The sequence below is a fragment of the Urtica dioica genome, chromosome 12 (assembly GCF_054948205.1).
Source record: "Urtica dioica subsp. dioica isolate 48M chromosome 12, U.dioica_male_clone48M_v1_H2, whole genome shotgun sequence".
NCBI classification, from domain to species: Eukaryota; Viridiplantae; Streptophyta; class Magnoliopsida; order Rosales; family Urticaceae; genus Urtica; species Urtica dioica.
In genome coordinates, this window is record NC_142767.1 from 16,238,648 (window position 1) to 16,299,595 (window position 60,948).

The 60,948-nt window shown below is 36.0% G+C and overlaps 6 protein-coding genes and 1 pseudogene across 6 annotated transcripts; 3 read left to right on the forward strand and 4 right to left on the reverse strand.

Annotated features, from left to right (window-relative positions):
- The first annotated feature begins 15,001 nt into the window (after positions 1–15,001).
- LOC149379594 (uncharacterized) lies at positions 15,002–15,951 on the forward strand. The gene is made up of 3 exons (XM_089602232.1): positions 15,002–15,233; positions 15,332–15,480; positions 15,780–15,951. Exons 1-3 carry the CDS (start codon positions 15,018–15,020, stop codon positions 15,919–15,921), a joined length of 507 nt encoding a protein of 168 aa, XP_089458358.1. The 5' UTR covers positions 15,002–15,017; the 3' UTR covers positions 15,922–15,951.
- A 6,805-nt stretch (positions 15,952–22,756) lies between these two features.
- Positions 22,757–26,076, forward strand: LOC149379595 (phosphatidylinositol 4-phosphate 5-kinase 6-like). Its single transcript, XM_089604318.1, has 5 exons — positions 22,757–24,287; positions 24,378–24,688; positions 25,029–25,135; positions 25,269–25,317; positions 25,403–26,076. The coding sequence occupies exons 1-5, from the start codon at positions 23,175–23,177 to the stop codon at positions 25,689–25,691; spliced, it is 1,869 nt and encodes a 622-aa protein (XP_089460444.1). The 5' UTR covers positions 22,757–23,174; the 3' UTR covers positions 25,692–26,076.
- Positions 26,077–35,715: 9,639 nt separating this feature from the next.
- Positions 35,716–37,688, reverse strand: LOC149379596 (uncharacterized). Its single transcript, XM_089604037.1, has 3 exons — positions 36,626–37,688; positions 36,310–36,343; positions 35,716–35,782 (listed from the first exon to the last, which is right to left on the reverse strand). The coding sequence occupies exons 1-3, from the start codon at positions 37,602–37,604 to the stop codon at positions 35,716–35,718; spliced, it is 1,080 nt and encodes a 359-aa protein (XP_089460163.1). The 5' UTR covers positions 37,605–37,688.
- Positions 37,689–38,292: 604 nt separating this feature from the next.
- On the reverse strand, positions 38,293–44,312 carry LOC149379597 (histidine kinase CKI1-like; annotated as a pseudogene).
- Positions 44,313–51,552: 7,240 nt separating this feature from the next.
- LOC149379598 (RNA polymerase II transcriptional coactivator KIWI-like) lies at positions 51,553–53,156 on the forward strand. The gene is made up of 3 exons (XM_089603234.1): positions 51,553–51,901; positions 52,816–52,838; positions 52,909–53,156. The coding sequence occupies exons 1-3, from the start codon at positions 51,664–51,666 to the stop codon at positions 52,966–52,968; spliced, it is 321 nt and encodes a 106-aa protein (XP_089459360.1). The 5' UTR covers positions 51,553–51,663; the 3' UTR covers positions 52,969–53,156.
- A 185-nt stretch (positions 53,157–53,341) lies between these two features.
- On the reverse strand, positions 53,342–55,334 carry LOC149379599 (Tetratricopeptide repeat (TPR)-like superfamily protein). Its single transcript, XM_089603674.1, has one exon. The coding sequence runs from the start codon at positions 55,316–55,318 to the stop codon at positions 53,417–53,419; it is 1,902 nt and encodes a 633-aa protein (XP_089459800.1). The 5' UTR covers positions 55,319–55,334; the 3' UTR covers positions 53,342–53,416.
- A 325-nt stretch (positions 55,335–55,659) lies between these two features.
- LOC149379600 (transglutaminase family protein) lies at positions 55,660–59,448 on the reverse strand. Its single transcript, XM_089602370.1, has 8 exons — positions 59,175–59,448; positions 58,602–58,886; positions 58,131–58,190; positions 57,824–58,033; positions 57,153–57,271; positions 56,940–57,037; positions 56,301–56,425; positions 55,660–56,216 (listed from the first exon to the last, which is right to left on the reverse strand). Exons 1-8 carry the CDS (start codon positions 59,391–59,393, stop codon positions 56,049–56,051), a joined length of 1,284 nt encoding a protein of 427 aa, XP_089458496.1. The 5' UTR covers positions 59,394–59,448; the 3' UTR covers positions 55,660–56,048.
- Positions 59,449–60,948: the final 1,500 nt, after the last annotated feature.

The following is a 60,948-nucleotide window of genomic DNA, read 5'->3' on the forward strand; positions in this document are numbered from 1 at the left end:
TATTTAGGGTTCAATATCTTACTTTTTCTTTAAAAAAAATTCTTAAAAAAAACATTGTTCATTAAATAGTACTTTTTTTTTAGTAGGGGCACTATCGGCCAGAATTACATTATATATTAGCAGTGCAAAGCGCAGTTGACACTATCGGCCAAGATTACATAGTAGGTGGCACTATTGGCCAAGACTACATACTTATTAGAATAAATCCTAGGGGGCATGCATTTCTGCATCTCATGGGGGTTTGAACCTATGACCTCTCCGTTGAGGTGAGTGTGGGATTACCGCTAGACCAAGCTAGCTACCACCATTAAATAGTACTTTTGTGGATAGAGGAGTTTCTTTTATTTTTTATATATAATATAATATACGTACGCTTATTATCATATGTTTTATATATAAAAAGGGGATTAGCTTTCACATTCAAACAAATAATAAATTAAAATATGAGGCGTTATGATGTAATTAATAACATTAAGAAATAAAATTTACTTACCAAAATTGTTGTGTATGTATGTATAGATATAATTTATAGATATATATATATATATATATATATATATCCTAATATAAGTTATAACTAGTAATGATTGATGTAATTTTTAAAATAATAAAATAGAAGTAGAGAAAACATGAAATATATCGTTTGGCATTGCGGCTTATTATACGTTCGTTGACTTCTTTTTATGCGTGTGTATTTATTTTCTCTAAAAAAACACATTATGAATGGCGACATTTACATTTCATCTTAAAAATAATTAGATGTTTGTCAATATTTTTTTTACAGGAATAGAATAAGGGTTCTCTTAGCAAAATTGTTATATATTTTCAAAAAAAAAAAAAAAAAAATGGTAGGTACCGCATACAAGTGACACTTATGCATACTGATATCAGTTCAAATCATAGATTGCATTTTAATACGTCTCGTTGTCGACATCAACTTCACATGTTTGATGATGTTTTACACCTTTGTGATACTTAACATTTGTCATATACCACTCATCTTTTATTTGTTTTTTATTAATAATAAATGTAATTTGTCTAAATAGAAAACAAAACTCTTGGATTTTTTTCAGGTTAATGCTCTGTCGAACATTGGCTCTATGGTGGCCAGCTCAAGGCAGATCTAGATTGTACATGTGGTGATGGATTAAATTGTTCTTCCCACTGATCTCGGCTCACGTTTGATTCCGACGAGTAAAAGTAGACAAAATGATTAACTGATTAAACTTCTAATCATTTAAAAAAGTAATAACGGTTAATTATTAATCGTTCAAAATGGTTACAAATTTAATCGGTTAATTGTATTTTTTAGAACGGTTAACCAATTAACCGTTAGTCACAATATTATTTTTTTCTTGATAGTTAATTGATTGAGGTTAACAATAATTATAACCGGTTAAAATAAAAATTAATCGATCAGTTAATTTTAACCGATCAAAATGTCCACCTGACTTCTAGTTCTTGGAGTCGAGTACTTATTGTATTTGTAGGTAGAGTGTGTGGTTTCCTCTTGGAGAGTGTGGATTATATAAGAGGATGTCCCTTAGAAGATGGAACATTGTCTCTTAAAAAGAATTTATTTAAAAAAAAATCGCTATATGTTTTTGTATGAGGTTTGTTGGCGTTCGTATTATAATATTATGTTTCCTAAGAAATAAATTTTTTGAAAATTAAAGGTCAATTGTTACATATTTTGAACATTTGAAGAAATTACTACTGACAAAGACAACAACAACAAAAAATCATTATAAAGAACATATTATGACATTTAAATATTTAGGGTATATTTAAAAGATAGCAAATGAAGTTTTTGAAAATTAAAGGTCAATTGTCACAGATTTTGGACATTTGAAGAAATTGCTACTGACACAACAACAACAAAAATCATTATAAAGAAAATATTGTGTCATTTAAATATTTCGGGTATATTTAAAAGATAAACAATGAGGTCATGAGATATATGTGATATTTAAGAAAGCCAAATGTATTGTTGTAGCAATTGATAACTAACAGAATAATAGATGATATTTACAAGCCGCTCTAACTAAATAGCTAAATCAAAACATAAAATTTTCTAAATAATCCATATTCTATTTATATTGTAAAATAGACGTATACACCATTATAAACCACATTAAAATTAAAATGACATAACTACCTTTATTACTTCATGAGTGTTGATGTCAGGTTCGAACTTCAACAATGACGAGACAAACAAAAATATGTGTTGTGTCGTTTTAGATTTAGAGCGTGGATCTCAAGAAACCGTCGTATAAAGATAACGATAAACAATGATAAACTGAGAATGCAAAGATAAAATGGAATCAGATGGAAAAAATGAGTACGATTTTATTTATGTTGCGATCTCAATTACGAATATTGAACTCAGCAATTTGAATAATGAATAGCGAACTAAAAAATATAACTGAGAAGAAAATAACGATAATAATTATATGAAAAAGAACATGCATTTCTTTTAAGAAGAGGTGAATTTATACGACCATGAGGTGTGCAATCTTCAGGGACGCGTTGATGACTTCGTCCATTTATCCGTTCTTGTCACGCCATGCCGTCTACTTGGTTGATTGTTCGGGAGGAAATTGTCATCAGATCCGGGGACTTAAGGATAAATGGTGCATCTCTCGTAGACTTCAACTTTGTGGAATCTTCTTATAGAAGCAGGCTAGACTTGTATTGAGAATATGGGGTGGGCCCGAACATGCTACAACTTACGTGCATAAACGACAGTGGAAAGGTGTCATCCTGTCGTTTGGTCGTGACTCTTATTTGGGCTATTGGGCTTTTCAACCCAATATTATTCATTCATAAAAAGGGGCTAAACTCTACAACCACAACGAGTACCAAAAAAATAGCAACAAAAAAATGTCCCTTTATTAGAATATATATTCAAATTTCTTTATAAGTAGAGGGATGCCAAGAAAATTTAAAAAAAAAAACTCGATATTCAAATATCTTTCTATTCATTATTGAAAAATTGTATATTCGTAGCCCCATTCAAAATTTTGAGCGACTATAGACTTTCACATTTCATAATTTGTAACTTTTTTAAAGTAGTTTATATTGGTAATATTGGCCAAACATATTCATAAAAGTACAAATTCTAAACTTAGTAGATATTTTCACAAAATTGAAAAAAAAATGTAAGAGAGAGACACAACGAATCAAAAACTAAGAGCGAAGAAATTGAAAACACTAAAACTGACACCGTCTAATAACACAAAATATATGTACAAGTTTGTTTATAGCTGTTAATATGGCTTAATATTGGCGACACACGTCCCAAAAATTATGAAAAACCAATAAAAACGATAAGCAACTAAGGTATAGTTTCACTCCCTTCTTAGTTGGATGGTATATACTAGTTGATAATAGTTTTTCGAGAACAATGATCTTGGCACTCGAGGACGGTCCACAATATTGCTTTGACTCATAATTACCAAAAGACCAAGTATCATCTAATACAGACTCACTTTTCTTTCACTCCATGAAATCGCTACATATGCATATAAACATAAGAAAATAAATAAGCAAAACAATTAATCAGCCATAACCGATTGAGTAGGGTATGAAACAATCCACCTTTAACTGAGTTTCGAGTCTTTTGGTATGCGGAATTGAGATCTGATAATTTGAAATAAAAAATATTTATAAAATTTCTGGTTTTACAAACTTGTCTTTGATGGAAAATAAAACGTATTAACAATATCACACGTTGCATGAGAGAGAGAGAGATTTTAACTTTCGTTATTGATGACCTTCTACACCTTTGATATGAGGATTTTGGGCATTTGGTTAAATGAGTTTACATCTATATGGATGTTTAAAAGAAAGAAAGGAAAAATTGCATATGTTTGCAAACGGTGTGCGTGCGTGGGAAAAAAAGACATATATATACCCCTTGTTTTAACGAAATATCGAGTTTAAATTTTGATTTAAAAATGTCAAGTTTGTACTCTCTGTTTGATCAAAATGACAAATTTATACCCTAAAATAGATAATAGTGTCACAAATATTTTTTTTTATTGACTTTTCATTGATGTTAACTCTAATATTTATATGCAAACTCCATTTTATTATTATTCACAGTGACCTATATATAATTTACTTAAAAACGACAAAACAAACAACAATCACTGGAGCATGGAGAATATAGACAGAGGAATAGAGTAAAATTTACAGTCGATAGTCATCAAAATCACTTATTCGAGCGTCAAATTCAGGGCTTAGAGTTGCAATTCGAACACGGAAGGAAAACATATCTTGGAAAGTAGGACTTTTAGTAGTCTATTTCGATTTATGACTATTTTTTTGTTTGAAAATTAGAAATTTGGGGGCTTTAGTACTGGTTTAGGTTTGATTCGGTTTTTAATATCAGATTTAACATTGATAAAAATTCAATATAAGGAATATATGTGACACTATAATATATTTTATGGTATAATTTCATCCTTTTAATTAAACAGAGAGTACAGATTCGATATTTTTGAAAATCAAAAGTTAAACTCGATATTTCACTAAAATACAAAGTATATATATGTCATTTTTCCTTATTACTTATCCAAGTATTTGGTAACATGAGTCCATGTAATAAATTGGAAATACGAAAATATATTATTTACCATTATTATTCACTTGGAGCTACAATTCCAAAGCATCATGCCATAAGTACTCTCATGTGGTCACGGTCACGCTTTGGCTTATTATGCGTTTTTCATTTCATCTGCTACTGATGTCACATATATATTTATAACTTTGTCGTCAATTGAATACGAGCGATCAATTTAGATTCAAAATTCCTTCTACTCCTACTAATTTTGTTTTTATAAATCGTATAATCCTTTCAAAAAAAACATATTGCGGGTGAGTCATGATAAAACAGCTTATTCTTGTGAACATCCTTAGGCAATTATAATGGATCTTATTGGTGCAATATTTAAACGGATCATTTCATTATTAGAAGTCTCTCCATTTAAAATATACATTGAAAATCAAATTAGGATCTTATATTTTCTCTCTCTTATCTCCCAAATCTTAACCACCGCGTTCTTTCTCTCAAAAAATCAAGACTTGAACTTTTAATCTTCGGTCTCCACCAATAAAGACTCTTGACATATGAAAATGTGCTTTTTATTTTTATTTTTTATTCATATTTTGGTTTTTTTTATTACGTTTGAGGAAATGGCGGTATAAATACCTAAACTTTTCAACTTTATATACTTATATATTCGTTCTTTTTTTTCGGCGGCATGAATGCCTAATGTCTTGTTTTAGTTGCATTGTTACTGTCAAACCGTTAAACTTTGACAGAAAGACGCGTCGCGGCCGCCGAAAAAGAATGAGTATATAAATGTATAAACTCATAAACATTAGTTATTTATGCTCCAGTTTTCTCAAAAAGATAAGTTTTACTCCGTTTTAACAAAAAAAAAAAAAAAATTTTGGGAATTTTCTTAAATAGGTGTTGAAGCAGATTTTTGCAAAGAGAATTTTTATTTCATAGAATATAATGAAACTCGGATTATGTTATTTTTCAAGGTTAAATTATAATATTTCCTTCAATTATGTATTTTTTCATAAAGAGAAATAAGAATTTGATCTTACTAGGTCTCGATGGCCGGTATTGAGTAAATTGATCTTTTTATAAATGGACTGTCTGGAATAATATTATAATCCAAGTTTAATTATCATATTGTGAAATGGAGCTTCTTTTTGCAATCTACTTTAACATCTATTTAAGAAATCTCAAATTTTTGTGTTAAAATGGAGTCGAACTTATTTTTTTTAAGAAATTGAGACATAAATACCAAATACTTATATACTCAATTATTTTTTTTGGCGACGACCACGTGCCTTTCTGTCCAAATTTAACGGTTTGGTAGTAACGGTGCAACTAAAACAAGACGTTAGGTATTTATGCCGCCGAAAAAAAAGAGAGTATATAAGTGTATGAAACTGAAAATATTAGGTATTTATGCCGATATTCCCTCATTATGTTTCAATAATTCAGAGTTATTAGATCTGGTTTTTATACCGCCCGATTTTCAATCGGAGTAGTTTTGTTTTGAATATTTCTTCACATTTGAATCTCAGATCTAAGATATAGTTTTCTTTGGGCGTGAATCTCAGTCGGACAAGACCCTTGAAACCGTAATATGCAGCAGACGAAGAACGACGTTTTCGTTCGTGATTCATCTAGTAATATGATAATGATTGGTTACCTGCATAAACGGCTAACTCACATGTTATTTTTTTTTATTGCATTTATGATTGTTTGTAGTTCACTTTTCATCTTCTTGCTATAGAAGTTTTTGAATTTATTTTGCGCTATTCTTGTAATCTAAGCTTTATGCTTTTATCAATATTTTTTTTAAGGAACACTTTATAAAAAATAAAAAAAAAATCAAATTAGGATCTTAAATTAACGATCTAGAAATTTTGTGAAAAAAACAACTACATAAATTAGTCATGATTTTCAAGTTTCGCAGGAAGGCTTTCCAAAAAGCCCAAAGGAGTCTCAGTAAACGACATAGCGATTCACCACATATTAAGTAGGGAAAATTACTAAAATAGCATTTTTAAGGTGCAAACATGTCCAAAATAGCAGATATTTCCAATCATTGAAAAATTAGTATTTTTTCAAACGTATTTTCTATAAATAAAGTATAAAAATTAAGAAATTACAATATTTTTTTCAGTACAATTTTTAAGCACGCTACTTTTGCACTAAAGTACAAAAAAAAAAAAAATTACAAACTACTGGAAGCAATTACTACTATTAAGAATATGGTGATGTAGCTAAATAGTCAATTTAAAGTTAGAAATTTGTAAAATAGCCAAAATTTGTCTTAATTTAGTGAAATAATCAAAATGTGCAGTAAGTTGGTTTGAAAAAAAATTTGAACTCAAGATTTTTTTTTTTTTTTAAGTGATAAGTTGCTTATAATAATCGTCAAAAAATTTAATCTTAGTTGTCAAATTTTTTTTGAAAACGTAAGTTTGACTACTTTGCTGAAAAGTTGAAATCTTGGCTATTTTACTAATCAATAAGTTTCCAATGACTATTTTGTACAATTTTTCCTTGAGAATATGAGACCGACTCATCACCAAATAATTATAAAATATTTTTTTTAACTATTTAAAAATCACAAAATAAAATAAATTAGTTTTAAACGTCAAAAAATGAAATATTATTACGTTAGAGGTAAATATACCGAACCCTTTTCGTCCCAAAGATTGAAATAAGATAGACTTCAATCGTACGGCTTAAAAATTATAGGGGGACAAGTGTATCTATCTGTGCAAAAAAATAAAACATATATCCAATCAATTTGTGATAAATTTATTACAAATTGAATTTTTTACTAAATATTATCATAAAATACAAATTTTTGTGACAATATATTCACAAAGCGATCATAGATATGTTTATTTAATTAATGAAAAAATCTACCATTTTAATAGAAGCAGAGACTACTTCTATAACTAATATGCATATATAATCGAAAATTGAAGAAGAAACGGTCATCGAAGTGGTTGAATTTTTATTTATTTATAAAGGGTTCTTCAAGGGGTATATTGAGAAAAGACAAAGACTACAAGAATATCGAAAATGAAATTAAAAAACTTTTGTACGAAGAAGATGAAAAGTAAATACAAACAATCATAAATACAACAAATCATAAATACAACAAATTACTCGTTGTGTTACCCGTCTATGTAGGTAGTCAGTGATTATCGTATTATTACACGAATCACGAGCGAATATGTCGGTCTTTGTTAATTGTCGATTACAATTTTAGGGGTTTTATCCAACTAAAATTCACACTTAAAAAAAATCATATGTTAGATTTTAGATTCAAATCAACAGAAATATTCAAAACCACTTTGATCAAATATCGGGATGGGACAAAAGTCAGATATAATAAGTGTGAATGATTTAAACTACATAATCAAAAGAAAAAACAAAACATGGAGGAAAAAAATAAAAATAAAAAATACATTTTTATTAGGTCGAGAGTCTTTCATTGATCGAGATCACCAGAATCTCTGTATCTCAGAGAAAACGACGACCACGAAAATTGAAAGTTTATATTTTTTATTTTTTGGGAGAGAAAGTATAACTACGGTCGAAGCAGCTGTGCATTATTACCATGAACCAGACAATCAACCACATAAATGTGCTCTTGTCTAACCCTACAAACATGCCTTTCATATTATTAACTTGTTTGAAATATTAAAATCTCATTGTTCCCTAAAAATCCATTGGAATATCATACTCTTGTCAATTTGGCCCCCTCTATAACTCTTACGCAGTTGAGGATATTAAGGTTGACACGTTCATTATGTCCTTTCCCTGTATATTATATCCTCTAATATAGGATATATTTATATATATAATTGTGGAAAAAATGATATTTTCTCGCACAATTATAGGCTATATTGCATTTAATTCACACACGTGTGTATGTGACTATGTGTATATTTGGATATGGATTACGACTGTGTGCATGTATATAAAAAGGTACGTATAATATAGAAACTTTAGCGAAACACTTCTTTTCAAGGAATTCAAGTCATGACATGTCAATGAAAAAGTAGATTATGCATTCACATCATGTATGCATATATACCGTACAACTGTTACCATTTTAGTTCACCATATCATTTCAGATTAAATACGTCTTATCAGTGTTACAAGTCTCTTTTAGACACAAAAACATCATTATACTTGTACATCTATAGATTATATACATACATTCTTTAGTCTGTGTCAAAAATCAAAATCACTGTCACCTTTGTTATACGTGTCTGTTGTCATATTGTTGTTGATACGATGGTATATATTATCGTTGGAAACATACATAGAGATGATATGCATGACTGTAAATATAAACCATTGTTGGATCCAGTGACGGAACCAGTACAGGCCCAGCAAGGGCTTAAGCCCCCTCAAAAAAAAAAATTTGCACTTTTTGTCCATTTTAAAAAAAAATTACATTTTTTTCCCTTGAAAATTTATACTTTTGGCCTAATTTTTATAAATTTTTTACAATCAAGCCCCCCCTTGAATTTTTTTTTCAAATTAGCCCCCCCTGATGAGCTTTTCTGGCTCCGTCACTGGTTGGATCCATCAGAAACTCTTTATCTCAATGCCGACCTTGATAAAAAACGGACAAAAAATAATATTGGTAATCAAATATTATTGATTAGCAAACAGTTAAATACTTGATTTTAATAAACAAACAGTTAAATAAATTAGGAAATGACGACATAAATACTTGATTTTTCAGAAACATACACTTAAATATATATATATATATATTTTCTCAATAAAAATATTTAATATTGAGTTTCTGTTGCACCGTTAAACAAAGTGAGTAAAAGTTGACGAAAATACAAGTCGCTGTCTGAGATTAAACACAATTTTCTTTTTTTTTTTCCCTTAAATTTTGATTAAAAATGCCTTTAATATTATAATTAAATATTAATTATATCATTACCAATATTTTTAATATTACAAAATTAATTAAGTATTTGCCTAAAAATGATATTATTAATGTTTGATTAATTTTAAGAAATAATTATTAAATCATTTTTATAATAAAAAATTAATCGATTATTTTCTAAAAATAATATTATAAAAATATCAAATCAATTTTAATATAAAAATTGATAATATTAAAAAAAACTAGTTAAGAATTTTTCTAAAAAATATATTTTAATGCTCGTTTAATTTTAAGGAATAAATATTAAACCATTTTAATAATATCAGTAATGCTTAATTATCATATAAAAATCATTTGTAATTAATTTTTTAATATAAAAATGATATTATTAATGTTTTGTAAATTTTAAGGAAATAATATCAAATTGTGTTTAAATTGAAGCTGTCATGTGTATATCCGTAAATCTTAATTGACTTTATTTAATGGTGCAAGAGAAACCTAACATTGTATATTTTTGCCGCGAAAAAAATAAGTATATAAGTGTATGTTTCCAAAAAAATTAGATATTTATGCCGCCATTTCCTTTGAATAAATATACATGTTAGTGCATTTTGCTAAGTTAGAATTATAATAAGACATTTGTAACTAATTATGCCACATCAAACTTGATAATTTTATTATAGTCAACGTTTAGAAAGTTTTAAACAAATAACCAAAATGATGAGTTGGTTGATTAAGCATGTTGAAATACCTAACACGCCTTTTATCAATATGGATAGTTTTTTAATTAATTCTTTTATTTCGTAATTAATGACACGTTTTTATTCCTTTTTTATTTTTTTTAATAGTAGTTACTTATTGTTGATTAGAAGCAATATTTTGAATTCGAATGATGCCCGTATTTTTATGCTCACTCTTCTTAGTTATCGGATTTTGCTAATTGCTCTCATTTTTTTTTTAACGTATCAAACATATAAAAAAAAAATTAGCCATCGCTCTTGCTTTCATTTTAGTTGTCTGGTACGACGCAACATTACATCAGTAAAAATTAGCCTTTATTTGTCCATGCGTACAATACAACACAACATTTACATTAGTAAATAACTGACAAATAAATGTAAATTATTAAATATAATGGCCATAATTAACTATACTTTTTTTTTCTTTTTTTTTTTTTACCTTGGTAATTGTTTATGGTGCTTGCTCTTCAGGGATATTCGTCTGATCGATCGAAATTATCAGAACGATATTAATCTAATACAGTACAAACATTTCCAAAATCTATAGTAATGTATATATGCAGAATCGTTTTATTTACTACTATTTTCAAAACTTTCCAGATCGATTTGAAAAGTATTTATCTGTGCTATTTAAAATGTTCTAACATTCACAATGGTAATCGAAGGATAGCAAACACAATTTTTTTTTAATCTCTGTTTCTGTTTTATTAAAGCTCATCGAAAAAACAAACAACATCTATATACACGAACATTGATCGGTGTGTAGAACTTATATTTCAGAAAATATATCGAACTCCTGCTTCTTCTTCGTTCTTTTGAAGATGATTTATGGGTGTTTTTGTTTACAGAAAAAGCAAAGGAATGAAATTTATGGACTTTTTATTTTTAAATAATGAAGGTCGCGTATATAGGAAAGTGGTTATTAATGAGAAATTTCATTAATTGGGCTTAATAATTGATTAAATATCAAATTTGGACCTTAACTTAATTAAATATCCGAAAATGGACTTTTGGGTTAAAACCGGACAAAAATACCCTTAGACCATTTCAAATAAAAAAAGCCCGCTATCTCTCTCTCTCTCTCTCTCTCTCTCTCTCTACTCAGTCGAACAAAGCTAAAAAAAACGAAATCAAACCCATATGATCTCATACGATTCCATACGATATATTAGAGATCTCATATATTACGACCTTGTACGATTCAATACGATATACTACGATGGCGTACGATAAACAAGCTTCAATCTCCGGCGGCGGTGATGCCCAGAAATCCCGACCTCTCAAAACGTCGAAAAATGTTAGTTTTTCAACTAATTTTTTTGTTAAATCTCATCGAAAATAGTCAGAATAGGTGATAGGACTTAGGATTAATCTGATTTGTGGTTATTTGAGCTGTTTTGGATCGGATCTAGAAAGTTAGGGTTAAAAATTGGGGCTGAAATACGATGAGAATCATGCATCGTACGATGTCGTACGATGTTGTACGATGTCGTACGATGAAATTCATAGAGCTCTACGATGCGATACGATGGTGTACGATGGGTTTATGTTTTCTCAAAAATTGTCGTATGATGCTGTACGATGCTATACGATGCTATACGATGATATTTTTAAAAAATTTAATTTCTTGTTTTACGATGCTATACGATGCTGTACGATGCTATACGATGATATTTTTAAAAAATTTAATTTCTTGCTATACGATGCTGTACGATGCTATACGATGATTTTTTAAAAAAATTTAATTTCTTGTTTTACGATGATATACGATGCTGTACGATGAATTTTTTAAAAAAATTAATTTCTTGTTTTACGATGATATACGATGCTGTACGATGCTATACGATGATTTTTACCAATATATGAAAGAGATCCCCGTATGCGCGGCGCGCGACTGTCTCTGCGCGGCGCGCGGTCTCGAGAAATTGAATTGTGATTCTGATTTAATTTTGTTGTTTTTTTTAGGACAATTTAAACTACATATACAACGTCTCATTCCCGGGGCGTATCACGTACGGTGGGACGAGGATCTTGAAGCTTGTACGGAGTAGATTCGATGAGCTCGGGATAAAAGAACGAATCCTCGGGACTCCGTTCGAGCAATTTTTTACGGAGAGCGAGCTTGGTTTCTCACCGGTGCTCGTACATACTCTCCTTCAGAAGAAGATCGAGGCGACGGTACGGGGGGAGATACATTTTGGTATCGGAGGCAAACGAGTACGATTTGGACGCCTCGAGTACGCACTCGTCTCGGGGATGACTTATGAAGACGGTCCGACCAAAGCCGAACAAGACGAGCGAAAGAACGATGGATTGATCACGGATCACTTGAACGGCGTTGCCGGAAGCAAGTTGAGCGCGTTGATCAACGCGTTCACCATATGTCGAAGCCCTGACGCTGCGTTCAAGCTCGGGCTGCTCGTATTCGTCTACGGGTATCTTCTGGGGCAGCCGGCCAACAAAGCCATCGAAGAAAGGTGGCAGAAATTTCTATACATCGTTCAAGACCTCCCCTTCTTCTTCAAGATGCCTTGGGGAAATTTGAGTTGGGCAGAGACGTATTCCAGCCTGTCGGTGAACCTACGGCGTTATCACGAAATGCTGCCAAAGAAGTTGAAGGACAAGCCGGATGTGGCACAGAAAGAGGCCAAGTACACATTGACGGGTAATCTCCATACCCTTCATTACTGGGCGTACGAGGCTATCCCAGAGATCGGGATGAGGTTCGGGTCGAACCAGGGGATTCGTGTGCCCCGGATGCACTCGTGGTCTAGTAATGTGCTCATAATGGGCAAAGACATCGAGGCGGTCTTGAATAAAAAAACGGTAACTTTTTATTATTTATCGTTTATTAATGTATTTTACATTATTTTGGAATATTGGTAACGTTTATTAATGTATTGTAGGTGGGTGTTCTTCAAATGCTGAGACCAAGGGCACCAGAGAAAGAAATGTTCACTCTCCTCGAGACACAGACGAGCAAATGTTTGTATCCCATAGACGTCGAGGGAGAAGATGCGACAGAGCCGCGAGACATCGAAGAAGAAATAGATCGAGTCGCGACTGTTGCAGAAGATGCCATCGTCGGAGACTCCGACGACGAACACGTGTCAGACACTCCACGTGTTCGTCTTGCTAGTCCGACCACTACCGCAATGGGATCGAGGCCCACAGCGACCTCTCGCGCCGACATTCCCGAGACCTTTGTCATAACACGGGAAATGTGGGAAGAAATGCGAGCTTCCCAAGAACAACTGCGAGCATCTCAAGAACAAATGCTAGCATCCCAAAAACGAATGATTCAGTCACAAGGGATAGTCTTACGTTCTCTTTGCACGACCGTTCGTAGAGTTGAGCGCATGAGTGTTAGACATGTTAGATTTTGTGACAAGTTTAAATCAATTTAACGTTTTAAAGTAGAGTTTAAATTTAATTTAACGTTTTAAAGTTGAGTTTAAATTTAATTTAATGTTTTAGAGTTAAGTTTAAATATAATTTAACGTTTTAGAGTTAAGTTTAAATATAATTTAACGTTTTAGAGTTAAGTTTAAAATTTAGAGTTGAGTTTAAATTTTATTTTAACATTTTAGAGTTAAGTTTAAATTTTTGTGACAAGTTTAAATCAATTTAACGTTTTAGAGTTGAGTTTAAATTTAATTTAACGTTTTAAAGTTGAGTTTAAATTTAATTTAACGTTTTAGAGTTAAGTTTAAATATAATTTAACGTTTTAGAGTTAAGTTTAAATATAATTTAACGTTTTAGAGTTAAGTTTAAAATTTAGAGTTGAGTTTAAATTTTATTTTAACGTTTTAGAGTTAAGTTTAAATTTTTGTGACAAGTTTAAATTTTGTGACATATTTTATTACTTTGACTTTCAGCTTTCTATGTGGAAGAGGCTGAACATTTTGTTCGAGGACGCAACGGGCTTGCCTGGGGGTGAAATTCCCACGACCCAAGCTGATGGTCGTAAACGCCGGACCCCTTTTCCTCCTCCTCCTCCGGCGGCTAGTCAAAAGCCGGCGTCTCCATCGCATGAGGCAGAGCCGTCTTCTACGCATCGCGAGTCATCGAAGAAGTCAGAGCCGTCTTCTACGCATCGCGAGTCATCGAAGACGTCGAAGAAGCCGCCTTCAACGCATCGCGAGTCGTCGAAGCGATCGGAGATCAAGCCGGTGACTTCTCCCAGGTTGTCGACGTCTTCGTCGAGTCCTCGTAGAGAAGACATTTCGGATAAGCTACGCCCGCTCACAACTCCTCTAAGGAAAAGACAGAAGGCACAGCTTACTCCGGCACGTCCAGATCGGCAAGTGCGACAAAAGACGTCGCGTTGGGCCGAATTCATTGATCCGACGAGGCCCAAGTATTTGGAAAAGCCGATCCCCAAGTTCAAGCCGTTGAATGACGCGAAGCAAAAAGAGTTTGATAATTTCGTTAAGTTGCGGATAAAAAAGTGGGACGGCAAGTTCATGGAGTCTGTTCGACTGAAGACGTGCGACGAAGACACGATTTTCTTCGACACGATATTGACAGAAACCAGATGGCTACATGATTCGGTACGTTATTATATAAATCTCTTTCACTTTCCCTATCAATTTAAAATAACGCTATATGTTTCTAATGTCTCAGCATATTGATGCTATGATTCGCATGGTTCGGGCTCGCCAACGAGCTCTCGACGGATATCGGCAAGACGTCCGAATCATGGATCGTCGGTGGGTCCAGCACGTGTACGGCCGATTCAGAACGGAAGAAGCGAACATCAACAAGGCCATCGAGCTGGGAGCAGAGCCCGAACCCGTGGACTGGGACATGAGGGCAACTATTAGCCCGATGACTGGGTATAGGGACGCCGATATTTTGCCTTGGGATGGTGCTCGCGAGATCCTGTTCGTCGTGAACTTCCAGAACATTCATTGGTTCACATTTCGGATCGACATCGAGGCCTGGACCATTACCGTCCTCGACTGCCAAAAGGATCTCATGCAGTCGTCGAACCATCAAAAGGACTTCACTGAGCTGATGGAGGTACGTAAAATGTTATGTTATTCACAATTATTACCTTAGAGCAACAATTAATTAAATTATAAGGGTTACTTAACATTGATAAAATGTTTATTATTCAGACTTGGAGTCGAGCATTTGCTAGGATTGTGGCCATAGGTGGTTTCTTCAAGAACCATCCCAACTCTTACCGGGAGACTGAGCATGGTGAAATTAAGTTCACTAACCTGACGTGGATCGTCGATGACAAGGTCCCACAATGTGCATACAGGTAAACATGTTCTTTTAAAAAAGTTTTTTTGACTACTTAATTGAACTTTTTTTGACAAGTTTTAAACAATTATGTTTTTATTGACAAGTTATTTTAGAAGTTTGGTTTTTTTTTTTTACAAGTTTTTTGACAAGTTTATTGAACTTTTTTTTGACAATTATGTTTTTATTGACAAGTTTTAAACAATTATGTTTATATTGACAATTTATGTTTTTAAACAATTAGTTAATTGAACTTTTTTTTTCAAGTTATGTTTCAACTTTTTTTGACAATTTCTTTTACTTATTCTTGTGTTGTAGCGGTGATTGCGGGATGTTCGCACTGAAGTATGTCGAGCACCTAGTACTGAACGAATCATTTGACACTCTTCAAAGTGTCAATATGAGAACGTTCAGGAAGAAATGGTGCGTGGACTTATTCTACAACCACCTTATCCCGTGATTTTGTATTTTCGGATGTTTATTTTTTATGTTTTTGGTTTTCTATGTAATAGTACCTTATAAACATATTATCGAGATGATTTGTTGACTATTGATTGAATATGTTTTTTATTGTACCTTATAAACATGTAATTCAATGAAAGAGATTCACAAAAAAAAAAAAACAACAAAAATTCACACATTCACAAAGGGTTTAGAACTCGAGACATTTGTGACGAAAACGAGTCTTGGGACAAAAGCGAGATGAGATCTTCGTCGTTCTCACATAGTTGAATTGCGAAAAGGTCCATGAGACGGATGACACTCCATTAAACTAGATAAAAAAGTCACTCAAATAAACGTTAAAGTTTTAAACTTAAAAATAAAAATAACACAAAGTCTAAAGTTTTAATCCCTCCAAGTGCATGTTTTTCTGTTATGTCCCCTACCACCACATTTCCCGCATTTTCGCTGGACGACAATCTTTTCGCCTTGAGATGGGTATCGATTAATTCTTCTTCTTCCTTGTTTACTTTTCTTCGGTCGACCGGCTTGCTTCTTTTCAACGGGTTCCGAAACTTTCATGTTTTTTATCTCATCCGGGACATCCCATTGATCTTCATTGCCAACCGGATATATGGCTTCCTTGTACATCTCAATCCACGTCTCCTTCAAATAAAAGTCACTGCATAACGAGTACACGTCCACGCTTCGATGTTGGGCTGCTGCGATAGAATGCTCGCACGGGATATTCAATTGTTGTGGTAGTCCGCAAGTGCATGTCTTCGCCATAAGGTCTACATCGAAATCACCTCTTACGTCTTTGACATGACATTCATATAGACCAAGTCCGTACGCATTGACGAACTGTGCCTTATTATTTAGCTGTGCGAGATCATTTTGCCACGTTGGTGTCAATTTTGTGTTCAACTTGTTCGCTATCTCTTCTCGTTCAAAAAACCAAGTTTGGAGTGTGAATCGAATAAACTCGAGCAACGTCGTAATGGGAAACGTCCTCGCATTCCTTGTTTTATTGTTGAAGCTTTCTGCGTTGTTGCTCGTCATTAGGTCGTACCTATATAAAACATACTTGATTTATATAATCAACGACATAAAAAATTCAGTACAAAAGAAGTTCTAGACTCTTACCGTTTTCCATGAAAGAAAGCTCTGGCCCACCGATCGACACCAACTTCTTCGAGATACTTTGCCATCTCGACATCCTTACGTCTCAACTGTCTAAAATTAGCTTCGAATGCTGTTTTACTGAAGGCGTAAGCCGCATCGTAAAGTTCAAAGCGACAATGGTCTGTCTTGAACTTGTGTTGGACATTCAGTTGTAAATGATGGTAACATGCTCCGTGAAGGATACCAGGAAACACAACCTCGACACCATGTATGATGCTAACGTGGCGATCGGATATGAACGCCAAATTAGGTACGTCTTCACCGATAGCTTCTCGCAATCTTCTCAAAAACCAAATCCAAGAAGCATGACACTCGCTATCTACAACTCCGAATGCAAGTGGATATAATTGTGAATTCGCATCCATTGCAATTGCACAAAGCAACTGTCCCCCGTATTTTGTCTTCAGAAATGCACCGTCCAATGCTATGACCGGCCGACATGCTTATAAGCCTCTACGACACGCCCCAATGGAAAAGAAAGCATACTTGAATTTGTCACCATCTTGCACAAAGTCTGTTAACGTCCCAGGATTCTTTTGCTTCAACATGTACAACCAAGACGGTAACTTCTGGTACGATTATTCCGGCGTACCCCGCACGTACCCAATAGCTTTCTCCCTGGATCTCCAAGCTTTCAAATACGATATGTTCACACCCCATCTTGTCTTCACTTCTTCCCTGACGTTATGCGCCGAATACTCCGCCATAGAGTTAATTGAGTACTTGTCTTTAAATACGTGACCGATGACCCATGGTGCCGCTCCTCGATGGCCCTTTGTTCGAACAACACGCCCACATGAGTGTTTACCCTCGTACGACGTAATCTCCTACATCTCAGACCACTGCACGACACCCCTCAACCTCCATGTGCATCTTTCGTTTTTGCATAGAACATACCATCTCTTTTTCGAAGAAGATTTCACTCTAAATTCGAAATTATGTTTCAACGCGTACAAGTGGATATGTTTCTTCAGTTCATGCTTGTTTTCAAATTGCTGCCCAATATATATTTCTTCTGAGCTACCTGTTACTTTCAAAGGTTAGTTAAACAATATGTGGTTTCATATTATACTTGAATCTCATTTGAATCCACTTAAATTACCTGTAGAAGAATGACTTGGATAATGACTCGGGTTTTCCTTCACAACATCATCGGCGCTGAACTCGGGTGCTTTCCATGAATAAGGAACGATAGGTGATCCGATCATCGGAGGCTCACGCTGACATTGACTCGATGGTTCACAATGACCCGTTGGTACCGTAAACGTTTCCACAAATTCTTCATATTCTTCGGGATTGGCGAATTCTTCAAATTATTCACCTCTACCATTGTTATCTCCGTCATATCCATCACTATTCTCTTCATCACCATCGCTACCTTCGTTTTCATCACCTTCGCCACCTTCGTTTTCATCACCTTTGCCATCTTCGTATTCATCACCATTGTGTCCATCATATTCGTCACTGTTGTGATTACAATCTCTATCACGCCTGTATACTTCGTCACCGTTTCCGGCACCCTTGTACTCGTTAAACAAGTCATCGTCACAGCCACCGTCTTTGTTTTCAATTATAGGATCATTTTGTCGATCCTCGATAACAAGAGTATTCCGTCTCTTCTTCGGTTCATTGCGAGACACCATTCCAACTTCCACATCTTTCCCTTTACATCCTCCTCGATACGCAATAGGTGCAATGACCTCGATCTGTTTCGGTACCAAACTTACACAGAGTGGAAATCTATTACGATATTTGTGCTTCATAAAATGCGAAACATCACCATTGTCCTTCAATACGGCAGGACCTACTGGAATTGTACCTACTGCGTATGGGACTTCGAGTTTTAAGTCGAACGCAAATCTGTCTAACTCGAACTTCTCGTATAAGAAATCTACTAACTCCGTGTACGTTACCTCTTTCGGAATTACGAATGCACGAAATTCTGCATTGGTGAAAACCCATTGGTGTCCTTCCTTCTCCCAAGTGCCGTTAATCATGACAAAAACTGCAAAAAACAGTCAAACTATGCAAAATAAGCTTCTATATCGTACATCATCGTATACCATCGTACACCATCATACACCATCGTACAGAATCGTACATCATCTTACAGACAGGCATCGTACAGCATCGTACAGCATCGTACAACATCGTACAGCATCGTACAGCATCGTACAATATCGTACAGAACGTAATTTTTATTCTAAATTTCATCGTACAAAAATTTAAATTTCATCGTACATCATCGTATACCATCGTACAAACAAGTTAAACCCAGATTTTGGACTTTGTTTTCAGATCTGATCGATTTTTTTTGCTACATTCTATCATATACAATCATAAACTTTGTAAAAATGATTAAGTTAGTAATCTTACCCATGATTCTTTTGAAACCCGCTTAAGTAGAGAGAATTTGAGTGGATTTGAGTGTGATTGAAATGATAAAAATGAAGTGTGAGAGATGTATAGGGTTCAGAGGGGTATTTTTGTCCGATTTTGGGTCAAAAGTCCATATTTAGATATTTTTAAATATTAGGGTCTAATCTTGATATTTAATAGCTTATTAAGCCCACTTAATGAAATTTCTCTTATTAATATCGGAACTCATTAATGACGCATCATTAATTGCGTATTTGTTTAAATAATTTCTGAATACTACAAGGTATATTTAGACGGTTTTATTTACGGGATAAATTAAGCAAACAATTGAAACATTAATAACATGTGGCTATTTACCCAAATATTTTCAAACGGTGGCTACATCTAAATTCTATAATTTTATTTTGACTACTTATCTATAGTGCCCTTAAAATAAATAAATATTATGAAAATTACATAAAAAAAAAACTTTACATTTCAATCGATCTAGCTATATCAACGGAGTTTTTATTTTATTTTCTTAATGGGTCGAAGAAAGATTGGGTTATCCTGCCAAAGGTCGAGACAAACAAACATTCAATGTTTATTCGCATTTTACGGTATAAGAATAATTTGTCATCCTTGACAATCTTGGACCCCGCTTTTTCCAATTTTCAAGTTAAATGTAAAACATGTGATAGTATACGATAGGATAATATGGGATACGATAGGATATGAGGAAAAAAAAACATGTTCTTATTTGCTTCGAAGTGTATTTTTGTCCCTTTTTTGTTCAAAAATAAATTTCTTGATAATTAGAAATTAAGAGGTCTATCCTTAATATTTAGCTACATATGGGGAAAGTAAATTAAATTTCTCTTCATATTTTTCTATAATGACTTAGGATGTTAGATCTGGCGTAGAAAAATCTTGAATTTCACATATGTACGATAGAGTATGATAGAATATGCTCAAATTCAGCCATTTTTTACGATAAAATTGATGTTCACGTTTCTGATGAGTTACGATGGAATATGATAAGATACGATAATTACAATGGCTAAGATGATTTACGATGAGATACGATGGTTACAATAGAGTAGGATAGGATGCGATAGTATAGGATGGGATACGGTAGTATACGATGAGATAAAATAGGTTACGAAAGAATACGATAGCATATGAGAGAAAAAAATGTGTTTATTTGTTTGTTTTAGACAAAAATCTATTTATGAATATTCTGAAAATAAGAAGACTATCCTTGATATTTATGAAATTTCACTTTCTAATCTTGATATCATAAATTCGTCATAAAAAAAAAATCTGTATATCATGAAGAGTTTCTTCGGGCGGTGTAATCAAATATATGGGGTTACTACGATAAGTGATATTGATTCCAGCCACAATCTACATGATATGATCTGTGCGAGAATACAGTCCATTGCAACTTTGTTTTCGATAAAGATTAAACAATTGGGGTCGGCTTTAATAAAAAAAAGAATTGATTTGGTCCTTGGAATATCTTGACGACCGATATAGCAACCAATTATAGGAGAGAATTATACAACCAATTATCACGCTCGCTTTGCCTCCGGGTAAATATTATATTTATGAACTAAGTTGTTAAACAATTAAAACATTTCGGTACGTGATTTAAAATAGTATAACTTTTTTTTAATATACACAATACGGAAGAACAATATAAATAATACAAAATATATATACACAATACAGAAGAATAAATATATTATGTAAATATATGATTGGTTCAATTTATTCAAGTAGGTCCCGTTGTCCATACTCCATACTCGTACCACTTTCAATAAATTGGAATAATATTATTGATGTTTTTTATTATTACTATATTTGTATATTTACTAGATATTAAGAATAATAATTGATTATCTTAAAAATAAGCATTAAAAAATTATTTTTTTACTCACATAAAAAAGTTAGTTAAATATCCTAATAATGTAATTTTACACAATATTAAAATCATGATAAGCGAATAGATGAGCTACCTATAAGTAGCATATTTCGTATAAGCAAATAAGTAAGTTTTACTTTAATGTAATGTTTGTAAAATATTATTAAGAAATACATTTGCCTATGCCGATGTGGACACTAAATAGTCAACATTTTAGACAATAATATAGGGAGGCGAGCTAGTGTATAGTTGTATGTTTTTATTCTCCTTATGATATCTTACCTTAAGCAACATGTCTAGCATTAGACATAAATAAATTTAAAAAAAATATACAAAAAAAAATAACATTGGAGTTATTATATAGTAAAACACAGAGAGAAAAATCTCACATATCCATGCAGGCTATGCAGCCTTACATCACATAATGTGCTTAAAAACAAGCATACTAATCCTAAACAAACCCTTTTTTTTAATACTAATAGACATTACTGTAAAGCACATCCTTAAAAAGTATGCATGGGAATTGCAAATGTAGTCAACAAATTACAAGTTTCGTTATCCCAAGAAGAGACAACGAGACTAAATATATAACCCAAACAATACATGGTCAAAATAAATAAATAAGTTTTATATATTACACACTCTATTCTAGAATTTTAATTTTATATTATAAAATATTAGTGAAATAGAGGCGGTAGAGATCTTCTTGGATTTTTGGCTTCAAGGAGATCCATCATAATCATGTACTAATAATAGTGAGTGAGTTGTTGTAGATGGGGACAAGTGTAAACTTTTTTCCCTTCAAACAAAACTGAGTCATTGGTGGGCCCCAAATGTTCTTGTTTAGGGTTTGGGTTTGACCTTGTCCAAAGAGGCCTGCACGTTTGGCAGAGAAGGAGACCCCAAACCATAACTTAAAAAAAATAAAATAATAATAAAGTATAGTCATCAATTAATCTCTATTTTAAGCCCAATAATTTAATTTAATTAATTAATTTAATACCGACAAACAAAGAAATAATTTTTTTTTTCTCTTTCGTAAATTATGTTCTTGATGTTTGAGCTGTCTTTTTAAATTCCGTTATACTTGTGTCCGCTGTGCTTTTTTAATTTTCTTTTATCGGTTTTTGTGTTTGTAAGGCCCTTTGATGTTTGTTTTTTCCCCTCTTTTTCAGATATACCCTTTTGAAAGCCTAGATTACTTGGGGGTCAAGTAATCAGCGAGCAGCGACAACACTTCCCGGTAAGAAAAGAATAGTGGAGTTTCAGACTTCGTAAGTGACAAATAAACAATACACCCCGGTAAAAAAAAAAAAACAAACAATGTGTCTGAATCTGAAGAATCACTTCTCAAAAAAAGTAAAATAAATAGTACAAGGGGGGTAGTAAACGTGAAATAGCAAGAAAAGGAAGGACGTGCATGCAAAGACTAAAATTAGGAGTTTTAAGAAGCAGTCTCTTAAGTAAAATAGGATTTTAGAGAGAGACAGAGAGACTAAAAATGGCAAAGAAAAGGCATTGAATCGGACACATCTCAACCAATACCATTCCTTCCAACTGTTCGGTCTGTTAGCTCTTTTAGGAACACAAAAAAAAAAAAAAAAAGTTTCCCACACCCAAACAGAACTCAAAAAAAAAAAAAAAACTCCGATCGTGTTCATCTTCTTCTTCATCATCATTCAAACCACCCCCAACCAAATCAAATCTATCCATCCACCAATCGAGAACAAAAAAAAAAAAAATTAATAATTCAGATATCCAAGGATTGCTCCGATGAAGGCTTCAGAGCGAGGAGGAGAGAGATGAGCAGAAGCCATAGACGGGAGGGCGGGACAGGGACGAAGCAAGAAAACCAAAAAGCGTGGGAGATCAGAGTTCGGAGGTCGCGGACGACGGCGAGGAAGATGTCCTCCACGGTGGCGCCGGCGGAGGATTCTCCGCCGCCGGCGGTGTCATCAACAACAACAATAGACGTCGAGAGACCCTTCCCCGGCGGCGAAGTCTACACCGGAGGCTGGTCTCCGTCGTCGGAGTGCCCTCACGGCGACGGAAAGTACGTCTGGAGCGACGGGTGCATGTACGAAGGCGGGTGGGAGATGGGCCGCGCCGCCGGCCGCGGCCGCTTCAGCTGGCCCTCCGGCGCCACCTACGAAGGCCACTTCCGGTCCGGCCTCATGGACGGCAAAGGCACGTACACGGGTCCACGTGGCGACACGTACAGAGGCGGGTGGGTCCGCAACTTCCGCCACGGCTCCGGCTCGAAAAGCTACGCCAACGGCGACTACTACGAAGGCGAGTGGCGCCGCGGATTGCAAGACGGGTTCGGCCGATACCAGTGGCGCTCCGGCGCCGCCTACGCCGGCGCCTGGCGCTCCGGCAACATGCACGGCGCCGCCTCCCTCGACCTCCCCGTCTGCCCCTGCGAGAAGATCCCCGTCTTCCCCTCCCAGAAAATGGCCGCCCTCTCGCCGCGTCACCGCGCTCCTCCGCCGCCGCCGCCGCCGGCGCGGCAGGGCGTGACCATCGCCCGCGGCCACAAGAACTTCGAGCTGATGCTGAACCTCCAGCTCGGCATCCGGCACTCCGTGGGGAGGCCGGCCCCCGCCACGAACTCCCTCGACCTCAAGTCGTCCGCCTTCGACCCCAGAGAGAAGGTTTGGACCAAGTTCCCGCCGGAGGGGTCGAAGCACACGCCGCCGCACTCCTCCTGCGATTTCCGGTGGAAGGACTACTGCCCCGCCGTGTTTCGCGCGCTCAGGAAGCTCTTCAAGGTGGACCCCGCCGACTACATGATCTCCATCTGCGGGAACGACGCGCTCCGGGAGCTTTCGTCCCCCGGGAAATCCGGGAGCTTCTTCTACCTCACTAACGACGACCGATACATGATCAAGACCATGAAGAAATCCGAAGTCAAAGTTAGTTTTTCGATTTTCATTCCCAAAATTTTCTCTTGGTTGCATTTTTTTATTTTATTTAAATGATATCTCATTTGGACTTCTTGTTAGGTTTTGTTGAGGATGCTTCCGGCGTATTACAAGCACGTGAGGGGGTTCGAGAACACGCTGGTCACGAAATTCTACGGCTTGCACTGCGTGAGGCTGACGGGTGCGACGCAGAAGAAGGTGCGGTTCGTGATCATGGGGAACCTCTTCTGCTCGGAGTACACGATCCAGCGGCGGTTCGACCTCAAAGGGTCGTCCCACGGGCGGCTCACGGACAAGCCCGAGTCCGAGATCAGTTCCACCACCACGCTTAAGGACCTCGACCTCAACTACGTCTTCCGCTTGCAAAAGCCCTGGTTCCACGACTTTTGTAGGTAAGTCGAGTCACCATACTTGTGCTTGTGCTCGATGATATACACGCTTTTAATTTACAAAAAAATAGGTAACTAGCCAATTAAAACATTTGAGATTGTTATATAGTCAACGTTTCATAAATCTTAGGTAAATATCCATAAAGATGACACAGCATTCCTGATTTACCATTTCATTGAAATAAAATGTTGTTGTATTTACGTCAATTTACGCGTATAAATACATGAACGTGGCTAATTACTTAAGATTTACGAAACGTTGGCTATATAGCAATGTGAAACTGTAAATATGACTATATACTTAATGGACTCTTTAATTTATTGATCTATTTGTCACAAATAGACAAGTGGAGAGAGATTGCGATTTCCTCGAGCAAGAAAGGATCATGGACTACAGCCTCTTGGTCGGCCTTCACTTCCGCGAAACCTCCCCCGAAGTTCCCACAACTGGTAATTTTTATTATTGTCGTTTTTTCGCCGTTAAATTTTACAAAATTGGTCTAAAATTACGATGAAGCAATTGTGCAAAAATAAAGATTTGAAACAACGAGGGGGTGAAGTGTTATTTATTTGTTCACTGCAGGGCCTAAGCTTTCTAGATCGGACATTGACAAGCTCCCCAACCCCGCTCGGTATAGCCTTTCATATTTAATTATTTTTTTTTTCGAAAAATTAGTTTTAGTATTATAAATTAATGTTAATTTTTTTGAAATGTAGGTTATGTCCTGTTGTGCTAGGGATTGGGATGCCAGCGAGGGCAGAGAGGACGGTGAGACGAAACGACTTTGAGCCTCAGCTCGTGGGAGAGACGACGGGGGAGCTCTATGACGTCGTTATGTTCTTCAACATTATCGACATTTTACAGGATTACGATATCAGCAAAAAGCTCGAGCACGCATACAAGTCGTTCCAATACGACGCCACTTCGATCTCGGCCGTCGATCCCAAGCAATACGCCAAGCGTTTCCGTGATTTCATCTTCAGGATTTTTGTAGAAGACACATGAAGGAAGGTTAATCCTAATTCTTTTCTATTCTTTTTTACCCTCGATTTTTTTTAATCTTGACGACCGCGGAAACAAAAATGAGAAGAAGAAGACTCCGACGCATCCACAGGTGTATATAGTCCGATCGGCCTGATGATGGTTGAAACAGTAATCTTTGATTATTGGCTGACTATAGTCTTTTTGCAATTTGATATTGTATGTTGTTTTATAACCATTTTTTTTTACATTCTTTTATTTTTTTTAGTTATAAGTATGACAGCATCTTAGTGAAGGATTATATATAGATCAAACTTAAAAGGACTGAATTTGTAAATGAAATTCTGATTGTAGAATATAAGAATGTACAAACTTTGAGATTTTATTTTATTAATTGGCCTTAGAAAGATACGATCTGTTGTGATTTCATTACATGCTTTGAACCTCTCTTCTGTACAACTTATAATAATTTTGAATGAGACGTTATTCTTATTTATTGTAGACGTGGTGACAATAAATCCACTAAGGCTCCAGTAGTAGTAACTAAGGGCTGTTCGAAATCCAGCTGTTGAGATTGTCATTGAATTATGTCACAAATAAATACATTGAACAGCTTGTACATGTGCATTTGTGCAATAAGTCCCCAAAAAAAAAAGAAAAAAAAAAAGAAGAAAGGATTTTTAAGATAGTCCGGGCGTTATTGCTTGGGTGGGACAAAATAGAACAATTCTTCTACCTAAACTGAATTTGAGATTATGTGACTTAAGATCAAAATTTATCTTCAACTACTACCAAATCAGCATATAATATGAATAAAAATCATTTCAGTATCACCATACCGTTTTTATGTATTATTATATTCCTAAAACGACATTTGTGAATTATTTGTGCATTCATGATTAAATAGGAAAGAAGGGGCTCAACGCTTGCATTATGATATTGATGTAAAAGATACTGGCTTAAATTAATATAAAATGAATTATTGAAATTAATTCTGTTATTGCTTTTGATCTATCAAAATTTATAATTTATTGTGTCAAAACAATCAGAGCTCCCACAATCATATTGTTATTGTGTGATGTGTTGCTTTATTTTTTTTTGCAATTCGTTAAGGAAAGATGTCGGACAACATGCTTCAGGATTTGTGGAGACATCTTTCTCTTTGTGCGCAGATTGTATTTTTGGCAAGTTTCATGTTTTGACCCGAACTATTTGCTAAAGACTTTTCTTGATGATCTTCACGAGTTTATGTAAGGAAACCTTAGATTGACTTTCAGACTTGTATGACTACTATAAAAGTCGAGTGCTTCCCCCTTAGCAGTTCTTGACGATTTATCAAAATATTTAGGGTTCTTAGACGTACACGATTGACGGACTGAGAGACTATTTGTTTTGATAAAAGCGGTGTAATTCTACAAATACTATTCCAGAAGTTTGAGTGTTTGTGAGATTGGGTTCTTGTGTCTACGAGATTGAAGCCTTCACGTGCGTTGATTTTGAAGCTGACCAAGCATTGGGGCGTGCTTGAATAGTGGAATTGAGAGGGGTCTCAAATTCAGATGAGTCCCTGTTTTGATAATCACTTATAGTAATAGTTTCTAGGACATCGATTTTGGTGTTGTTCATACAAGTCTTTGTTTGTACTATTGACTACTTGATAGTGAATTCATTTCCACTGGCTGAGAGCTCCTAGATGTAGGTGACGTTGCATCGAACTGGATAACCATATTGTATGTCTTTTACTTTACGCGCTGCTTATTTCATTATCCATTATCTGTGCTAGAGCAAATTGTCGAATATATTGACTCTACATTGTGAGCGGCATCTTGCCTCTTTCTCTAAACAGAATTTCACATATATTATGTTGTTCAAAAATAAAAATTATAATATAAAAAGATATAGACCCCTCTTATATATAAATAATTCAACAATGTAAAATTATCTGACCTGCCCGTGATGCTTCCGAGAAAATCTCACCCGCCCTAAGGAGAGGTCGGGAACGACCATAATTCCACGGCATCACGCGGTTTCCAATTTCGGATACCACATGGCTGGCCCTTTTTCAAAAAGTTCATTTAACTATGTAACCACACTTCGGCTATAAATACTTAAATAGTAGCCCAACCTCTCCATATTGCCATTTGCAACCTCATACATTCCCCTTTACTCGATACTATATTATACTCCCAATTAATAAAATAATTATATTTTGCTATTCATACGCTTTACTCTTCAAATATCGTTGATTCAAATCCAGTGACGAGATCTGAGGCCTAACTTTTTCCTTACTCAATAAATCAAATAATATAGAAATTACGATTTCGAACCCTTGACAGGCAAAGTGAAATCTTGCTTCATCAAAAGTTATAAATATCATAGAACTAATAATAAAATTTAAAACAATAATGGGTGGGTTTGAGATTGCTTATTTAGGGTGCTAGTTTTTTTTTTTAATAAAAAAATTAGGTAAAAAGCCAATTAAAACATTTTGAATTGCTATATAGTTAACGCTTCATAAATCTTAGGTACATAGTCATATAGATGACGTGACCTAATAAATAAAAGTGACTATTTACCTAAGATTTACATATGTAAATATGTGAAAGTGGATATTTAATCTGCCACCAATAATCAGTTATTACCTAATAATCAAGGAAGTAATAACTGCAAATTAATTACCGATTATCTCTCCACCAATATTCAATCTGTCATTAAGAAAAAATCTTTGTTAATGTATCTTGATGCGTAGTAAAATGTAATCATGTTTCAGTGTTAATGTATGGGAAAAACCATTGTGAATGCGTTTAGAATTTTGGGTGTTTGGATGTTAGAATGAAAAAATAGGTGTTGACATATTTTGCAGTAAATCTGAGTAAATATTGGGCAGTTTAAATTTTTATCGTGTGTAAATCTTTATTTACACATATTTACACCGAGTATGTTAATCCTTGGATTTTACAACAATGTATGGTTGTTAATATCTGTAGTAAATGTGTGTAAATGTTAAGTACTATTATATTTGGTTATCTGGAAGTGTTTATTTACGCATATTTACTGTATAAGTTGTCATAACCTTAACTTATTTACATATATTTAAATAATAAACGATACAATATATTTCTGGCCGAAAATATCAGAAATAATCTATAAAAAGAAACAAATAAATTACAACTTCCACGTCCATTTAGTTCCTAAAATAAAGGGAATCATAAATTGACTAAATCATGTTCACACTTATATCACGAAAACAATTCAAAAAATTTCGGAAAAAAATTTAAACCGAAAATTAAAATATGTAATTCAAAATTCAAACGCACATGGGTAATTTTCGGAAATAAAAAAACCTATTACTGGGTCATGTCATCGGCATGGCTATTTACTTAGTATTTACAAAACCTTTGCTAAATAGCAAATCATAAGGTTTGATTTGGCTATTTTGCTAATTTTTTGTTTTTTTTTATAATCTCAACTGTTTTTAGGCGTTTGGTAAAATAAATTTTTTTTTAAGTGCATAAATGCTTTTGATAGATATAAAAAAGAATAAAAAAGTTTATTTTTATAGCTTTTGAAAGCCGCTTTTCATTTCATTTTGAAACTGTAAATGTGGCTATTAACATAATGAACTTTTTTTTTTTTAATAATCTCAACTGTTTTTAGGCATTTAGTAAAATAATTTTTTTTTTCTTAAAAGTGGATAAGTGCTTTTGATAGATATAAAAGAGAATGAAAAAGTTGATTTTTATAGCCTTTGAAAGCCACTTTTCATTTTATTTTGTTCAATTACTATTATACCCTTATTATTTATTTTGTTTCCTCAAACAATATTATCCTCAACACTATTATGGTTTTCAAGACTTTGTAGTATTACATAGTCTTTATTATTTCAAGCTGAGTTTATTAGGAAAATAGCCAACTTAAACGTTTGACATTATTAAATAGCCAATGTTTGGTAAATCTTAGGTAAATAACAATTTTCATGTATTTATAGACGTAAATCTTAGATAAATAGTCATCTCCGTATATTAGGTCACATTATTAGTTACGGCTATTTACTTAATATTTACCAAACGTTGGCTATTTAGCAATGTCAAACGTTTAAATTGTCTATTTTCCTAATTTTCTGTTATTATATATTGTACTACATAGCTACATAGTACTATACTAATTAATTCATAATACATAATTATAAATATATTTTTAGTTAATCAAAGTTATTTAATATTTTTTTAACTATAAATTCTTTTAAACAATTTTATAGTTATTTTCTTTAAATATAACTTAATTATTTGCTATGATCATTTTTGTTGTAATTAGTATTTTTTTTTTTTTTATATATTTCATTTTAGAGTTTCAAGTTTCAACGATAACTTTAAGATACTAAATCAAATTTAAAACGAAAAGTAAACAAGAAACTGAACGGCCAAACTTACCAGACTCAACTAATGAAAAAGATGAAGCCAACATCGTGTCACACTACAAAATTTCGAAAAGCAATCGTCAATGATCTTAATATTAAAAATTGATGCATAAAATATTGATAATTAAGATATTTACAAATTTGGAACAAATAAAATAATTAATTTTAATTCAAATCAATCTGCATTTTTTTTAACTACATAAATAAATATATCAATCTGCATTTATTCAAATAAATATTGGTAAGAATATAGCAACGAGATTTTTAATTGAACCGAGGCAGCTCAATATAGAAAATCAAATTTGAATAGTGAATCTTTACATATTTGGAACAAATGGAATAATTAACATTAATTCAAATCAATCTGCATTTTTATTTTAATTACAAAAATAAATATATTGAAACTGATCAGATTAGGTATGTGTTGACCCCCAATAACGTATGTAGCTTAATTAGTTTGATTGGGGGTTGGGCTTGGGCCTGTTACGTAGTTGGGTGAACTGAGCTCAATCCAAGATGTATATCTTTCCAACCATGCCATGTAGGTGTCACAGGCCCTGACTTTTTTATTTTTTATTTTCCTTAATTACTTATATCTTAAGAGTTATTTTCCTATATGACTTATATAACTATTAGATTTACAAAAACAAAATATTTACCTAACTAGATTAAGTACAAGAAAACTATTGTGAAATTGCATCAAGTAGCAACTTAATTTGATACTTTGGAATAACATAGTAGCAACTATGTTTTCGGACAATTTTACTAGCAACTATATAGACATGAAAGTATACAGTTGTCATAAACTGTAGATTTACAACTCTACCATCAACAACAATCGTAGATATATATAAATCTACAGTTACTTGTAAAAGTGTCCAAAAACATAACTGCTACTGTTTTAGTACAAATTATCAAAATTGCTACTAATTGAGATGATTTCTCAAAACTATTCTAATCATCTTTAATGTACATATATATAATTACTTTATTGAAGATGATGTATAGTAGCATTTTTCTGCCGACATAATTTATCTAATAAATTTAAGATATTTTAGCTAAATGATAATTAAAACTAATAAATTTAGAGCAAAAAACTTATCGAATGGCACTAGCTAAGCTTAAAGAGTTACAGTCACAACCTCAAGAGTTGTTGGATAAGGAATTTATTCGCCCTAGTCACTCGTTATAGAGAGCACCCATTCTATTTGTCAAGAAGAAGGATGAGTCTTTTCGTATGTGTATCGACCATCGAGAACTCAATAAGGTAACCGTCAAGAACAAGTATCCCCTCTTTAAGATTGATGACTTGTTTGATCAACTCAAGGGGGCAAAAGTATTTTCGAAGATAGACTTGCGATCTGGCTATCGTGAGTCACGAGTCAAAGATGAAGACATTCTGGACCCGCTAAAGCCATTACGAGTTCATTGTCATGCATTTTGGACTCACTAATGCCCCGTCGATATTCATGGATATGATGAATAGGATCTTTGGAGACGTCTTGGATAAGTTTGGCGTTGTCTTCATTGATGACATTCCGATTTACTCTAAGAGTATCAAAGACCACAAGGATCACTTGCGTGTCGCACCTCAGACGCTGAGAAAACATCAGCTTTATGACAAATTCTCGAAGTATGAATTTTGGCTCTATAAGGTGCGTTTTCTCGGTCTCTTAGGTTTTAGCGACAGAATGTCCGTCGATCCTTCCAAGATTGAATCCGTGAATGATTGAAAGCCACCTTGAATTGTGAAAGAGATAAGGAGTTTTCTCAGCTTAGCAGACTACTATAGAAGATTTGTGGAAGAATTTTCTTCATTAGCTGCTCCACTCACCACCCTCACGAAGAAAGATAAGAAGTATGAGTGAACTGAGAAATGTGAAGAGAGTTTTCACGAGTTAAAGAGATGACTCATCATGGATGGCCAATCCGAAAGGACTATTCATACCTTAGAGGGTATGCTAAAATCGTGTGTAATAGATTTTGGTGGGAGTTGTAATAAGAGGCTAACAATTATTGAATTCTCATACAACAATTGCTAGCAAACCTCAATCAATGTTGCACCGTATGAAGTTCTTTATGGTCGAAAGTGTCGATCTCCAATTCACTAGCTCGATTTCGGAGAAAAAATTCTCGAGGAGATAGATTCTATCAGAGACACCACAGAAGATATCAAGAAGATACGAGATCGGATGAGAATTTTCCAAAGCGGACAGAAAGCTACGCGAATAAGAGAAGGCGACCACGAGAATTTAAAGCCGGAGATTTTTATTCTTGAATGTAGCGCCTTTCATGGGAGTGATGAAGTTCAACAGGAAAAGGAAATTAAACACAAGATACGTTGGACCTCTATGACCACTGAAAGGACTGGGAAAGTGGCATATCCTCTAGTCCTTATTCCCGAGTTAGCATTGGTTCGTGATGTATGTTAGTGCTACAAAAAAATATACGGCCCTTTAAATGCACAACTTAATCTTTGAGCCTTTCGAAATACACGAACAAATAAAATATGACGGCTAATTCAAATTCCATTGGTAATCTTTTCTTAGCGAAAACAAAAGGTTAAATATTTCATTTGGGATCGCGCGGACGGTAAGAGTGCTTATGTCCAAATTTTCAAGAAAATTAGTTCAGCCAATTATTCTAATGTTGTATCTTGATATCTAAGGTAATTTTCGAGACAAAAATTCTATTAAGTAGGGAAGATTGTGAAACTCCAAAAAATTCTAGCCCAGTGAAAATTTTGGAATTTCGGTGATAAGATTTGAAATCTTCAAATTAGAATTATATGCTCATGTTTTGTATGAATCACTAAATTATGTTTTGTATGAATCATTAAATTATGATTTGTATGAATCATTAAATTTGCAATTTTTAGTCAAGAGACTCTTCTCCGAAAAATTAGTCAGAGAGAATTTAAATATGAAATTTTGTTATTTGACTATTAACTTAAATAGTAAAATATTTAAGAAATATACATAAATGTATATATATATATATATATATATATATATATACACATTTATGTATCTTTGAAAGTTATATATATACACTGACGTTTATCTATATATATATATATATATATATATATATATATATATATATTAACTACAGATCGTAGTAGGTAGCTTATTTATGCATGTGTGAAACTGATATATATATATATATATATATATATATATATATATATATATATAAAGTTTCTAGAGCAAGAAATCAGTATATAAAGTTAATTGGTTACGTTATACATGAAGATTTAGGGATTCAGAGAAAAAAATGAAGTCTGAATTGATGAATTACAGAATAGAATAGTCTGGGTATATATAACCCTAATACAACCAAAAAAAGAAATAAAGAAAAAGGGAAATAATCATAAATACAATAATAATAATAATGACTAATATATTATATATATACGCTAATATCCCCCCTCAAACTCACGATGCTACAGTAATAAGCATTGAGAGTTTGTCAACTAAGAAGCGGAAGCGCGAAGTGGAATGAGCTTTCGTGAATAAATCGGCAATCTGAAGTGAATAGGGAACATATGGCAATGTGATTGTACCAAGCTGTAGATGATGGCGGGTGTAATGACAATCAATCTCAATATGTTTGGTTCGCTCATGAAAGACCGAGTTACGAGCAATCTGAATGGAACTCTGATTATCACAGTATAACGACGTAGGATGATGAAGAGTGACACCCAGATCAGCAAGTAACCAGCGTAACCAAACAATCTCACATGTAGTCGTAGCCATAGCGCGATACTCAGCTTCAGTGGAAGAGCGAGAAATAACATCCTGCTTCTTGCTCTTCCAAGAGATGAGTGAATCTCCAAGGAAAACACAGAATCCAGTGGTGGACTTGCGATCCGTAAGATCACCAGCCCAATCAGCATCAGAGTAAGCGCGCAACTCCAATGAGGACGAGGAGGGAAATAATAGACTCTGAAACTGAGTACCACGAAGATACCTGAGAATGCGCAGAACAGCAGCCCAATGAACTGTGGTAGGAGCAGTGACAAACTGACTGACAATATGAACAGCATGCGCAATATCAGGACGAGTAACCGTGAGATAAACCAAGCTTCCAACCATCGTGCGGTATAGACTGGGATCGGGCAGAGGAGACCCATCAGATAGAGAGTAGCGTGCATTGGTTTCAAGAGGAGTATCAACGATTCTGTTGTCAGTGAGACGAGCGCGCTCAAAGAGATCTGATATATACTTTGACTGAGATAAAAGGTAGCCCTTCGGAGAAAAAGCCACCTCTATACCCAGAAAGTAACACGACGAACCCAGATCTTTCATAGCAAAACACCGAGCCAAGTCAGACTTCAACAATTCAATCCCATCATAATCATCACCGGTAATAATCATGTCATCAACATACAAGGACAAGAGGATACGGCCTGTACTTGTATGCTTGACGAACAAAGCGGAGTCGTGCTGACTAGGAATGAAACCAAGGGAGGTGATCACAGTGGAGAACTTCTCAAACCAAGCTCGAGGAGCTTGTTTGAGACCATAAAGGGCTTTGCGCAGCTTGCACACATGACCGGGCTGATGCGCGACACCAGGAGGGGGTGTCATGTAGACCTCCTCGTGAAGATCACCATACAAGAAGGCATTCTTCACATCCATCTGAGATATCTGCCAACGATGTACGGAAGCCACAGCGATCAGAGCGCGGATCGTCGTCATCTTTGCGACTGGTGCAAAAGTCTCTTCGTAATCCATACCATACTCCTGAGAATAGCCTTTAGCAACAAGACGGGCCTTGTACTGCTCCACGGACCCATCTGATTTGGTCTTGATCTTATAGACCCAACGAGAACCGATGGCCCACTTCCCTGACGGCAACGGTACGAAGTCCCAAGTGTGGGTTTGATGCAGAGCAGTAAGTTCCTCAGCCATAGCAGTCTGCCAAAGGGGGTCAACAACAGCCTCTCTATAGGACAAAGGCTCAGACAAAGAGTGAAGAGACACGAGAAAGGAAACAAAAGATGTAGAGTATGACGAATAGGCAAAATCGGGAAGTTAGTGGACTTACGAGGACGGGTGGACTGACGCAGAGGAGGATGATCCGCAATCTCAAGTGATGGCTGAGCAGTCGTAGCAGGAGGAGTCAGAGGCGTGTGTGTCTCAGGAACCAAAGTATCAGTGTGTACAACCTCATCGGTGTCAATATCAAAAGGATCAATGCGAATAAGATCATTCTGAGTCATGTTATGAGAACTAGCGGGAACAGAGAAGAAAGGAATATGCTCTAAAAACACAACATGACGAGAGACATACAATTTCTGACTGACCGGATCAAAACAACGATATCCCTTTTGACCAACACCATATCCCAAAAAGACACACAAGGCAGACTTAGGAGACAATTTATCGCGCTCGACGTGAGGTCGGAGAACGAAACAAGTGGAACCAAAAACACGCAAACAGGCATAATCAGAGACTTTTCCAAACAACTTTTCGAAAGGGGACAAACCTGAATTATGAGAGGTTGGGATTCTGTTTATGACATAGGCAGCGGTATGGATAGCTTCCCCCCAAAAAATACTAGGAACCTCGGCAGACAGGAGAAATGAGCGAGCAGTCTCAACAAGGTGACGATGTTTCCTTTCAGCTACACCGTTTTGTTGAGGTGTGTCGGTACATGAGGTTTGACGGATAGTCCCATCGGAAGCAAGTAACTGGCAAAAATCGTTAGAAGTATATTCACCCCCTAAATCACAACGAAAACATTTAATGACAGCAAAGTGTTGTGTTTTTATGAGGGCTCTAAAATCACGGTAAATGCTCAAAAAATCAGATCTACGCTTCATTAAATAAACCCAAGTGTAACGAGTGAAATCATCAACAAAAAAAACGTAGTATCTAGAACCACCCTTAGTAGACACGGGAGCAGGTCCCCACACATCAGAATGCACAAGATCAAACGGAGCAAGAGAAGACGAAACACTTTTATGAAAAGGTAAAGCTGAAAATTTTGCAAGTTTACAACCACTGCAATCAGAAATATCCTGGGAGTTCAAATTTCCTAAAACTCCCGTAGAAACCAAAAAACGCAAACGAGACGCTGAAACATGACCCAAACGAGAATGCCACAAATAAAAGTCAGACGACAGATGACTCAAACGAAAAGAAGATAAATCCACACTAGAGGCAGCTACATCCGTTACTTTAAGTTCATCCAAGACATAGAGTCCCCCCTGCTTACGGCCTGTCCCAATCACCATCTGAGATCGCGGATCCTGAACACAACAAGATGAAGAAGAAAAAGTGACTACGAAACCAGAATCGGTCAATTGACTAACAGACACAAGATTTAAAGCAAGACTAGGAATATAGTAGACATCGGGAATGGAAATATGAGATGTAACAACAGAACCAAAACCCTCTGATGGCATAGGGGTGCCATCGGCGGTCATAATGGGTATGGACGAGTGAGGGGACAAAGACACAAAAGATGAAAAAATGAGGGGACATATGGTTAGAAGCACCCGAATCAAGTATCCAAATGGAGGATGGTATACCTGGGACTGACGATGAAGACAAACCTTTAGAGGAAGAGGCTGACATGGCATGAGGCTGAGAGGCAAGGAACTGCTCAAACATGTATGGGTCCACAGATGGGGCAGCAACGTCGTTGGTGGGCGGAGGTGTCCACGGAGGTGTCGGACGAGGTGCCCACGGAGCTGGTGCACGAGGTGCCCACGGAGCCGTTGGACGGGGTGCCCACGGAGCCGTCGGGCGAGACTGAGGCTGGGTTGGGCGTTGTTGCTGCTGCTGCTGCGACTGTGCTCTGTCCCTGCCTAACTTCGGACACTGAGCCTTCCAATGTCCCTTCTCTTTACAGAAGGCACATTTATCCAGAGGGAGTGATGACCTGGACGTACTACCAGCAGGAGAACGGTACGGGGCAGCAAGGACAGCAGGCACCGCGGGTGATGGACTCTCCTTGTCGATCTTGGACTTGAGACGAACCTCTTCGGCCAGCAGCTCGTTGACCACAGAATCAACAGAAGGAAGAGGAATACGGTGAAGAATCGCACCACGCAATCCCTCAAAGTCGTCACGAAGGGCCATCAGGAACTGAACCAATCGCTGCTCTTCACGCCGAGAGATATAAGCCGCCACTGCCCTCAATTCAGCCGACTCAGTCAATGCCAACTGATCCCACAATGAGGACATGGCAGAATAGAACTCTTGAATACTCAAACCGTTTTGCCGAAGCGCACGAATATCCATCTCCAACTGATACTGTTTGGCAAAATTAGACTGAGTATAGAGTCTCTCTAGATGTCCCCAGACCTCCTTCGCAGTCTCGTACTTCACCAACTGAGCACCGATCGAGTGGGTAACAGAATTGTTAATCCACGTGATAATTTTCGCGTTGTCAGACTCCCAAACATCAATCGAAGTTGCAAAATCTTCAGCCTTCTCATCGGTAGGCTTACGACGCACACCCGTCACATAACTCCACATCGATTTTCCACGCAAAAAATTCCTCATAACATAACTCCAATATGAGTAATTTTTGCCATCCAGTTGAACACCAATTGCCTAAAGGGAATCATCTCTACGACCCGCCATATCGAAAAAGCACAAATCCAAACACTCCAAAAACAACGAAATCCAAACAAACAGATAGAAACCCCCAAATCGAAACCCGAAAAACGAAATCAACAACGCATCCAAACAGCACCGAACCGGTGAACAGGACAATCACTCAACCAATTACGACATCCACAAATCAAGAAAAGGAGGCGAAAATACCAACGGTACGGACGAAAAACGTGCTTGGTATATTAACTTTCTTCAATCAATTAACAAAAGCCATGAATGGAGAAGATGGCTCTGATACCATGAAGATTTAGGGATTCGGAGAAAAAGATGAAGTCTAAATTGATGAATTACAGAATAGAATAGTCTGGGTATATATAACCCTAATACAACCAAAAAAGGAAATAAAGAAAAAGGGAAATAATCATAAATACAATAATAATAATAATGACTAATATATTATATATATACGCTAATAATACATAATTTTATATATATATATATATATATAATGTGTATATGCATTAATAAGGATTAAATCATTTCCTACTTTGTAGTCAGGTAACATAATACACATCATGACAAACCACGTAATCGTCATCAATCAATAATAAATATATATGATATGAATTGTTGTTTATTTTCCGTCTATTTTTTTTATGACATTAATTAAATTCGCGTCCGTCAATGGTTTGCTCAAGCAAGCATCCATTCCGGCCTTAGACGTCCGTTTGGCCTCTTCAGAATCCGGCGAATGAGCCGTTAATCCAATAACTGGTGTATGAATGCCATAATTTATCTCCATTTTCCTAATCTCGATCGTCGCATCGTAACCATCCATTACTGGCATCTACGTATTTCAAACAGATATTTAAACAAAAATAGTTTACATGCCATAAAAATAAGGTAACTAGATATTTATTAAACAGATCATATAACAAGCACAAGGACAAAAAAATTTGTGTGTTAATGAACATTATGGGTAAAAAAAAATTCTTTTATTTTCTTGCAATATCAGTTTAATTAAGAGAAGACATTTTTTTGCAAGATAGGCTATAGCACAAAGGTAAGTACTCCGGCCCTAATTAAGAAGATGAGTTTGAATAACGACGAAAGCAAAAATCATTAAGAAAATATAAAAAGAAAAATTAGAATACATTTTTACCTCACAATCCATCAATATGTAGTCAAAAGGAAGAGTGATGTTTGAATCTCCGCGTTGCTTTTGATCCACAAGTCCATTAGAAACAAGTTCTACAGCTTCTTTTCCATTAGTACAAAGCTCAACTTTCCCGCCAAGTCTATCGAAGATATACATTGCTATTTTTCGCATGACAGTATTATCGTCGACGACCAAGATTTTCCTCCCGAGCAACGGCTTTGCATTGCTTGGACTACCGGTTTCACGTAGGGATTTGGGTTTATTGGGTTTGTTCTCTCTCGATTGTGAATTATTGATATGGCTAATATTCCTGAGCTGCGAAAACGATCCACCATCCGATTTCTCTGGGATTGAACCTCCAAACTCCGGAAGAAGCCTCGCCACTTCATACAACCGGCTTCCGTGGAGCGGCTTGTACAGGACGATATCGTTCGGATCAAACATTTTCCCTCGAATATTGCTTTGAGACATTATATTATTCGCTAGCCACACAACTCTACAAGCGCTTTGAATTAGGCCATTCCTAAACTCTTCCACGGCCTTCCCTAGTTCCGGAAGTTTTCCTATATTAGCATCGACGACAAGTAATACAAGCCCTAGCGTCGTATTTCGGAGATGATGACTGGTTTTTCGAAAGAGAGACCGGAGGTAATCTGCTCCACCTTCCATGCTTCTGTGAGAACTATTTTGTGACACGGAGGATTTGCTCAATAACTCCGCTTCTATGATGACATCCGACACGTTGCTCGAAGAACTACGGTTTCGCTTGCATTCTATTTTCTTAAGCGCGCGGGGAAGTTGATCCGGCAACCTCAACGAAAACACTCTTATCCCAAGGCTCTCCATGAATTTCTTCAAAACTCTTCTCCGTTCCTCGTTTTCAATTAGTAGAACGACATGAGAGCTCTCGAGTTTATTAGGGCTAGGGGTAGGAACTAGAGGACTTATTTGAGGGCTAGCGCTAGAAATTGAATCTTCATGATTTTCTTTTCTACTCTCGGAGACATTATCGCAAACGGAAAGAGCAATGTTGAATCTAAAACAACTTCCCTTTTCGCCGATATCCTTGTCTATTATCCCAATTTCACCATGCATCAACCGAACCTAAAATGAGAAAAAAAAAATTAAGAATATGAATTTAAAGAAAAATAAAATTGTTTAAAAGACTACATAATGTTAACATGGACAAAATTGATAAAGAACTAACCAAGGATTGAACGATGCCAAGCCCTAATCCGGTACCTCCTTGACCAAGAGCGGTTTCTTTGACTTAGACGTAGTTTTCGAAGATCTCATTTCGCTTTTCCTTCGGAATACCTTTGCCTGTATCATCCACCTCACACACAAGCTCCATAGAGTTTGGGTCTCGCTCTATGATTTCCATGGCCTCTGGGTTCTGATCATTCTCCGTTTTATCCTTGAAACATAGGCATGTCAAACTCCGCATCAAACTATTACTACATCGGTCCGGCTGCTCGATAAGAATAGAGTTTTTCAATGTCGGTTTTCTAATCCATGCTCGGACGACCACGTGTCCCTCCGAAGTAAACTTAACCGCGTTGCTTAGCAAGTTAGACAAAATTTGTCGTAGCTTGACCCGATCGCACTTGACACAGGAAAACTTAGAGATCGAGCCGTCACAAGGGTCCCAAATCACATCGACGCCTTTCTTCCCGCCCACCGGATGATAGAGATCAACAATGTCCTCAAAAAGTTGTGCCACATCAAATTCTTCCTCTTCAAGCGACATCTTTCCCGCTTCGATTTTGCTCGTGTCGAGAATAGAAGTAAGCATACCTGGTGATCATAGCATTGCTAATTAAAAAATAAACATTTAACTAAAAATATTCCATGGATAATAATCCAAAATAGTTTCTAAGGCATCTTTTAGTCCCTTAACTAAATTTTTTTTATAGCAAAAAGATTCTTAAACTTCTGATTTTGTAACATTTTAGTCATTTTTATAAGCATATTATTTTTTGTTGAAACTCAAAGCAAAACCTCAGTTAGAAACTAATTAAATCCAATTTACGCTAAAAATAAATTAACAAAAATATATATATATTCATTAATGAAGAAATTTATTACCTGACAGGTCATTAGTACATCCTTCCAATTGTCTTAAATTCGTTTTCAATTCGGAATCGGAAGGGACTTGGTCGTAGCAAATCTGGATCAATCCGATCATGCCGGCCAAAGAAGCTCGGACATCGTGGCTGGCAGTGGCAAAGGCTTGAGTCTTGTTCATGCTCTTTCTCTCAGCTTGTTCGGTCGCATTCATTTGTTTTATCAGTGTCGCGCTCAGATACATATTTCTTATGGAGTCTCTCCGAATTATCGGAAGCAAAACCGAGATCAAGACAATCGTTATTGCAAGTGTAAATACGAGTAGGACGAGTATGATGGTTTTGTATTTGTTCACAAAGTGGGTGACTCCACTTTTATGGACTGCTAAGCATAAACCTGAAAGTAAAACGAGACTTTTTTTATTATATAAACAATGCAATGATGCTTCAAACCCAGCGACAGATCAAGTAACATGATTCCACAACGGTTTTTAACCGTCGTATAAACTTATCATAAAGGTCATTTTTCATCGTGGAATCCTCCGTCGTGGTATGTTTCCACGACGAAAATAAGACCGTTGTAGTAAGTTTATTTTCCACGACGGTCTTGTTTCATCGTGAAAACCTAATTGGCACACCTATTTTATCTTGAAAAGGTTGTATCAATGACCTTCCAAGACGGCAGTAACAAATTAAAAAAAAAAAATAACTAGATTATAAAGATTAACTAATGACCATTTAGAAAAGGAAAAAAACCTAATATATGTATTAATAAAAAAAAACAATCTTCTAATTATATAAGAGTTTGAATAAATATACATTAACTCGTTAGGCATATGGTTGTTCACATTTCACATAACCAAATAAAAAAAAACATAGTTAATAAACATAAAACTAACAACATGCTACATATGTCAGTTTTTGTTTTGTATTTTTGCGTTAGCAGCGTGATAAATTTGAAAATAAATAAAACCGAGGTTGTTCAAAAGTGTAAGGCATTGCGAGAATAGTTTTGAGAGAAAAAAAAAATAAAAAAATCAATGACTATAAATAAGTAAAGAAAAGCTTATAAATATTTGAGAAAACACTAACAAATATAGTTCTATCTAAACTTACCAATTGCACGCCGAGTATATCAAGTTGTGAACACCCAAATAAGTGATTCCTTTCCTCGATTTTCAGAGAAGCTTTTGTACTGCTACTCAATGTGCCACTAGGATCGCACGAAAAATTTCGTTCACCATTTTCTTTCGCCGGATCGATGGAAAACATTGAATCTCCGGCAAGGAATTTCCCATCTCCGGCAACCACTATACACGATTTCCCGTCTCGAAGGTCGATATCAGTGTAATACCTTGCTACTTCTTCAACCAAAAACCCTAACGAGACGAGCCCTAGATTCCCATGAATACGGGCCGTGTTGATGAGCAAAGCATCTCGACCCTCGTTCCAATTGGTCCCCAAAATGGAATGTGAATCGGTTTTAAGCTCCAATGCTTGTTGTAACCAACTTGAATTGGCCATAAATTTCGTTGGAAACGACGGAATTATGTCCCCGAATAATTTTCCAGTGATGCGATCCGCCATTTGAGTGTACCAATAAGCCGAGATCGGTGAAGTGTGTGCGAAGCCAAGCGAAGCGTTCGAGTACATAGCAAATGTTTGGTTCTGATCATCTATGAAATAGGAGAAGAAAAGACCTTCAAATCCAATATATGAAATTTGGTTCAAATGTGGCGTTGTTGATAATGCTTCAAACAACGATGGAGCTACCTGAAGAAAAAAAAAATTGAGAATTTCGGCTAAATAATAAATAAAATTATCAGTACTTCACAATATTATTTTATGACCACTCCTAGATAAGATTATATAGATAAAAATTCAAACTAGTAATTTATGACATATAAACCATAATGACCTATATCCAAATAATAATTTATAAATTTCTAACTCAATGACTTGTAAAAAAATATATAATTTCTATTTTTTTTAGGGTTCAATGATATTTACCGAATATTTTATACTAATTTAAGCTGCTAAATTGTAATAATTACTTAAACATTGACTCTTTTCTACTACCATAATTTTCTCTAGAGATAAGTAGCTAGGTTATAACTATATATTATGAGAATACTCACATTGCTTTCAATGTCAGAAAATGATGAGGGTTTAGAACCGTTGAGAGAGGAAGATAAAGCTCTGGCTGTGGTCATTGTTGAAGCAGACATTATATGATTGAGAAGCTTTGTTGTCTTTTCAACCTCGGATTTCACTTGAGATCGGAAGTTGTGAGAGGTCCGATCAGCGTCGATTTCGACATGTTTGGTCAGGTGACACAATGAAACAATTATCGATACGCCGAACGTTAGAACTAGTACCGCGATTACCTGTAAATAAATTTGTTTTGGAAGGAATAAAATGTTATGTTAACATTATTATTTATAGAGTACTATAACTCATGAGCAGTTAAAATCATGACTACTCCCTGCAAAATATTTTAAGTTTGATAAACAAAAACGTAGCAAGATAATTTTAATTGGAAAGAATATCGGTTCATTACATTTAATTTAAGTAGATAATTAACCATTCCATCGTCAGAGTATACGATTAATAACTAACCCGCACCAGGAACTAATTTTCCTATCCATTATACATAATAATGCTAAATATTACTGGTAAGAAAAAGAAATTACCACTAAGATGAATGGAAGCCGTGACTTTGCCAATGCGTTTAGCCTCCTCATTGGATGATCTACACAAACATAAGAATATTAATTTATTAGAGGAAAAGTGTACATATATATATAAATATATATATATATATACACTAGTACTAAATAGTGAATAACGACTTCCCAAAACAGTCGTAAAAGAGATAAGATGACTGCCACTATACAGCCTTAGAAGCCACAGTCATGAAAGTTACTGACAGTCATCAAATCTATTAGTTTTTACGACAATTCAGTTATGTTTAAAAAACGACTATTCTGTTTTGTCTTCTAAAAACTACAATTCTGTTTTGTCTTCTCAAAACGACAATTCCTTTTTGTTGTATAAACACAAATACTCTGTTTTGTCGTATAAAAACGACATGCTAACATTTTTTTAAACGCAAACGACAAGTTAACTTATCTACCCGAAGCCAACAGAAAAACACGACCGTGAGAGTCAAAGCTCTAAACCCAGACGCTAGTACCCTAATTCAGGCGCCAGAAAAAAAAAAAAAAAAAAAAAAAAAAAAAAAAAAAAAAACTCCACCGAATTCGAATCACCTCTCAAATCCCAAGAAATGCATTCACGATCTTTGGCAACAACATCATCAATCTCTGCAAGCGCGAAGCTCAGACGCTCTGATCTCTCATTGCGATTGTCGCATCGTTCCGTTCCAGTACCGCTCAATCTCTTCCACGTCGCAGCTTCAGAGCTCATGGATTTCAAAGATCAAAAGCGTCTTCAAAGGGAAGACCGCAGAAGAATCTCAGACCGCCCTCAATGATTTCACGCTTAACCGTACGTGTCCTGTGTAACTTTAGCGCCGAAGTTTCGATATTAAATTTACTAACGACATTGGCAACATTATTGGCAACATCAACAGCATCAATAATAATAACAGTGGTAGCACCGAGAGATATTAGAGAGAAGAGAGAAGAATATCAAATAATAAACCATCATTATTACGAATCTCCTAAAATCAGCCTTAATGATATATTAGGAAAACATGTAATCTCAAACATCATATTTCGGTTGGAGAGAGAAGGGGTACCATAAGTGAGATGAGAATAAAAAGAATAGGTTTTTTTTTTTTTTTTTTTTTTTGCTCCGAACAAAAAAATAAAAATCGTTTGGGAATGGAAAAATGGGGTACGATATAGTCTTATAGATATATAAGTATATGACAATAATGTTAATGTAGTATCACATAGATATCAATAATGTATATATGTATAATGTACAATTAACTTTTTTTTATTAAAAACAGTTTAGAGATCTACGATAAGGAAGATAACATGCATAATTTAAAACCAATTTTTTAAAACTATCCAAGTGTTTAGCAACCCAAATTGACCAGGTTTAAAAGCTATATAATTTTTTAGTTTTAGAATGGAAAGGAGTAATACTACGTATACTAAAATAATACCTTTTCTTGTTGATTGAAAATTTTTACGTCATTACTTTACATGTTTGCAATATGAACAGAAGGACTAAACTTGCGTTGCTTAAGAGATACCCAGTTTCTAATATATTGCAAACAGGTACAAACAATTGCCCATTGTGAATTTTATATAATCTTACCATGCTTAAGAGATACCCGTTTTCATGTACAATCCTACAATAAATGATAGTTACCTTTTTTCCTCGTTCAGTAGTGTAATTTTCAGCGTGGTTTTAGCTTTGAAAGAGATTAGCCAATTATAGTATAAAAAAAATAAAAAATAAAAAAAGATTAGCCAATTATTTCCACTTATTGTAGATAAATCTGCAGAGGGTCTACTACGCCCAGTTGTACTACGTATATGTCTGTATGCTAATATGAGAATGATCATAGCCCAAAGCATGACGACTGGCCCAATACTCCAAAAACAACCAAATGCTAGATTTTCATTTTAAAAATTAGTTTTTCTTTGTGCAAAAAATATAAGTAATAAATTGGAACCCCTCCTTTTTTGTGACTTACAAAAACGTTAATTTCTAATATGTAGAAATTGACTGCCCGCTTTTAATATGTAGATTGGTTTTAGTTTTCGATAAAGCTGTCCAAGATGTCATGTATGATGTATCGACATATTGGCTAGACCTAGCCAGATCTCAAGAGAAGAGATTCGATATGGTCAGGATTAAGTGCAAGTTTTCGTTTTCATCAAAGATTTATTTTGGTTAGAGATTTGTTTATTATTTTATCTTGATATTATATCTAAGACCGAGTTTATCTCATAAACCTTACGGAAGGCATCCAGTTCACCCGCCTCTATAAAAAAAAAAGCAGATAATTATGCCCTTGAAGATCTTTTTAGACATTATGAGTAATCAAAGCTTAAGAGTTTTTTTGTTAGAGTTGAAAACTCAGTGTTCTTGTGGCCTAACATATGTCTTTATTTGCATAGCCATGTCGAAATTATGAAACATGAGAGAGTGATTCGAAGAGACACAAAATCCCAAGTCCTAACGCAGTACAAAAATTTGCTTCGAATGCAACAAGAGTTAGTCAAATAGTAGTCAACTTGAGTGAGACTCTTTACCTTGGGGCCTCTGTTCATTTCGAATGAAGCTCCGATAGAATATATAAGCAGGATTTGTTTGGAGGTAGGCAAAAACGAAGATCAAATTAGAAAAAAAGCAATAAATCAAAGAGGGAGAGAACCAAATACAGTAGAGAACGAAAATGAACCTTACCTCGCTTCTGTGCTGTATGATACCGTGAGCATTCAACAGCCTATACGGCTATACACACGAGAGAGAGAGAGAGAGAGAGGTTGGTTGGGAATTGATGAGGGTAAAAAAATTTAATTTGTTAGTTCAAAAATATCAAATGTGTTTATGTTAAATATTAAATGATTAAAAGTAAATACAATTTTTTATTATTATTATTAATCACTAATCATAATTTGGTAGCATTTCTCGTATGAAATAGTCGGTCGCCGCCGCCTCCTGGGCTCCGGCCTGGGGGGTAGGACGGTTGTTCGTGAGGTGAGCAACGGCTTCGGAAGCATCTCTGCACTGAGTGCGCGGCTCTAGGTGGCGTTTCTTCTTTCGTCCTTGCCTCGGCTCATCTCATCGTCACTCTGACCGGCGCGCCGGTGTACCTGGTGTTCGGCCGTGGTGGAGATCGGGGAGACGCTGAGGCTGGAGAAATAGGGACCGTGCTCAGGTCTCAGATCTGAGAACGGTTTGGCGAGTTTGGCTCTTTCTACGAGCGCCGATCTCTCTGTTTTGAGGCTTCGGTGGGTCTACGGTGGCTTTCTCTGGTTTTCTCTCCGACTGGAGTGACACAGAAGAGTATGCGGTGAGACTTCGAACTATGGATGGGAGAGACGTGGCTGAAGAGTTTTCCGGGTGCAGAAGTGGTCGGATCTGCCGGTCTGGTTGTGTTGTGTTTTTTGTGTTGTGTTTTTATTTAGTTATGCTTTATGTTTTTATGCTAGTTAGCCCATGTTGCTGCGTTTTGTTTGATTTGGTTTATCTTGGAGACGGATTAGCCGTCGTCCACTATCCTGTTGTGGATTTCCTGTTAGGTTTTGATCTATACAGGTTGAAGATGCATCTTCTTCGTGGTCATCAAACCGAGGTTGAGTGGATCTTTCCAATATCTATACAGGTTGAAGATGCATCTTCTTCGTGGTCATCAAACCGAGGTTGAGTGGATCTTTCCAATATCTATACAGGTTGAAGATGCATCTTCTTCGTGGTCATAGTGGGCCTTCGCCCGAATCACACGGCCCAACTCTCAACTTGGAATGGGCGGCCCAGAGAGATGCCACAGCCGAACCCAACACTATGGACCGACCCAAAGTCCACACCACCTCATAGCTACTTGAGTCACAAGCTATCATTACTTAGCTCGGCGATAGGTTCCTTTTCAAAGCGAATATATAATGTCTTGAGTTATATTTTATCTTAGCGATGTGGGACTTATGAACTTCTCGTTTCATTCTATATAACTTCAGAAGAGCTAAATTTTAATTGTTTTTGTTCCCTCATTTATTTTTGTGATTTTTTTTAAATATATTTAAATCCCTAATGATTTCTAATTCAATGATTGAAATACCGTTACCGTTACCGTTCTGTGACTAAGATTTTACTAGTATCCGAAGGTAAGTCAGAATAATACTGTGGAATTCATAAAAGGAAAATGAAAACTGTACCATTGAGAATACGGTTGCCGTCGAGGAATACCGTCAAATATCGTACTTACCGAGAGGAATGTAGTGAATAAATATTTAAAAAAAATTCATACATGACATAAGATAAAAATGAAAAAAGTCTACAATAATAGTTCAACAAAAAACCAACACAAACTTAATGATATATTTGAATACAAAGTACAAAATCAAAACAATGATAATATTCATATTAAAAGTCAACTAATTATACATAAAACTTCATATTCTACAACTAATTTAACAAAAAAAACCAAAAACACATTCAAATATAAACCATATATTCTGATGTAACAAAAAAATTGAAAAAAATTGGATACAAACTCCAATTAAACACAATAATGAAGTTAGAAACTAAGAATTTGAACTAAATCATAAAAAACTAACGACAAATTTCATGAAGAACATTAAATATCATCAGATTTTAAGAATTGTCGGTATTTGACCACTTACCGGTAAGTTTCCGTTAGAATGCGTGAGAATTTACCTAAAGACAACCGGAAAGTGGAATGATTCCCCGGAAAACACCGGAAACTGGAACGGTTTCCTCGGAATCCAAGAAAAAGTCCGATTTTGTGCATACTGGTACCGGTACTCTTAATAAAACGGTTACCGGTCCGGTTTCCGACCGGAATCCGCGGAATTTCAAACCTACTTTCTATACCAAATTTAACCTATTGTTTTGAGTCGTCAAACAATGTTGTTAACTTTCAAGAGGGATGTTAAACTCGAACTATAAATTCTAAACCAAACAGTTGATGAAATCAGGTAATTGACCACTAGACTATTACATAATTTTTAAGCATCAAACAAAATTCCTCGGTTTTTGCAAGTTCACCGGTTTCTCCCTGATGAGCGCACACCAATGCCTGAGCAAAAAACATCGCGGATGATTGGATAGACAACGAGACGAACAAGATGACCAATGAAACCAGAGCCCCCAGCGTGAAGGTGATCTTCACTAGCAAATCTCCATCATCATCATTTCTCACACTTCCATAGCCACCAGAATGTACCGTGAAAAATCGTTCACCGAAATACACGGTTATCAACATCACGGAGATGATGAGGCATTTGTTTTATTTTTTTTATCAAAAAAGTAAAAAATTAAGACAAACATTTACAGTACACATCTTCATTGAATTAATAACTAGGAAAATATATGCTAAGAACTTATATGCAACCAGTCTCAAAACTTGATCCCTTATTTAGTATTGCAAATGACCAAATTCATGAAAAATGACAATCTTAGTAAACCAAAGACAGAGATTATCAACAAATACCTTGATTGGGTTCCGAATTCTCTTCGTGTGGGAGAATTGGTTTCAAGTGGGTCGTCCATTTCTGTCCCGAACATCAAAATTAGAACGGAAAATGAAACATGCCTTTGATAATCACTTAGTAAATATATGCTAAGAACTTATATTCAACCAAGTCTTAAAACTTAATCCCTTATCTAGTATTTCACATGACCAAATTCATGAACAATGGCAATCATTGTAAACCAAACACATAGATTATCACCAAATTAGGATTGGTTCAAGCGGGTCGTCCATTTATATTCCAAACACCAAAATTAGAGAGGAAAAGGAGACATGAAATCTGAATCATAATTTAATTTTTACTCAAAACGAATAGAGTCGTTCCGAGGAAAATCGTTACTCCGACCAGTCGGGGAAACGGGGTCTAGAAAATTCGAAGTGACCTTCCTAATTACTCAAAACGGCTTGGCCCCATAATTTAATGTTTTAATCGGAGGAACACCACATTTTCTATTTAACTTCTTAGAAAATGTCTTAAATAAAATTTAAAAGTAAAATTTTATAATTAATAAGGTACCAAGACAATAATAAAAATAGTTATCAGAAGCCTACGTGAACTTAGGCTTCAAATCGGAAGAAATTGGAATTTTTAATTTCGACCGCCCAAAAACACCCACAAAAAAATTCATTTTGGTGGGTATACATCAGGGAATCGACGATTTTTGTCATAAAATGAAACCAAGGTTTTGGGTATACAACCAGAGCTAGTAGAGTCGGAACAAATGGAACTACGTTGTTCTAGTTTATACCGATCTTGAAGAATCGTCACATTTTCGAGCTGTATAAAGATTGAGTCACGTACATCCGCCAAAAACAGTCTAAATCACATTGTGTCCGTTTGAAATGTGTTAAATCCTCACGATACAAGCGAAGAGTATTGTAAAACGGTGTATTGTTTCTAAGATAGGGTACTGAAAATACAAATTCATTCACGGGAAAACAAAAGAAAAAAGTGATAAATGAGGAATAAATAGACAAAAATATATGCTCTATTTGGTTGCAAAGAAATAGAGTAAGAAGAATTAGAAAAAAGTGTCTCACCTAAAAAAATAGATGAAAATTATACACATATATTTATAAACAACTAGCCTACTTATAGAGGGGACTTTTAAATTATAGCGCAACTATCTATTTATTTAGGGAAATAGTCCATATTTCTCATACTTTCAAAATTGCCCTTGGTTTCATAAAACTTCGTTCTTATTTGTTTGTTAATTCTAGATTTTTTCCAGTTATTCATCATCGGATTTGAATCATGGAATCGTTCGACAAATCGGAGACATGCATTTTGTTTTTTCGAATGGTAAATAATATTTACTATCGGATGGCTCGACTGTAAATATTATTTACCATTAAAATTATCCTGCGATTTGCAACCAGGATATTCGACAACTCATTTGGAATAGTAGGATCATTGATTTCGTAGATGTTCTTCTATTGTTCTTATATTATCTGTTCGTTTAGGTTAGTCATTTAATTCTTCTTAGTTTATGTTTGTCTAGTGTAGGTGTTTAGACTCTTTAGTTTCTTACAACTTCGTTCTTATTTGATTGTTAATTCCAAATTTTTTCCAATTATTCATCATCAGATTTGAATCATGGAATCGTTTGTCAAATCGGAGACAAGTATTTTGTTTTTTTGAATGGTAAATAATATTTACTATCGGATGGTCCGATAGTAAATATTATTTACCATCCGAAAAAACATATTTTATAGTTAATCTAACAGATAATTGATCGGAGATGTATGGTGTTCTATGGGTTAATCGAATTGGAAATAATATATACTTACCATGTTTTCCAAGTCTGAGAACGGAGACGCTTCGTCGGCTTCGGAAGTGGCAAAATCAGAAAATTGGTGGCGGAAAATAAGGTCGGACGCAATATCGGAGGATTGAGGGATTCGAAATCGACGGAGAGTTCGGAGGCAATATCGGAGGATTGAATGATTTGGAGTCCGATCCGAAAATTTTGGTGTGTATTTGATGAGGGGTAAGATATGAATATAATATTGTTTGATAGTGGATTGAGCTAGTTACCTAATTTAAGTAATAGTTGGGCTATAATTTTAAAAGAGGTGATCAATTCGGGCTAGATACCTAACCGGCCATCTCTTTTATTTATAAAATTATAACTATATGCCCTTTGTTTGTTTCAGAATGCATTCAAATACATCCTGCTTTATTCCTAATATATATTAATATAGACTATTTTATTTAATTAATTTTAAATAATCATTTCTTATTATTATTTATTTTGAGATAAATAATGTAAAATGATTAATAATTAATTACTCTATATAATAAAAAAAATTTAGTTTACTCTTGCTTATGCTAACTTGAAAAGGTTAAACGATTTTATACTTAGCTTAATCACACAACTCACACACCTTAAAATATAAAACCGGCTCACACGTATAGGATTATTTTTATATATTTTTTCTATTTAAATTTTAAAGTATAAAACCGACTCACACGAGCAGTGTGTAAGAAGAGAGTGGTAATATACGCGAAGGTCAAGTTGGGAGGGAAAACTGAGAGATTTTTGGTGGGAGTTTGAGAGTTGAAAACAAGCAAAAACAAAAATGACAGGAAAGGGAAAGAGGATCCTAAACGACGACGACGACGACTTGGCACCGGAGGACGCTGCTCCGGCGGCGAAGCTCGCCAGGAAAGGAACCGAAGACGACGGCGACGACGACATCGTGGTCTGCGAGATTTCGAAGAACCGAAGGATCTCCGTCAGAAGCTGGCGCGGAAAGATTTTCGTCGACATTCGCGAGTTTTACCTCAAGGACGGCAAGCAAACGCCCGGGAAAAAAGGTTCTTATCTTTATTATTTCTTTATTTCCGGTTCGGAAACCCTAGCTTTGCTCTGCTCTGTTTTCGTTTATTTTTCTACTGTGGTTAGTTGATCTGTTGGTTATTGGAGAATAGATGTGGTTGATCCGCTTATTAGCGTTGTTTATCCATTTCAGTCAAAGATGAAACTGAGTTTAGAATGTTGTTAGTGTGTTTGGCGTGCGTTTGAATATCTGTTGGTTTATGCTTGTTGTGAGATTTAGGTATCAAATATTGAAACCAGATTTGCTCTTGTTTGGTGTGAATTGGTATTTTGTTCGTGGTCAGTGTGATTGGATTGATCGTTGAAAACAAGTATATGAGATTTGAATCCTTTGTTTACATTTGGTTCATTTTTCTATCTTTAGTGTATGTAGTTTGAATTTTGCTTCGGATTTCTGTTTGATTAGAGGGTGTGACTTCTTCAGTTCTGGCTAAGATTTTCTTCAGACAAAGACGAATTTGGACAGTGTTAGTTTCTTTAGCTATTCTCGTTTTTAGGTTTATAGCTACAAGGACCTCGGGCTAGTGCTTTCTTCTACATAGAGTATCTTTGCTTTTTCATAGAAAAAATAAATTGGTGACAAAATATTTGTTCCCTTCAGTTTGTCGATTTGAAACCTGTTTGAAGAAAATCTTGACTGATGATACTTATATGTCATGATATGAAATTCGATGTTCGGTTTTTTGTGTGCTTTTGAATATGCTGTATTGATTGTTTACAACTCTGTACATGATAGAGCTCGCTCTCTATTTTGTTATTTTTCAGCTTTGGATTCCAATACTACTCGACTTGTGTCTTCACACATACATAGAGCTTTCTTTTCTCTTTTTGGCCTTTCTGAATTTATATCTCCATTATCACATAGATCTAACATATTTGCCTTGTGTATCAGGAATCTCACTAACAATGGATCAGGTATGTCTCTCAAACCTCTATCACTTCATAAAACACTGCTCGACAATGATTTTGAATGTTGTTTGTGCAGTGGAATATTCTCAGAGAGCACGTGGATGAAATCGACAAGGTGGTCACTGAGAGCTCTTAGGAACTACAAGATTCTGGTGGTGGTGTCTTTGTTTTGCTAAGTACATGATATGAGACAGTATAGCCTGGTGGTTCTTTTTGTTGATATTGGGTATTGATTAGACAACAAAAGCTTAGAAGGTTCAAGTGTGCTTGTAACAGGAGCAGATAATCGGCATTAATACATTGCAGACATTTCTTATTCGCTAATACATTGCAGTGATCCCAATTATTATCCGCTATGTCATTAAATATCTACTTGTTTAAAAAACACACAAAAATAATATAAAAATAGTCATATATTGCATCATTATTAAAATATATACCTTAATTATCAATAGGGACAAAAAAAAAAAAAAAAATCTTCAGACTTCAGAAAAATTTGATAGCCGAGTTCCACTTTAAACCCATCATTTTGGTGGGTTTCTTGAACAAATAATAAGACTAATTGCTAATGCATTTATGTCAATTCATGATCCAAAATCGTCTGTGACTGAGACGAGCAAGTTTTTTTGTCTAAGTTGTGGCGTCAAACTATGTAGCATTTCACATATTGATACCCCCTCAGGACGGCCCAAATCTTCAACAGTAAACACATGCGATTTCCCTTCCACCGTGACAACACTTTGCCCCGGAATTTTCTTCACACTATTGCGCTTCATCAGCTTCCTCATCACCGCCACTCTGTCCCATTTCCTGTTCGATGCGTATATGCTCGCCATCTCGAGATAAGAGACCGAAAGCGATGGCTCGATCTCAATAAGGCGACGCGACGCGTGCTCGGCAATCTCGATGTTATTGTGAGTCTTGCAAGAATTTAGTATCGAACTCCATATCCCAGTGTCGGGTTTCATAGGCATGCTTCGGACGAGCTCCAACGCTTCTTCGATCCTTCCCTCTCGCCCCAACAAGTCCACGAGACACGAATAGTGGTCTAGCCCGGGATTGATATCGTACACGCTCGTCATCGCTTCGAAGATTTCGATTCCTTTCTCCAACAAACCCGTGTGAACGCAAGCCTGAAGAGCCGCGAGGAACGTGATGTGGTTCGGCTCCAAACCCGACCCGATCATCGCATCGAAGAGATCCAAGGCTTCTTTGGCTTTGCCGTTTACAGCGAAGCCCGAGATCATCGTTGTCCATGAGACGAAGCTTCTCTTGGGCATCGCGTAGAAGAGGTCTCGGGCGTCGCTCACGCTCCCGCATTTCGCGTACATGTCGATCAACGAGTTGCAAACCACAATGTCGTCTCGTAAGCCGTTTGAGTGCGCATAGTCGTCTATTCGTTTCCCGATCTCGAGCGATCCCGTTTGGGCACACGCCGATAGTAAGGAAAGCAGAGTGAACGAATCCGGTCTCTCGGCCGATTCCATGACACGAAATAGCCCGAGAGCCTTATCCAAGTTCTGCTTCTCGGCGTACCCGCCGATCATAACGTTCCACGAAACGACCGTTCTGTATCCCATACCGTCGAAGAGACTTCTTGCAGAAACCAAGTCGCCGCACTTGGAGTACATTGATATCAGTGTGTTGGCCACGGAAACGTCCAAATCACAGCCGAGTTGAAGCGCATGGGAATGAACCGAAGCGCCTTGAAGAGCCGCCTCGGGTCTCAAGCACGACGAGACCACACTCACGATGGTGCAAGAATCGGGTCGAAACCTTTCGCACAGCATCTTCTTGTAGCAATCTAGGGACTCGGGGAATCTCCCAAGCTTCGAGTACGCCTCGATCATCGAGTTCCACGAGACAATCGTCCTCACCCCTGAGTCGATTGTGTTAAACACCGACTCGGACGAATCTACGTCGTTACACTTAGCATAAGCACTTATCAAAGTGTTGGCCACCGAAACATCCCTCTCGAACCCGGTTCGTACACTGATCGATCGAACAGTACTCAGAAGGTCGACATTCTTTGAGTTTGAAGCCGACTGAGTCAACCCCATGATGGTTACCGAGTCGGGGCTAACCCCTTCAAGCCTCATTCGAGAAAACAAGCACAAGACTCTGTCCACCATTCCCGATTGAGAAAGTCCGAGAATGATCGAATTCCATGCCGTGGTGTCTCTTACAGGAATTCTATCGAACACCTTGAGTGCGTGGTCTAATTTGCTGGACTTGACATACATGTCCAAGATAGCCGTTAGGAGAAAGACATCGGAGCAGAACTGGGATTTTATGATGCAGGCGTGGAGAGCCTTGGAGTGCAAGGAACATGCGAGCTTGGAACACGCTTTGGCGGCGAACAGAAAAGAGAAGTTGTCGGGCTCAAAGCCATTTTGCTTCATTTGGAGTAAGAGACGAAGGGCTTTATTGGGACGGCCTTGGCTCACGGCTTCTCTGATTGAGTTGTTCCATAGCCTAACAGTCATGAAAGGTGTTCTAACCTCTTTCATTCCCAACACAAAAAAAAAAAAAAAAAAAAAGACAATCTTGTTTCCTACAAACACTTACTCTACTTTCTACTTTTCACTCTTCAGTGGTCACTTGCTGGTAATTTGTTTGTACTTTGTTTGTATACATAGAATAGAATAGAGCGTGTCATTAAATATATATATATATACACACACACACAAGTCAATCGCTGAAACCTGTTTTTACTCGGTCAATTGACATAAAGAATACATACAGTATTTTAGAATACAAAAACAGAAAAAAGAGAGCGATAATTTATTATTAATATTAATTGTTTATTTTGTTTGTTTTTGTGTGTTATTGTGTGTGTGTGGGCTGGGAACTGAAGTTTCCATTAGATAGGCCACAACAGACACAATGACACAAGAATTTTGTTGCTCTCAAATGGTAGAAACATTATTTGCAAATAATAATAAGTGTTTCTCCTAAACTAATTTAATTAAGTTGTTAGGATATATTTACAAATACCAAGACAAAAATTCACAATCTTCATACATATATACACAATACTTGAAACAACTTTACAGTCACAAAATAACTGATATTACATATTATTCCCGTCTAACATACCTTGAATATCGCCTAAATTCCTGTGGCCGTGTTAAACTATACATGAAACGCGAGATACTATACAAGGGCATTTTTTTTCCCGGGGTAGAAAGTTTAATCAGGTATTTACGAGAGGAACTACCACGGCTCAGAGTTATTACCAAGAAAGTTCCTGGAAGATGATGGTTTGGTCCAACCTTCCTCCATGGAGAGAAGATTAAGGCGTACCATGAGTTTCTCCGCAGCATCTTCCTCTAAACCGCTCAATGAGTCTCTCGATTGCTTTTGTGGGGAAGAAGAAAAACCCTGCAGTATCAGAAGGATTATATATTTAAATCAACCAGATATACACACAACACATGATGCGATCTTGGAGATAAGAAAAGTAACCTTTGATTCCTGGTATAGCTTTAAGTATTGCAGGGATTGCTCGTAAAAGCCGCAGTGATATAGAAGTATACTGTAATCCCTCAACTCCTTTTCTTCGGTTCGCAAGAGGATGAGACGCTCACAAGCTGTAATTAGCAATAATCATACAAATATTATGTTACAATACGGCAACAAATCAACAAGTCAAGATTAACTTACAGTGAAGTGATTATATCACCATCACCACCCAAAAAAAAAAAACCAAAAAAAGAAAGTTGTGTAAAAGTGAAGGTTTAAGGGCCTAATTGTTAAAGGTCATCAACTGCATTTTTGTTTTTCAATTAAAAAAAAAAAAGAAAAGAAAAAGGAATCAGCGGACTTCTCAAATTACGGAAACAACGGCCTTTCAAATCAAACCTTATTTATTTATCTTTTTTGTATCCTTAGAAACCAGTAGAATACAAAATATAATTACCATACGATATTTCAAGAGAAAAAAAAAACCACTAAAACATGATTACCAAACATGTGTTTTTTATTTTCAAATCAAAAACTAAAGAAACAAAATTTGTTACAAAACCAAAAGGTGTGACCAAACGTGGCCACCTAAGTACGATGATGAGGAAGAATAAAATGATAATCGCAGGGATTAGTTCTAACCAGCTAAGGCCCGTCTCATATCCCCAAATCGAACGCTAGTCCAAACACCACGTTCTAGTCGATGCTGAGCAGCTTTAGCTGATGCACGCTGAAAACCACTGCATTATCACAAAAGAGAGTAAGAACAGGCAAATTTATTAAGAAATTTCAGTGTGTGTGTGTGTATATATATATATATATATATATATATATTTGTAATTTTCATTGGCATACCTCTCTTCATTGATGCTTGGTGTATCTATGCAGTTAGCAGCACGAGCTGCCCTTAAGAACAAGCTTCCGGTATTATCTTGCTGAAACGGCCAAAATGCTTCCTTCAAATTTCTCAATATCTGCACACATGACTCGATCATCACTGAGGACTAGAATGGAAACAAGACATCAAAAACTGAGATGACAATGATATGTCTTATAAGACATTCATTTTCATTCTTGATTATTTTTACTTGTTTGGGTTCGAACATACATTTTGTAAGGCTCCAAAGATATCTATCTTTAAAAAAAAGGGATATCCTTCTCTTAAGCAATACGAGGCACGATAATTGAAATACATGACTATGAAAGCTTCTCGAGTGGTTTTCATTTTGAGCTTAGATGGTGACTCGGTATAATTGCTATCATTACTATTACAAATAGCAGCTATATTTCAAGAATATCCAAAGCAACAAAGAGGATATCTTCTAGCTTACACTTACAGAACTAAAACACACCTTAGTTACAATGCGATGCATTACAACTTTGTGCGAATCCTTGGATAGGTATTGTATGTCAAAGAAAATAGAGGACATTCCGATTTTTACTCTGTTTTCAGTTCCTAAAAAAATATAAAAGCAGATATATCTCAGTTTGCATATAACTAATTTAGCGAGTATTAAAGAAGTCACCTCCACCAACAGTGCTTGTGAGGTCATTACATGCGCTTGATCGGATTCTTTACTTTTAACTTTATTATAGCCTCTAGGAAGACCATGAAGATCACGAGGTACGAATATCTCAGGATCAAAATTCAAAAGGCTCCACATACGAAGCATTTTCAGAACCTCCGAGTATATAAGAGAGAGCATAGCTATGGATCCTGAACGATGGGTCAAAACCTGTTCAAGTAGAAAGACAAATTCTCGTAAATCGAACTTTATTGTCATCATTGGCATTATAAAACTAGATTGAAAACAAAGGCCCTCTATGTTATACCGAGTGAAGATACAGAGCTCGTGGTTCTAATTGAGGCCCCGCATCACATCTTCGAAAGCCCTGAAATGAAAAATATAATGAAATATACTACTTCACACTAAACTGAGAATCTCACGTTATCATAGATAACAGGACTTAGTTCGAGGTTACGGGTTACTTCTCATTGCTAAATAGTTTTGCGAACGAACTCATAATACATAACATGGCATGAGAGCCAAAAAGCTCCAATCCAACGAACACCGATCTAAAAACAATGAGATCCGACTCGGGATAACTGAGCTCAAAGAGCCACCATCATAAGGGGACATGCTAAGATAAGGATACCATATCGCCAACTATTATTCGTTACAATTAAATTTGATACAAATTTCGCGATACTTAACACACGAAGACATGAACTTTTTTCGTTGCTCCATTGTTTTCATCCTATTTTTAAAAAGCAAATCTTTGCAGGTGAAGTATATAGAATACCTTGTCGCCGTACAAATAGGTCTCTAAACTTCCGAAAAAGCTCTCGGGTGAAGCCCTGAAGGAGGAACTGTAGCGAGAGCAAAAGCCCATCGAGAGGTCGTCCAATCTCACGATGAAAGCATCCACCGGGAGCGGAACCGACGAATGTGACACCAAAGAATCGTCCTCCGCTGCAATGTAAAGCGCTGTTTTGCCCAAATCAACACGCCTATTGACGCTCATGCTCGTCTCACGCTCTATTCCAGACAGCTTCTCAATCTGAGAGCAAAATCCTTTTCTGGCTTCCTATTTAAGAATCAATTCAGCAAAAACGATCATTTTTCATTTCCGGCCATTCTATCTTTCAATACAAGAAAAAAGAAGAAGAAAAAATGTCTTTACACAAGAATCTTGATTTCGTAAATTTCAATGCTCTACACAAGAGTGCCAATTAGGTCTAAGTTTTTATTCTGAATTTCCATTAAGCTTCTATAATGAGCAAATTTCAGCAGAACAACAACAACAGCAGGTACGCTTCGAATTTCACTTTTGAAAAACAAAATCTCAATTAATAAATTAAAGCCAAGCACGAACCCTAGCGTGCGAGGTCTGAATCCCCGAAGAACCGAGAGCGTCGTGGAGGGAGAACTTGAGGTGGCTGGCTGAGGAGGCCGGCCACGATTCGCTGAGGCAGACAACACCGCACCACGACGAGGACGCGACACGTGGTCGAGATCGTCGATTCTCCGATGCGAGTTTCTCGGAGCCGAGAAAAGAGCGCGAAGATGAAGAAATTGACATGATCAGATTCATACCGCTCTGAACTCTCGCAAAACGAAAGGAACGATTTTCATTGGCTTACAAAATAAATAAACAATGATATTTGTTGTGAAATGGATGGATATTTTAATGTAATTGAAAAAAGTATAATTTACAAGAATCCCCTTGAACTATTACTCGATTAACGAAGTGCACCATCAACTCGGATTTTCAACAAAAATTACTCTGAACTCCTATATGTGTTCACTTTTGCCCCTTCCGTCAAATTTTTACTAACTCTGTTAACAATTTTATGACGTGGATGTCATATGTGACTTAAATTATAGATTATCAAAATACCCTCTATTATTTCAATTTCTTTTTATTATTATTAATTCAAATCTAAATCAAATCTCTATTTTATTTAAGAAATAAAAAAAAAACAAAAAAAAGTGGATATGAATAATCTCCCTCAAGCTCAAAATCCCAGATTTCATATTTCTTCTACTTCGTCACTGACGTCTCCACAAAATTCTTCCTCGCCGGAGCGGGCTTGTAGTTCCACGTCTTGGGGTCGAAAAGCCCGCATTTTTCTCCTCCTTTGGCCTTGACCGCCTCGAGCCATTCCTCGTCGTTGTTGTGCCAGCGAGTCTGAATTCCCGAGCTTTTTCGGGGTTGCCCAGGAAGCTTTTGGGCAAAGCGCACCATACGACTTCCTGAGCCGCGGCGACGTTTCCAGTCCCAATGGGCTCCGATGTCGAGCCGGACATGGGCACCCACAACTCGATCCTCCACTCGCTCTGCCGCGAGGCTCGCACGAGAGAGGCGGTGCAGATGATTAGGGACACGCAAGGCCTCGTCCACGGCTTCTGCAGAGCCCGGGACATGGGAAGCCCCAAGGAGGCTCTGTTCGTGATGAGCGGTGGTTTGTGCCACCGGGTTTAGCAGACGCGAGGGACAAGAACAAGACCCAATCTTCTCGGCTAGGGTTTCACGGCATTAATTAATGTACCAACGGAAACAAGAAGACTTGGTCCGGATTCGCTCGTCGTTGCAGAGATTGGGATGGCGAAGAGTCCGATTTCTCTTTGGAGGCGGAGATTCTCGAGTTCATGAGCTGTACGGAGAAGCCAGAGGCGTTTCCCACCAGGAAAGAACTTATCAATGGCGGCGAACAGATTTGGTCGAAGCGATTCTGAGGAAGGGCGTTTGGATGTCGTTTGGCTGGGCTTCGGACGATGAAGAAGAAGAAGAAATCACAGTCTGTGGATTTCATGAAGCCAATAGTTGGAGTTCATGGGAAGAAGACTATCGGATCGTCCATGGCTTCGTTTTGGTTGTGTTGAACACGGGGAGAGAAGAAGAGGAAGTTGAATATTTTTTTTTCAATTTTATAAATAAATGGTTAATTTATTATTATTATTAATAATAATAATAATAATAATAATAATAATAATTTGTGCAAACTCATAGATGGTAACTGATAAACTTTGACGGAATGGGCAAAAGTGCGGTAATCGAGTAATAGTTCAGGGTGCACTTGTAAATTATCTATGGTCGTCTTATTTTCATATGCGGTCGTGTCGTTTTGACTTTTGAGCTCGAGGAC

Bases quoted from the DNA above. Each gene is read 5' to 3' on its own strand.
- LOC149379594 (XM_089602232.1), top strand. From the start codon at position 15,018: ATGAGGGCAACTATTAGCCCGATGACTGGGTATAGGGACGCCGATATT. The intron at 15,234-15,331 runs GTACGTAAAATG...TTTATTATTCAG, and splicing joins ACTTCACTGAGCTGATGGAG to ACTTGGAGTCGAGCATTTGC. The intron at 15,481-15,779 runs GTAAACATGTTC...CTTGTGTTGTAG, and splicing joins GTCCCACAATGTGCATACAG to CGGTGATTGCGGGATGTTCG.
- LOC149379595 (XM_089604318.1), top strand. From the start codon at position 23,175: ATGAGCAGAAGCCATAGACGGGAGGGCGGGACAGGGACGAAGCAAGAA. The intron at 24,689-25,028 runs GTAAGTCGAGTC...TGTCACAAATAG, and splicing joins TGGTTCCACGACTTTTGTAG to ACAAGTGGAGAGAGATTGCG. The intron at 25,318-25,402 runs GTATAGCCTTTC...TTTGAAATGTAG, and splicing joins AAGCTCCCCAACCCCGCTCG to GTTATGTCCTGTTGTGCTAG.
- LOC149379596 (XM_089604037.1), bottom strand. From the start codon at position 37,604: ATGAGGAATTTTTTGCGTGGAAAATCGATGTGGAGTTATGTGACGGGT. The intron at 36,344-36,625 runs GTATACCATCCT...TGTTGTGTTCAG, and splicing joins GTCTTCATCGTCAGTCCCAG to GATCCGCGATCTCAGATGGT. The intron at 35,783-36,309 runs GTAAGCAGGGGG...GATTTTTGCCAG, and splicing joins GATGGTGATTGGGACAGGCC to TTACTTGCTTCCGATGGGAC.
- LOC149379598 (XM_089603234.1), top strand. From the start codon at position 51,664: ATGACAGGAAAGGGAAAGAGGATCCTAAACGACGACGACGACGACTTG. The intron at 51,902-52,815 runs GTTCTTATCTTT...CTTGTGTATCAG, and splicing joins GCAAACGCCCGGGAAAAAAG to GAATCTCACTAACAATGGAT. The intron at 52,839-52,908 runs GTATGTCTCTCA...TTGTTTGTGCAG, and splicing joins TCTCACTAACAATGGATCAG to TGGAATATTCTCAGAGAGCA.
- LOC149379599 (XM_089603674.1), bottom strand. From the start codon at position 55,318: ATGACTGTTAGGCTATGGAACAACTCAATCAGAGAAGCCGTGAGCCAA.
- LOC149379600 (XM_089602370.1), bottom strand. From the start codon at position 59,393: ATGAATCTGATCATGTCAATTTCTTCATCTTCGCGCTCTTTTCTCGGC. The intron at 58,191-58,601 runs GTATTCTATATA...TTTTCATTTCAG, and splicing joins CCTATTTGTACGGCGACAAG to GGCTTTCGAAGATGTGATGC. The intron at 57,272-57,823 runs GTGACTTCTTTA...TCATGTGTGCAG, and splicing joins CACAAGCACTGTTGGTGGAG to ATATTGAGAAATTTGAAGGA.